This window comes from Pistacia vera, unplaced genomic scaffold, assembly GCF_008641045.1.
Source record: "Pistacia vera cultivar Batoury unplaced genomic scaffold, PisVer_v2 Contig77, whole genome shotgun sequence".
In the NCBI taxonomy this organism is placed as follows: domain Eukaryota; kingdom Viridiplantae; phylum Streptophyta; class Magnoliopsida; order Sapindales; family Anacardiaceae; genus Pistacia; species Pistacia vera.
The window spans coordinates 1,234,104-1,306,192 of record NW_022196634.1 but is presented as its reverse complement, the minus strand read 5'-3'; the positions used below and the strand labels follow the sequence as shown (position 1 = coordinate 1,306,192).

The window sequence follows — 72,089 nt, the reverse complement described above, 5'->3', positions numbered from 1 at the left end:
CAATCTGAAGCTGAAGATCAAGACGATCTGAACGTGTGATCAACGATCTGACCACGCGATCGGAGAACTCTGATGCATGCGATCAACGATCTGACCACACGATCGAAGAACTTTGATGCGTGCAATCTGCGATCTGGCCACGTAATTTGAGAACTTTGATGCGTGCGATCTGCGATCTGACCACGGGATCGAAGAACTCTGATGCGTGTGATCTGCGATCTAGCCACGCGATCTGAAGCTAAAGATCAGCGATTTGAAGCTGAAGATCAAGACAATCTGAGCGTGCGATCAACAATTTGACCACGCGATCCGAGAACTTTGATTTGTGCAATCAACGATCTGACCACACGATCGGAGAACTGTGATGCATGCGATTTGCGATCTAACCATGCGATCTGAGAACTCTGATGCGTGTGATCTGCGATCTGATCACGCGATCGAAAAACTATAATGCATGCGATCTGCGATCTGACCACGTGATCAAAGAACTCTGATGTGCGATTTGCGATGTGGCCACACGATATGAAGCTAAAGATTAGCGATCTCAAGCTGAAGATCAAGACGATCCGAGCGTGCGATAAACGTTCTGACCACGCGATCGGAGAACTCTGAGGCATGCGATCTACGATCTGGCCATGCGATCTAAGAACTCTGATGCGTGCGATCTGCAATCTGACCACGCGATCGAAGAACTTTGATGCGTGCGATCTGCGATCTGGCCACACGATCTGAGAATTCTGATGCGTGCGATCTGCGATCTGACCATGCGATCGAAGAACTCTAACATAGGTTTGAGACCTACATGGGCCACCAAACTGTTGACGCTTGATTTTGGACGCCAACGACTCACATGTGCAAAGTGCTAAGAGAGCCTTAGAAATTACACGTGATGGATCCTTGAGATTTGAATATGGTGCTGGGGTTATATATGTTGTAGAAACATAAATAAAAGATTGGCAAAAAGAGGTTTTTATAGTGGTTCGGATGCTCAAAAATGAATCCTACATCCACTGTTATTTTATTATTATCTGGCTATTTCTATGATATTGCCCGTAAAACAACAAAGATGGAGAAAAGTTTTGATTACAGAGAGAAATAATGAAATGAAGCTCAAATGTATGCCTAACTCTCATCTGCCCAACCCCCCTTTTCGTGAAGAGAAGTGTCAATTTATACACCTCTGAGGCCAATGTAATGAGTGTTTTGCAAGTTGCATTGATACATGGAAAACTCTTATCCATTCATCTCTTGAAATGAGATAGGGTTGATATGAAAATCTTTGAGGCGGTATAGGCTTGGCAGCTAGTACAAAAAAGACATTTATTGAGCTGACATCCGCGTGACTTTTTAAGCATAACAGAAGATAAAAACTTTTTTAATAATAACTTAATTCTTAAAAATTGGGTATTAATTATTAAGCTGCCACCATTGGGTGGCCTAGTGGTCAACTAGAACTCTTAGGTGTATTATTCAAGAGATCTTGAATTCGATCCACTCAAGTTTCTAATAGGGGTGGCCACTGAGGAAATTTACTCGACTATCAACTTCATGACCCCGAATGACTAGTTGAGATGCGTACAAACTTACGCGGACACATCTTCTGGGTAGCCTATAGCCCCACCCTAAGAAACATCATTAATTCCTTAAAAATAAAGCCTATTAAATATTATTTACTCTCATTAAATATTCATAAGTCTAAATTTTTATATTTATAGAATTTCTTTTGTAATTAAATATTTTAACTTATAATTACTTTTTAATTAAAATCTTAGTTAGAAAATTATTATTGCATGGAGAATATACATTTTAAAAAATGAATTTATCTTGCTATGGGGGCTAAGAGTAAAAACGACAAATGACGTAAAAGACAATCCTTTTCTTATATATTAATATGTTTTGATTATTGTATTAAGTTTCTTTTCAACTCAATGTAAGATTTCTAATATAATTTAGAAAAATGAATCTTTTATATTAAGATATTTATGGGTTATTTGGTTTGATCACTTAAAACTAAGAATAGTCATATTCCTCTAAACGAAAAAAGTTATAAATTTTGGCGACTAAATACATATTTGTTAGTCTTAAATGACTTCTCCAAAAATATTACTACTCTAATTTTTAAATTCCAATCATATCCTTTAAAACCTTAATCTCTATTAACCTATTTTATTCACATTATTGTTTTATTTTCATTGTAGCAAACGTAGTAGATGCACATAATTAAAAAAATTAAATCAAATTATTTGTAAAATTAAAATATTTTCGTTATATTTTATCAAATTCATGATTTGTAATACAAACTATAAACATATATATTATACATTATGTTGACAAAGATATTTACCTAAAAATAATACTTTTTAGATATTTAAAATTTGTAAAAATAAACGCTTAATATTTATAGTCAGATATTAAAAAATTACAAACAAACATATTGTAAAATTTTCTTCAATCTTAAACTAGTTTTAAGTTATTTGATTAAAAACCAAAAAACTTCTTTGTGATTATAAAAGAATAATTTTAAATCTCCATAACTTGAGATTAAACTAGTTTTAAGTTATTGCTTTGTGACGTCTTTCATACAGTAATATTTTTATCGTGACACCGGCATTTTCCAAGTGAATTAAAGGGGAAAAACATTATTTTGTCAGGAGAAAATCTACACGGTTCCGGTCGTACCAACTGCCAACTCATCAACCACTTACATTCGTCGCTCGAAATCCGGGAAAGGGTTGACACCTCTTAAAGACGGAGGAGACGACTGCAACTTAAACCCACGCACACAAGCTAGTTAATAAACATGGGTACGATAAAAAAAGGGTAGAGAAATTTTATAGGTATAATATGGTAAATAGTAAAAAATACGTTTATAAAATTTGGTCATAAAATTCGGATACGAAAAAAATAGAATCGGGTATATACGGGTTTAATACGGTATATTATCAATAATACGTTTTGAAAAATACGGCAATATTGATCCTAGTTTTGATACTTTTATGGACTAATTATTAATGTATCTTTGCATTGACTTCAATTAAATCTTTTGCTTTTGCTTTTGCCTATGGTAATGTTAATCTTTTCTTTGCCTTAACAAATTCCCCGGCCCATGTCTTGTTCTATCCCACCCCATGTCTTGTTCTATCCCACCAACAGAAAATATATATATATATATATATATTTTGTTTATGCAATAGAATTATAAAACGTAATCTACAGTTACAGTGTTGAGTGTTGAAATCCACCACAAACACAAATTAAACACCCGTGACCCATCTTGAAAACCCCCCTCTCTCTCTCTTCTTCAATCAAATCATCTCTCAGTGTCTCACGGTCTCACCCACAAAGCCAACTGCTTCTTCCAGACTTCCAACAATGGCATCTGCTTTACAGGTTATTTTTTCTGCCAATACTTTCCTTTCTTTAAACTTATTCTTCTCCCCCAAACAAAAGCACAAACCCGCTAAAACCCTCAACCAGTTCGCCTTCCACAAATTTATTCTTCTCCCCCAAACACAAACACAAACCCGTTAAAATCTCAACCAATTCGCCGTCCAAGCTGAGGAAGGAGAAGTATTGGCAGAAACGCTGAAAACGTCGAAGATCTGAGGAAAAAAAAGCTGAAAATATCATCCGTCGCAGAACTGAGGAAGGAGACGAACTGAAGAAGAGAAGAGATACCGTGTAATTTTGAATTAAACCCCCTAAAACGACGTCGTTTTGGGGTGAGCAATAGGTTTTTTTTTTTTTTTTTGCAATAATACGCGAATTATACGCGAATAATTGGCGAATTATACGGGTATTCATATTATACGCGTATAATTCGACAATTTTTATAACATACATTAAAACGCGTTTTATATGCGAATTATACGGTTGGACGTATAATTCGCGTATAAAACGCGTATTTACTAACTAGGTGCACAAGTGGAAATAATTTCACTAATAAAATATTAACTAACATTATCATTTATCACTATATATATCATTTAATTATTTATATAAACAACCAATAATCGCATTGGGTGCGTTTGGTTTATTATTTTAGATAGGATTTTGGGGATAGTATTGGGTTGTTGGATAGGGGAGTATTACGAGGTAAACTTTAAAAATTTATGAAAATGCCCTTCGGTTTACTAATTTAATTAAAGACCCTAATATATAAAATGACAAAAACACCCCCACCACCTGCAGTGCCAGATTCCTGCCACCACCGTCGGAATCTGGCCGAAAAATTTCGTTACGACACAGACCGATCGGATCTGTGCCGTAACGCATCGTTATGACCTTTTCCGACCAGATCCACCACAGATCTGGCCGCGGATCTAGCCAGAAAAGGCCAGATCTACGAACTGATGTGGTTGCGACGGCCAGAAAAGGTTAAAACATGACTATCTTTGGCCGTCAGCGATGGCCATCTTTGGTCGTCAGCGACGGCTAAAGATATGGCCGTTGTTGACGGCAAATCTGGCCTTTTCTGGCCAGATCTGGCTATTACCGGCTATTTCCGGTGGCTGTGTGACTATGATGATAGATTCCGGCTACCACCGGTGGTGATTGCTAGAATCTGGCAGATATTGGTGGGTGGGGGTGTTTTTGTTAGTTTTTAAACTTTTTTTTCTGAGGGGTATTTAATGAAATTAATAAACTTATAGGGTCTCAAGTAATAAAAAATAGACTAATATTTTGGGAATAACGTACCAAACAATATTTGAAAAATAAGATTGGGAATATGGATAAAAACAATAAGTCAAACGCACCCATTACTTTTTTAGGAAAAAAATTATGAAATATTATATAGCCATTATTAACTTATAGTATGATTGATTGATGCGGTACTTTCATGATAACTTTTTCATTAAAATTTTAATGCAGTAGGTGAGTACACTTAATCATATCTTCACAATATTTTTCAACCTTATACTCACTATTAAGTAATCTGACATCTCCCATGTTTCAAGAAATATCAGCAACACCCCATAAGTATAAAAAATTTTTATCCTCTCCCTTCACCTTTCGAGAAATATCAACAACGTCCCCTCATCACTGTCAACCAACGGTAATTTTTTTTTTCAACTTACCACTCGATGGTTGCACGTGGACATTACCTCCAGTGCGTTAGCTTTTTGTTCTACCCACTAGAGCTTGATAAAATGTTAAACATGATTTAATTTTGAATTTCATCACCATTTTCTAGAACTATACATTCAAAGTGATCAATGTGTAAAGAGTCAATTGAAAGATTTAAAAATAATAATAATAAAGTTTTTATTTAGGTTACAAAATGCCAATTTTTTAATTTATTTTTTGTGATAGCGATGTTTGAATTAGTTTGTGTATATCTCAACTAATTCTTAAGACCCATTGAACATTCTACATGTTCAATGTTATAAGGTAAACTATAAATGTGAGTCGAATTTAAGAAGTCAATGAAAGAAGCAAACCTCTTGACCATCCGAACAATCCTTTGGGGTTAAATGCCAATTATTAATACTTAATCCTTAATTACTGTAAGCAAATAACAAAATGGACAAACTGCTCATAATAATAGTCTTTCAACTACACAAAAAAAAAAAAAAAAAAAAAAAAAAAAAAAAAAAAAAAGGCTTGTGGGAACACAACAAACACAACAATATAATAAACATTATATATGTTGTTTATTGGCTCCATACTTTGATTATTTAGGCAACAACCCAAGACAGTAGGAAGATGTTTAAGCATTAACTGTAGTTTCGTGGTTCGATCTAGGGAAGACACTGAGATGGAGTCCACCTTCAATATGAAGAGTGAGTGCAGTTTTGTACTTGACTGGTCTACTTTCATCATTGAGCTTGAATTTGTAGCTTCCAAGCAGGATCATAGAGAAAATTTTCATCTGTCTGTAAGCAAAATCCTTTCCTAGACAGATCCTCGGACCCGCCTGTTAAACACAAATCATCTAATTGATTAGCCATAATCAGAATTAAGTTATTCAGAAACAGGTATTGTTAGTCATATCGATCTGTCTAGCGTACTATAAATGACCAATATAACGGACTCTTAACTCACCTGGAAGGCTGTGAAGATGAAAGGGCTTTTCGGCTGGAAATGGCCATTTTCATTGAGCCATCTCTCTGGCCGAAATTCCTCTGCATCATTACCCCATAATTCTTTTGTCCTGCCCATCGCATAAGTTAAATATGTGATCATATCTCCTTTATTCACACTGAAATCATCAGGCAGCGTGTCGTCGGAAAAACAAATCTTCCCATCCTGTGACACCACCCACAAGTACTACTTTAAAAAAAAGCCAATGATTGTATTATTTTTGTTAATCAATCAGCGTTTGGGCCTAGTCATAAAATCATATCAAACATTTATAAAATCAAAATGAAAATATTATGTAATTAACAACATTTTTCGTGTTCTACTTCTGATTATGCATGCACGTACCACAGGAACTGCAGGATAGAGCCTGAGTGTCTCAGACAAAGCTGCGTGGAGATAGTGCTTCTTGTCAAGGGTTTCTTCATTTACTTTGGCTGCCAGTTCCTCAATGCTTGAATTACTACTCACTTTATTTTTTTGTATTATTTCCTTTGCAATCTTTTCCTGTATGTCAGGGTGCTTACAAAGCAAGTAAAAAAACCAAGAAAGAGTGGTAGCCGTGGTGTCTTTTCCAGCAATTACAAAATTGAGAACTATGTCCCTTAAGTATTTTGGATCGGTTTCTTTCAGTTCCAAAAACCTTGACAGAATGTCTTCTTTCTTCCCCTGTAATATTGATTGTTATCAAATCATACAAATATCACTAAAACTTTGAACTAAAATGGAGATGGTACGAGTTGTTACCGGTTGTGAATCATCATGTAGATTATTGAGTAGCTCAATTTTGCTTTTAATTAATTTGTATACAAATTCATCAACCACTTCGATATTCTTTCTCAATTCAGCCTCTGATCCGATGTTCAGGAACCGCTTAATCTTCCAAAAGAAATCAACAAATCGAAAAGAAGTAAGTCCATTAGCTGTATCAAAAGCAGCAGTGAATCGAGCGCCTTCTTCATATGTTCCAGACAAACCATCTAAGTCTATACCCAATATGACTTTAAACACAGAGTCTAAGGTAGCTTTCATGAAAAGATTCTGCAAATAAACACATAATTATAGTGAATCAATCATCAATTAAACGGAATAAAATAACTGTTCTTATGATATAGAAACTAATTTTCTTGAGAAGCTCATACTTGCATGTCTAACGATCGGTTTGATACTGAAAATTCAGATAATATTCGAGCAAGCTTTACAGCAGTGATTTTAAAGACACCACTGCTAAAGTCCCTCAGTATCTTGGTGGAGAATTCATAGCTTGCTAGTTTCCTTTGATGTTTCCATTTGTCTCCGTCTACAGCGAAGATCCCATCACCCAGTAAGTCTTTAAAAATGTTATATGCGTACAACCCCTGCTTTCATAAACGTGATAGAATTAGCTATTTAATCATATACTATGCATTCGATGCTTCTTTTGGATGTGAACAATAAATTACAAAAAAGACTTTCAATGGTAAAACTGTTAGAATCAATGTGCAAAATTGTAGCTAAATTAGCTTTATTTCCGCAATCGATTCAACCACATCTTTTGTAGGAAAAGCTTAGCCTTCAAACTTTCTTCTTCCATTTGATTGTCAAGAGAAACAAAATCATATGGAATCGAGGAGATGATGTCTCTATACTAAATGAAAGTCGGCAGAGCTTTGCTCGTTTTCTTTTTATTCAGACAACTTACTAACAATTAGGTATATAACCACATAGATATAAAACAGGAAATGGATCAAGAATTGAAGAAAATGAAATACATTTATCATTTTGAAGCATGTTCTGAGTTATTTAAAAACAAAATAAAAAATAGGATATTACCTTGCCATAGTTTGGAAAGTTTGTTTTGAGAATGTACTCAACAATCGCAGAGTCGGTGGTGAAAATCTCATTTCTGGAGAAGGAAGACAGTCTGTAGGTTTTATATTTGCGTGAAAGGTCAGTCATTAAGTCAAATAACCTGTAATAATTAAGAACTTGGTTCAGGGGAGAGGTGGCGATTGGGTGATATTTTTTAGTCTTCTGAGGCGATTTTTTGGCATGGAATCTGAGGAAGAAGATGGCAGAGATTAGTGCTAAAGCTGCCGCCGCGAGAGGGATGAAGTAGGAGGAAAACTCATTTCGGTCGATCATGATTAAGGGTAAGCAGATGACATTTGGTTGCAGATCAAAGTAGAATTGATAATATATATACACTTAGGAGAAGCACGAAAGCCTTGCATTAAAATAGTAATATTAACCCCACTCCAAGAAGTAATTATTACTAAAAAATTTATGACCACGTGCCAAGAGTTGATGACTTCAATTCACTTTATAACCTTATCAATATGTTACATAGTTATATAAATATACCTTGAAATAATTTAATTAAATGTTTATCATTTATTTTTTAATCATAACTGTATATATATTAAGATAACAATACCATAGTTGAATCATAGATTACATCTTATTTTTGCGTGGTATAATTAAATGAAATTAAAATCAAATCACAGTACTGATCGTGTGATTACTTCCCTAAATTCATTGTATAGTGTTATGACATTAATATTTTTTCTTTTGATAATCGGCGTGTCCAAACCAATTTACACGCACCTTAACTAGTTACAATGTGGTAGGTGTCTTAAGGTTTAAACCTAAGAATTCAATGAAGGAAATAAACCTCTTTAACCGTCATGCCAATCTCTTAAATATTTATTAATCTAACTATTTTATCTTATTCTTTTATTTATTTTGTGCTATATTAGTTTGTATTTAAAATTAGGTTTGTATGACATTTGAAAACAAAATTAAATAAATATATTATTTGAAATGTTATATTTGGTGGTATACTATTTTTATGCATATGTCAAATGGATAACTTTAACTCAGTGGACTTGATTCAGTCAATTTAGATGCATGCTCTATTAATTTCAATGTTTTATGTATTGAGGGTAGTTTTATATCAACAAAGCTACGGACACCGAAAAATCTGCATCGAAAATGTGTACCAGCCTACGTGTATCGGGCGTCTGCTTTTTTTATCAAATTTTTTTTTTTAGTGAACGGTTGTCCATCAAATTTGGACGGCCGTTCACGCACATGGACTCCCGTCCATATTACATGGACGGGGGTCCATATACCAGGGACGGGCGTCCCCATTTAAAGGATGCCCGTCCATAAATAAAATACAATAAAAAAATTTGCGAAACATTATGGGCGGTCGTTCATAGGTTTTGGACGGCCGTCCCTTAATTTTGGACGGGCGTCCGCAAATACGGGACGCCCGTCCATTAAGTTTGGACGGCGTCCATGAGGAATGGACGCCTGTCCAAACTTAATTTGTTTTAAAAAATAAAATAAAAAATTTGGACGCCCGTCCCTAATGGACGCCTGTCCAAACTTAATTTATTTTAAAAAATAAAATAAAAAATTTGGACGCCCGTCCCTTAAGTTTGGACGAGCGTCCGTAACTAATGGACGCCCGTCCATTATGTATGGACGGCAGTCCACACACAAGGGACGACCGTCCCTTATGTAAACAACAAATGGACGGAACTACTGATTGCATTGTCCACGCCCTCCATTTCATCGTCATACTCCGATCTCTTCAGCTACGCTTCACTCAGTTCAACGCCCTCATTTTCATCGTCATACTCCACTCTAAAAACCCCCTCTTCATTTTTCCCAAGTTTCCCAGCCAGTTGATGAAACTCTTCCAGAACAACCTTCAACCCGTCCTTGAGTTTCTCAACCATGGCATTGAACTCTTCATTACCCTTATAAAGAAGTAGCTTCTGGTTGTAGTAAAAAGCTAGATATGGAAGATCGAAGGTGATCAATTGGCATTCTCTTCTTCCTATTATCTTGCCGGGCTTGACGTGGGTTTTTCCGGTGACTTTCACCTTCACTGTGTCTTGTGATTTCTTCTCCACTTCTTGGGTTGCCATTGTGACTGAGTTAAGGAGTAGAATAAAAAATAGAATCAAGAAAGCTATATAGATAAGAAGTTTGGGCGGCTGGTATTAGTAATTGTCTCTTGTCTCTGTGTACTTTATGCTCTCTGCTTTCTTTCTTCTATTTGCCGACAACTTTTACATAAAAAAGTAAAGCAGTCGACTAGTCGTTTCCATGGAAGTTATTCTTCCATCATACAAACGCTTAAGAGAGTTAAAAGATAAGATTGATTATGGTTACCATTTGAAAAATCCATGCATGGCAATACGCATTCATGCACATTTATTTGGTTCTTTGCATATACCAATACTGTATATTTATTTCAGCAAAGATCTCGGTAGAATATTCAATTTCAGCTCGTGTGGGATATAGAGAGTGTTTGAAACATGAATCGTGATGAGACGTTACAGATTATGAAACTGGAAAGTCCTAAGTGAGCTTACACTTTATATACAGCATGGCAACTTGAGACGAAGAAAAAGAGAGGAGGAATGAAGACGAAGAAGAATAGGTTTTTGTTTAGAATTTTTTTTTTTTTTTATTAAAAGTATGGACGAATGGACGCCTGTCCAAATGTAAGGGACGGCCGTTCCCAAAGTTTTTTTTTTTTTTTTTTTTTTCATATTTAGGTCAAGGACGGGCGTCCATTATTTGTGGGCGCCCGTCCAAAAGTAATGGACTACCGTCCATAATAGATGGACAGCCGTCCCTAATGTTTTGCAAATTTTTTTATTATTGTACTTTATTTATGGACGGACGTCCTTTAAATAGGAACGCCCGTCCCTGATATATGGACCCCCGTTCATATAATATGGACGGGAGTCCATGTGAGTGAACGACCGTCCAAATTTGATGGATGGCCGTTCACTAAAAAAAATTGATAAAAAAAGCAGACGCCTGATACACGTAGGCCGATACACATTTTTGGTGCAGATTTTTCGGTGTCCGTAGCTTCGTTGAGTTTTATATACAGTATTTACCTTCTCAAAATTAATTTTTAAGATTTAGATAATTATTTATAATTTACAATCAAGTATTATATTTTTAAAGGGTGTATTATCATTTGGAGGATAATGTTTGTGAGAACCAAATATTATATATATAAGTTTCAAATCGTTTCAATGGTAGAATCGGATTTTGATAAGATTATTAATAAATATTCTTTTATTATTTATCTACATAAATTTATTTTTAAAATACTAAATATTTCTAAAGCACTCCAAATATGTCTACTAATTTACTAACAAAATATTAATATTAATCTGAATCATTTAATCATGATCTAATCAAACCTTAAACAATAATACAATAATTCATATCATTTATCGTGAACTATATACATAAACATAACACTGATAACATAATTTCAAAATGGACTATACTTCAATATATCGGTCCCATTTGACCCCTCTACTTATGTCCCAATTAGGAATCTTCTTCTTTGCTAAATAATAAAATACCCTCAACCAAAATTACTTAAAATGACAAAGAATTCAACTTTGATCTGCTAATTGAAAGCAACACTAGTCTATATATGTTAGGGCAAAAAAATGTCATTGGCCCAAATAGGCCCAAAAACGAAGACACCTTCAACAAAGCTCCAAGCCAAGGCCCAATTTTGATTGGGCCTGCAACAGAGTTTGCATACCAGGTCCGTTCGGTACACCTACCCAGTTGCTCACCATTTGGACCCAATCAACAAAGGGCCGATTCGTTTAGGCCTCACCGCCAGTTTATCTGGGCCCAGACCCTCTGATCTTAGACCACCTTTTGAACTTAGGATCTACTTGGAGCCTAGGGTCGCCTACTTACCCCAGTACTATCCGAACTCTATCGAAGAGGTCCATCACTATCCTAATTCGTCTAAGATTCGTGTCTTAGACCCGATGAGACTCCCTTTCCTACTGAGGTAAGGGAGCCAAAGGTTCTCCGTTTTTCACAAAACCTCAACTCTAAGGACTCTCAATCCCACTAGGATTCGAAGATCCTATAGTCGCTATTTAAACAGAGGTCAACCCTCTCACAAAGGACACATACATTACACCTTCAGACCCCGCAATTCTCACTCTCAAGAATTTTGCATCATAGCTGTAGTTATAGTCTCCGACTAGACTTTTGGTAACCTTCTCTTTCCCTAACCCTCACTAAATTAACCTCACTCGGCCTTGCTGACTTGAGCGTTGGAGTGCCTATGACAAACACCTCCCCAGTGGTTCCCGTTCGCTTCATGCTTGTTTTCTTACATATGCAGGTATAGCGGATTGCTAGTGGCCTCAACCTCACGGGATCAGACCCTATTTTTGTAAAGATAGATTTTTTGCATCTACAGTTTGATACCCACTGTGGAGACTCTGGCAATCATTCATCTTTCAAACCTTGCTTTGTAAGGAAACTCTATATGGCTGAAAATTCAGATAACACTAATCCTGGCCTCGAGGCTAGACTCGAAGCTTTGACTGCTCTTATGCAACAACACTCAGATAAGGTGGCAGCACTGGAAGCTGAGAACACCGCCATCCGGACGAAAAAAGCCTCCATCCGGGTCGAAAACCAGTCTCTGAAAGAGAAGGTAAGTCAATTTTATGACCTTGAGCTTCAGCCTTGTCAGGTACAACCCAATCTTTCCCGCGCATCAGTTCTGTCCATGTAGCCTCTCCAAACTCCAGACTGTAGACCAACGATCTTAGTTACAAGGTCGCGACAACTCTATTCATCACTGGTGGACGATTCAGCCCTGAATCCAATTAAGCGGGGACTGCCAGTAGAGCCACTCTCGGTCGATCCACTTCAGGCACGAGATCAAGACATCCAAGTGACAGAAAGCCCACCACAACAAGAGCCACCCATCCTTGCCATCTCGTCTCATCTCCAATCAACCACTCCTACCCAAACCCCATTCGACTCGACTTATCCTCGCAGGTCGAGCGGGCTCCCTCACCTTCAATCCACCCCATTTGAGTCCATCCATCCTCACGGACCAAAAAACTCTCAAATAACCCCTCTCACTATCCATGGGGGCTGAAACACCCGATCAGTCACAATGGGAACCACTCAACCCAAGGGAATGAATGGAGATTCGAGTTACCAACCGGCACACAATGGAATGGTTTGCCAAGCTATCCCACGTGACTTGACCCAACGAAATGTACTGAGTGCGAATCACATGACCAACCAAGCCAACCAGGCCGACCTGGTGGCCTCTACCTTGCCCATGGAGCAAATATTGGCCAAAAGATTGGCTGACATAGTGGCAATGATGAGGCGTATACCTGGAGTACCAATCCCAACCAAAAAGAGCCAAACACACTGCTATGTTGATTCACCCTTTGTGTATGTAATTGTGCTAGCTGAGATGCCTCACAAATTCACCATCCCCAGCATGAAGCCTTACGATGACACAACCGACCCAAATGACCACATAGTCTTATATAAGTAGTGAATGTTTGCCGTCTTATTACCCCAAACACTGAGGGAAGCCTGCATGTGTAAGAGCTTCAGCTCAAGCCTTTCCGAACCAGCTCTTCAATAGTATACTAACCTTCTAAACAACTCAATTAGCTCATTCGCCCAACTCACCGACATTTTTGTTGAACAATTCACCAGCAGCAAGAAATTCAAGAAGCTGTCAACTGACCTATACAGAGTCTACCAGAATAGGGGGGAGCCGCTGAGAGAGTACGTTAGCAGATTCAATAAAGAAAAAATCTTCATCCCATCCTGTAATCCAGAGACAGCGGTAGATGCTTTCAAAAAGGGTCTCCTCCCCGATGAAGAACTATACAAAGACCTAACAAAGCTCGGTTGCACCACAATGGAAGATGCCCTAGCCAGAGTTGTGATCCAAATCAGGTGGGAGGAAGATGAGGTAAACTGGATGAGGCATGCCAGATATGATGACCGTCACCAAAGGCTGAATGAAAGAAGGCCAGAGTCCAAATTGTTTGAGCCCCGTTATCAGCCCCCTCCCTGCAATTCAGGTAGAATCAAGAAGCCATACGACCGCCTACCGACTAGAGCTGAAAATAGACCATCTGGATCGAACCAATTTAATGTTCTAGAGTACAACCTCAACGTCGAACCAGCCCAGATCGTGGCGATCATGAAAAGAATAGGACTTACCGTGAAGTGGCCAGCCAAGCTCAATCCCGACGCGAAGAAGGACATGACCAAGTGGTGCGGTCGATTGCATCGCCCTAAGATTAGAAGTCGCAGCACTATTGAAAATGGGACATCTCCGAGTCTTATTAACGAATCAAGGGAAGAATACAGTCGGTCAGAGAAGCTCGAAGGAAACATCTCCCCCTCCACGGGAACCAACATCAAAAGGGTTCTGCTCCATTATCTCTGGAGGGTTGGAAATCAGTAGGGTGAGTTATTCCTCAGCCAAGCACTACGCCCAAGCCAGCCATCACCTAGAAGTCCGATCCATTCATCCATCCCCTCGAGCACATACCAACCAAGTCATTTAGTTTGAAGATGACGAGCCAGTCACCCTTGCTACCCCTAATCACGATGCTCTAGTTATCTCCCTATAGATCACTAACATCCTAGTCAAAAGAGTATTCATAGACGGGAGATCCTCGACAAACATCCTCTTCCTTGAAGCAGTGAAGGCCATAGGACTAGATGAATCAAACATCAACAGATGACCAACTATACTGGTCGGGTTTAGTTCTGAGCAGAAGTACACCATCGGCGAAATTGTCTTGCCTGTCTACGCTAGTGGAGTCAATAAGCAAACTATCTTCCTAGTGCTCGATTGCCCCTCACCATACAACGTCATCTTGGGTCGACCTTGGATCCATGACATGCGAGTCGTCCCATCCATCTTCCATCAAACTATCAGGTTTTTAACAAAATGGGGAGTGAGAGAAATCAAGGGCGACCCTAAGGCCTCCAAAGACTGCTACAAAAACGCATTCAAAAGCAAAGGTCATGCTTCATAGCAATTACAGTCCCATCCAACCCCTTCAATCGAGCCAGATCAACCATCCATGGAAGAGTTGGATGAGGTGCTATTACATCCGGATCACCCCGACCGAAAGACCCAGATAGGCTCTCGCCTCAGGCTCGAGATAAGAAAGTGACTTATAGATTTCCTCAAGCAAAATCAGGATTGTTACGCCTGGTCCCATGCGGACATGATATGAGCCAGCCCCGAGGCAATCGTTCATTATCTCCACGTAGATCCGGATCACCCTCCAATGAAGCAGAGGCAAAGGAAGTTCGTACCAGAATGCAACTAGGTCGTCAATGAAGAGATTGATAAACTACTGAGTAACGATTGATCAGAGAAGTCCACTACCCCGACTGGCTAGCAAACATTGTGGTCGTGAAGAAAAAGAATGAAAAGTGGAGGGTCTGTATAGACTTCACGGATTTGAACAAAGCATGCCCCAAGGACTCATTCCCACTCCCACATATCGACATGATGGTCGATACGATAACAGGTCACGAACTCCTAAGTTTTATGGATGTCTTCTTAGGGTACAACCAGATTTTGATGCACCTGGACGACCAAAAGAAAATAGCCTTCATCACAAAGAGAGGACCTACTGCTACAAAGTAATGCCTTTTGGTTTTAAAAACGCTGGGGCCACCTATCAGTGGCTGGTCAATAGAATATTTGTCGAACACCCTAGAGACACCATGGAAGTATACATTGACGACATGCTCGTCAAGTCCCTTATGGTCGAGCAGTACCTCGATCACCTTAGCCAAGCATTTGCCATCCTAAGGAAATACAATATGAAGCTGAACCCAACCAAATGTTCGTTCAGGGTCTCATTAGGAAAATTCTTGGGGTACATGGTAACTCAGCATGGGATAGAAGCCAATCTTGACCAAATCCAGACGATCCTCAACATACTATCACTGACTTGCATCAAAGACGTCTAGCGCCTCGCAAGGCGAGTAGTTGCCTTGAGCCGATTCATCTCCAAATCTGCTGACAAGTGCCACCTCTTTTTGGCCCTGTCAAGAAATCCAAGAAATTTGAGTGGAACCCTCACCTGTGAGGAGGCCCAGTAGCAGTTAAAGAGGCACCTAACCTTTCCCCCACTTCTTTCCAAGCCCGTGGTTGGGGAAAAGTTTTACACCTACTTGGCGGTCTCGGAGACAGCCATCTCAGCATGTTATTCCGGGAAGACAATGCAAAGCAGCTACCGATTTACTATGTAAGTAAATCACTCCTCGATGCCAAGACATGATACAATCAGTTGGAGAAATTGGCACTCGCCCTCGTCTATGCAACCAGGAAGCTCAGACCATACTTTCAATGCCACTACATAGTCGTCATCACCTCCTTCCCACTCAAGAAGATACTCCATAAGCCAGAGTTCTCAGGCCGACTCACACAATGAATAATAGAGCTTAGTGAGTTTGATATATCTTTCTAACCACGCACCGCCAACAAATCCCAAGCGTTGGCAGACTTCATCACTGATTTCACTCTGAACACTACCATCCAGGAGGAAAAGGAGTTATTGTGTATGAATAACAGATTGTCTTTGAAGTGATGGACGGCTCAAGCAACATGAATGAAAGTAGGCTCGACGTTGTACTTATTACACCAGAAGGGGATATCATCCAACAGGCCATACGGTGTGGGTTCAAGTGCACAAACAATGAAGCCGAATACGAAGCTCTCATTGTTGGACTCTCTCTGGCCAAGGAGATTGGAGTAAGAAAGTTGGAGGCAAAGTCCGATTCTCAACTCGTAGTCAACTAGCTACAAGGCACTTACCAAGCCCGAGACTCGAAGATGACAACCTACTTGAACTTGATCAAAGAAATGCAGTCCACCTTTGAAGAATTCTCCATCACCCAAGTCCCAAGAGCAGAGAACACCCATGCTAATGCCCTTGCCAACCTCGACTTAGCCCTTCAAGGCTCTTCCCAATCATCCATCCCACTATTGTTCCTCCATTGGCCAGTCGACTAAAAGGAACACCCAACGAACAAGTTGCCCAACCCGAAAGAGCCTAAAGAAGTAATGGACATCGAACTGGCCGACTCCTGGATGACCCTAATAATCAAATACTTGGAACAGAACAAGCTCCCAACCGACAAGAATGAAGTACGCCGCCTAAAAGCAAAAGCCGCAAGATTCACCATGTACGAGGGTCAACTCCTTAGGAAGTCATTTCTGGCCCCTACCTTAAAGACATAAGCCCAGAAGAAGCCAAACGAGTTCTTGCCAAACTCCATGAAGGCGAATGTGAAAACCATGCAAAAGGACACAGCCTTGCCCACCGGGTGATCACCGTTGGCTACTATTGGCCAATTATATGCACTGACTCAGCAACCTATGTGAAGAAATGCGATAGCTATGTAATATCCCACTTGAGGTACGTATTTAAGATTTGCTGTATTAGTTAAAAGTTTATTGTTTCAACTTTAATTGAGTTTGTATGTTGAGTTGATTGAATTGTTGCCTTGAAATTGGTTGAGTTTTGGTGAAGTTGGAAATCCAATCTTCACCGGGAAAGGAGGAGTTGCACTCCAATCTGCCCTATTTCGCCGAGGCGACGAAAAATTCTTCGCCGCGGCGACGAGCCTAAGACAAGGTTTCTTGAGTTTTCTAGAGAATTCTTCTTTTGGGACACAATGACCATTCTACCCCTAATTAGTAGGAAAAGTGGGGAGTAAAATGAAAGGAAATTTAGTAGAGATTGTGTTTGGATGGGGGTGTATTTGTAAAGAATCAAAGGATATAGATGGAATTTCCAAGGAAGGGCAAGGGCAAAATGGGAAATGATGCTTATAATATGAACTAAAAAGGGTTAAGTGTAGAGAAACCCTTTATTTCTTCATTCCACCGCCTCTTCCATTTGCCCATTTTCTCTCAATTTCTCCATCCAATCTTCCAAGATTTCTAAGGGATTTAAGAGGGGTTTTGAGTAGAGATTTCATCTAAAGCATCCTAAGGTAAGAATTCATGCTTTAGATGTGAATTTTCTTATAAATATAGTGAAGTCTTATTAGGTTGTTGCTGTCCTTGTGGTTGTTTTGAGTTGTAGAGAGGAGACAAGACCACAAAAGGAAGGAAAAGTGCTAAAGAAGCCATCTTTGCACAAGGTAAGTAAATCCAACCAACTTGAGTTTTAAACAAGTTTTTCGTGTAGAGATGTTGCATGATCAGTATGTAGTATGATTAATGAGAAAATTGAATTGAGATGAGTAGCTATTTTTGTAGTTGTTGGATAGATTCCATGTATGAGAAGTGTTTTAATGTGTATTGAGAATGAAATTTGAGATGAAGTTTGAGAGATGTTGTGTGAAGCTTTTTGGGAGTGCTTTTCTTGACAGGGATTATGAGTATTTGAGGGAGTTTTTCCCCATTTTGGGATGGCTAGAGAATGAAGTATAGTAGTAATTTTGGTAGAGTGTTTATATGCACATAAGTTGTTTGAGGAAATGCCTAAGTGAAATCTGCCCTGTCACTGCTGTAACTTTCTAAGTGATTTTTGGGTATCTTACGTTTTGAACTGGGCTGAGATTAAAACATAGAAGTTGTAGCCCTGTTTCTAAGCTTTGAAACGAGACCAAAATCGTAGCAATCCGAGGTGTATAGCGTAAGTTATGGTCTTTTTAGTGTGACTTGTGCAGAATAACGATTTTGAGGAAATCTTGTATTTGGCATTTCATTAGTGCATTAGTAAGTATGAGTTAGCTCTACACCTTTGTTTATACCCTTGAGAAGTAGCTTGAGACATAGTAGAGAATTTGAGTATAAGCTACTTTAAGAGTTAAGAGAAAGAGAATAGAGTAGGTTGTGCGATGGGGAACCCGTGAGTAATGGGTAGAGTATTCCTGCATGTACGCCGCATTGAGAGAGCGGCATGAGTATCAGATAGAGAAGTGGTGTAGCCCGTGAGAGTGCATGCTGATGAGGGCTATACCCGAGTACCCGAGAGAGAGAGATTATAGACTCACATGGCCAAGGATTCCGAATCCATGCATAACCGAGTCCGATCGGCTAGAATGAGTAGAGATCACGTAGAGTGGGAGTGAGTCCCGGCCGTGCCCCCGGTAAGATGGGGTCGTGATTTATGAAAGAGTTAACAAGAAAGAGTTCTAAGGGTAAGGGAAAGAGAAAGAGAAAAAGAGAGAAGTACCCAAAGAGAAATTGAATGAGGAGTTGTAAGGAAAGGATTAGAGAGAGAGTTACGGGGATAGCATGAGTAGAGGATTTACTTACTGAGCATTATTTTAGTGCTCACCCCGTTGTTTTCCTATGTTTTGCAGGACCTAGGTGAGGAAACGGTCGGATGGACGTCGGCGTTCGAGAAGGAGTGGTTACACTGTCCCTTATGTTTTTGATGGCTTTTGTATACGTTAAACATTTTGTGTAAAAATGTGTATGTTTGTAAAGAGTATGAATATATGTTTAATAAAAGAAAAATTTGGGCCCAATTTCTTTATGTTATTTTATATGTATTTCTTTATAAGTTTTTGAGTAGTAGTGGCTATTACAAGCTATCAAAGGTTCGCCCATGTCTCACACCTCCTACCTGAGCGACTCAACTCTACTCTCACACCTTGGCTATTCATGAAGTGGGAGATGAACATAGCTGGAAAACTCACGACCGCACCCGGGCAACGGTCTTCATGTTGGCAGTCACCGACTATTTTACTAAGTGGATCAAAGCCGAAGCACTCGCCCAAGTTAGAGACCGAGAAGTAAAAGCCTTCATCTGGAAACACGTCATCTGTAGATTCAAAGTACCAAAGGAAATAGTCACCGACAATGGATCCCAATTCATCAGCTCAAACTTCAGAGACTTCTGTGACATGTGGAGATTCAAGCTTAGCTTCTCTACCCCCCACAACCCCCAATCAAGCGGCCAGGCTGAATCATCAAATAAAACAATCATGCTAACTTTAAAGAAACGCCTTCAGAAGGCTAAAGGCGTATGGACAGACGAACTACCCAGGGTCTTTTGGTCCTACCAAACAACAGCCCGCTCGTCCATTGGCGAAACCCCTTTTTCTCTCACATATGGATCTAAAGTAGTCATCTTAGTCGAAGTATCAGTCCCCTCAACGAGACTCCAATGGTCGGATGAAGAAGTCAATAGCCAAAACCTTTGTCACAACTTGGACATAATCATTGAACTACGCGAGTGGGCGAACATTCGCAACATAATGTACCAGTAGCAGGCCACTCAACACTACAACCGTAATGTCCCAGTAAAAACATTCAAACAAGGCGACTGGGTCCTTCACAAAGTCTTTCAAAAACACTAAGTAGGTCAACTCTGGCAAGCTCGACCCCACCTGGGAGGGTCTTTACAAGATCGCTAAGGAAGTAGGAAAGGGCACCTACAGACTTTAAACCCCCAAGGGTAAGGACATCAACAATAGTTGGAATGCAATTCACCTCAAACGTTATTATTTTTAGTCAGACTCATCTTATCGGCAATTCTTTATTCTTGTTTTTGTTTAAAAAAAAAAAGGATGAATGGGTCTGTCCACCTCTTTCACCTTCAATCGGCCTCGAGGCCTGAATTCAATAAAAGAACTATTCAGCGATATAGTGACTTATACCTTTAATTGGCTCGGACCGATTCATAGATGCACACCTTCAATCAGCCCATACCGATTCATCAACCTACACCATCAGTTGGCCCATACCGACCTAACAATTCACGCAAGTGTATACCTTCGGTCGGCCTAGCCCGCCCAAAACAACACAATGGCTTACATCCACAGTCGGCCATATCGACAGACTCTTATCTCTTTTGAAGCGACACCAGCAACTGGGCCATTTGGCTTCGTCCGCGTCACAACACGAGTAGTCGGTCCAAAATGGCTAAATCTGTTCGCTCACTTGAAACAGACCATGCTATCTTGGCTATAACTCTCCACCCTAGACAAGATACACCTACAAGGCAACTAACCAAGGAAAGAGGGTTCCACCCCCACACATCTACAAGCAATCAAGTAATCGACCCATCTATCCATGAAGAAAACAGTAAAATGGAAACATAAAGCCCCAAACGGCTAAATGTAAGATAAACAAAAAAACCCCAGGCGGCTAAGTATCAGGCACAAGAAAGGTATCTACGCCATGAAAAGGCATCGTAAGCCCCAAAAATACATGAGAAAGGAAAAAATAAACCTAAGGGGCATTATGACCCATATCGTTAATGCGAGTCGTCTCACCTATCTCTGACTTAGTCACCCTATCACTGGCCCCAACGGTCGCCCTTACAGCCTGATCACCAGTTTCCTTCGTAACTAATCGCCCCAACTAACTAGCGAGGTCGAATATCTGGTCACCGACCCGCTCCTCAGCATAATCTGCGCAACCAGCAGCCTCCTAGTCTTCCATCTCCCGTAAGAGCTAGATGTCCTCATCCGAGTTCTAATGGGAGGTGTTCTCGGCCTTGTACTCTAGCATCAACTCTCCCCTAACCCTGATGATGGCGTCGTCGACGATACTGAGGCACTGCTCCCTCATCGACTCAACCTCTGCGTTCTTCTCCACCAACTCCCTCTTCAATCATTCTAGCTTGGCCTCGACCTCCTTTAGTCGCAACTGGCTCTCCCGCTCAGCTTTCTAGGCTGACGCCTCTCTATGTTGCAGATTGGCATTGGATTTGGATACATCTTGTACCATCTTCTCCTATGACATGATGGATTTCATGAGGTGCAGGCTGCTTGTAAAAACCTGCATGATAAAACTACTTGATCAGTATACAATCACTATAAGTATAGTAAGGAAAAAATTTGGCTCAAACTTAGAAAGCGCAGGAAACCCCACAGTCAGTAGCCGCGATAGCACCCATCTAGTTCAGACGACTCTCATCTGCTTGGAATAAGAACGAATTAGCCAACTTGCTCATGGAAGCTGCATTCGAATAGGTCGACGCAGAAGCTGAGATATTGAAAGTAAGCATCTCAGTCTCCTCATCCAAGACCACTGTCTTGAATGACCCAGCCCCGGGCGCAGGTGTTTGACCTAGTGGAGTCACAACCACATCCTCCACTTTCTTCTCCTTTTTGGTCGAAGAGTCCCTTTTTTGCTTCTCGCAACGTCTCGCGATAGACTCACTCGTACTCAGGACGATCAACTTCTTCATAAGCTTCTTTGCAATCGTAAATTCCTTAACAATTAGTGGGTTCAACCTTGACTTATGGAACAAAATATGATTGCAATAACGGATGAGTAGCACACTCCAAGTCTGCTTCAACGAAGGGGAGGGATACCTCACTAAATCACACCAACTCCGACCTAAAGGTGACTCGTCCTTAGATTTGCCTCCTCCAACACGATCCGCCAATCCCTCTCTTTGGAATAGCAAGAATCTTTTTAGTCTGCACGTCCAAGCCGTCCCTATTCTGCCCAACACGATTGAATTCAAGATCTGCAAAGAAGAAACACAATAAGACTTTAGTAATCAAAGCGTGAATAAAGACTAAGTTTCTCACCAGTCGTTCGCCAGGTATACAGAATCTCACCCTGGTCTCTCTCCCCAAAGACTACTTCACCCCTCATGAAGAAGAAGTGCTTCTTCCAATTTTTATCACTCGACCGGAGGTCAGTCACGAGGTAAGCCTGATCGTGCTTGAGATTGATCAGATATCGGCCTTTATCCTTGTCATTTTCCTTCAGAAAATATGAGTATAACAGCTCGTGCAGCCCAAATATCATCTGATTCTACACATAGAGGTTTCCAGAGCCATCAACAACCTCTACCCATTTGGCATAATTTGGGTCGGCGCAATCATGAAATGGTTCAAGACCACCCAGACAAGACGAGGAATGGGAAGCCTTAGCCCATCATGGAACCATTTCTCATAGGCGCTCACCCAACCTTTTGCCTCCCAATCAACCCTTTTGTATGACTTCGGCACCTTAATTTCGATAGACTCTAGGATGTGGGACATCATCCTGATCCGCCACACATCACTCTCCTTCAATAAAGGCAGATAGTCTTTACTCAATATTCCACTACCAGGCCAACTCGGCTCGTCCTCGGAGCCACTATTGGTGGAGGGCAAACTCTCAAAATCATCAACTTCATCGGAGTCTTCCCCACTCGTCCCTTGCCTATCCGACTCACCATCACTCGGGGTGGTGCCACTCGGCCTAGGGGCATCCCATGTTCACCCTTTTTGGTGTACCGACCAAAATGCCTCAACCCTCTAGCATCATCACCATCGTTGGAGCATTCTCATACTCATTCCCAACCTCTATCTCCGCCTCACTCAAGTTGCTTGACTCTGACCACGACATTGAACTCTTTGTCCACTCGACCCGACTAGCCGACCGACTGACTTTCAATTCCAAGTCAAACCCTGTTCTAGAAGCCCCACTCGCCTAGAGCTATCGACCGACTAGTTCTCAAATCAGTCTAACTCTTCGACCTCCAAGTAACTTTTGGCTCAGTCTGGGCGACCAAACACCTGCTTCCGCAGGACCACTCGTACAGATCCCTTACCACTTGGTCTAGAAGACCGAGCAACCCAAGTAACCATCCCCTACAAAAAACCACACTTCTTCACTCGAGGCACGTACTCGACCTGATCAAGCAAACCGAGACGAGCTGAATGGGGAACCATCGTAAAACGATTTCATCTTATAAAACCCAAAAAACCCAGGAAACCCCCAAAAAACCAGAAAGCACTGAAAACCCAGAATCTCCACACGCGGGCCACACCAAATCAATCCTAAACACTCAAAATCTCCCAAATGCTAAACCTAAGATTCAAAATCACTCAATTTGTCTACTCTATTTAACCCAAACAAACACAACGCCATCTTCTCAAACCCCCATAAAATCCACTAAACTCCACTCAAATCTCTCTAAAAACGCCGCAAAAACAAAGAAAAGAAGAAAGGAAACAGAAACGAGTACAAAGGAGTAAGTATTTACCATAAAAACGGCCAAAGTTCCCGAAATCTTTCATAGCTACGGACAAGAACCGAAATAGAGAGAAAATGTGAAAACAAAAGAGAGAAATAGGAAGTAAGATGAAACGAACAGTTGCCCCCACGCATTTATCAATGAAAGCTGTTAGAGCCTATGTGTGGCAGCCTTCGATTGGTCATCGAACAGTGTGATTTCGTTTTCCTGCCCAAATTCAGAAACATCTCGGTCATACACATGTCGAGAGATGAATTATTCAACTTCACGTTACCCACTCAGGGTCCGCGCCACCACGTTACGCATACACCATAGGGGTGATAACCACTCGCTCGATTCGCCCGACCAAGTGGAGTTAGCATCAGACGTACTAACTGTCCAACCTCGGCTCTCCGGCCTTGTGACAAATGCCGATAAAGCAAAACATAACCTCCTCCCTCTTGGTCATCCCAACCAAGTGAACTAGCCGCTTGATTGGGAGTGCACATACACCTATTCATTCGGATTCAACCAATCAGCCTAAGGCACCCCCACAAGAATGACCCTAACGTATTCCGCTCGGCTCGATATACCAAGTAAGCACACCTTCATGGAATAGCTCGCATCTCTCACTCGGCTCGATACACCGAGTGAGAGCACCTTCATGGGACGTTTCGCATATCTTTCCCCCGGTTCGATACATCGAGTGAGGACACCTTCATGGGATAGCTCGCACACCCTCTCACTCGGCTCGTTGCACCGAGTAAAGAACCTTCATGAGACAGCTCGTACACCCATTCACTCGGCTCGTTACACCGAGTGAGGACACCTTCATGAGACAACTCACACATTTACTCACTCAGCTCGATATACCAAGTGAGGACACCTTCATGGGACGTTTCGCATATCTTCCCACCCAGTGTGACATACCGAGTGAGGGTACCTCTAGCAGATTCTTTCATGCTTTCCCTCGATCCGATGCACCAGGCGAGTCTATCAAGGTCAACTCCACTCCCTCACTCGATCAGATACGCCGACTGAAAGCATGATGGTGTTTCACCTCCACTCGCTCGGCCTGGTGTACTGAATGCATCACCTACAACAAAAGCTATACTATTCGTTCCCGCGAATAGAGAAACAACATGTTCACTAGGGGTGGAAAAAAAAACCGAAAAGAAAAATCGAACTGAAACCAAACATAAAATTAGGTTTTTTTCCAAATTTGGTTCGGTTTAGAATAATGGGTAAACCGAATATTCGGATCGGTTTTAAAAAAAAAATAAACCGGTTAACCGAAACCGGATTATGAAACCGATTTTTTTCTAAAAAAAATTAGTTCCTTTCATTAAATCCCTCTCTCTTTTTCGGTTTCTCTATATTTTATTTTATTAAATACCACCCTCTCTTTCTCGATTTCCCCACCTTTTTCTCTTATTAAATGCCTTTCTTCCTTTCTCTCGATTTCTTCATTTTCTTTTTTATTAAATGCCTCTCTCTCTCTTTCTCGATCTCTTCAATTTTCATCTTCCACTTTCATTAAATACCTCTCTTTCTCCTTCTGATTTTTAAACTCTCTTTTATTAAATTCCTCTCTCTCTCCCTCTCTCTCACTCTCTCTCTGCAAATACGCATCCTTTTAGCCCCTTACTCTTCCATTCCTGAATTCTGGCGTTGAGCTTTGTTTGGTTACGTGAACATGTGTGTACTATTGCTCCAAATCCTGCTAGTTCTTCTACTATAGCATATCTGGCAAATATCAACCAAATAGCAAAAACATAAATTGGGCAAAATTGGAAGGTTATATTGAATTGAGCCGATTGGTCCAGACCATTTTAAAAAACCTGTTTAAAACCGATTAACCAGTTAACCAAACCGAATTTTTGGTTCGGTTACAAACCAGTTTAAGTAAAAAATCGATTTGGTTTCGGTTCAATTTTTTACTTAAACTAGAATTCGGTTCGGTTCAAATATAGGATAAACCGGTTCAGTTAACCGGTTTTTTCCACCCCTAACGTTCACATGTTCAACCGGTCAGTCGCGAAGGTCGACTAGCTACACCTCCATGCAACATCTACTCTCTAAGCTAAGCACTCCTAAACTTAGAAAGTGGGGGGGAAGGGGGGGGGGGGGGGCAAACTGTTAGGGCCAAAAAATGTCCTCGGCCCAAATAGGCCCAAAGACGAAGACACCTTGAACAAAACTGAAAGCTAGGGCCCAATTGCTGCAATAGAGTTTGCATATCAGGTCCGTTCGGTACATCTACCCAGTTGCTCACCATTTGGACCCAATCAGCAGAGGCCCAATTCATTTAGGCCTCACTGCCAGTTTATCTAGGCCCAGACCCTTTGATCCTAGACCACCTTCTGGACTTAGGATCTACTTGGAGCCCAGGGTCGTCTACTTACCCTGGTACTATCCAAACTCAATCGAAGAGGTCCATCACTTTCCTAATTCATCTAAGATCTGTGTCTTAGACCCGTTGGGACTCCCTTTCCTACTGAGGTAAGGGAGCCAAAGGTTCTCCGTTTTCCACAAAACCTCAACTCTAAGGACTCTCAGTCCCACCAAGATTCGAAGATCCTACAATCGCTATTTAAACAGAGGCCAACCCTCTCACAAAGGACACATACATTACACCTTAAGACCCTGCAATTCTCACTCTCGAGAATTTCGCATCACAGCCGTAGTTATAGTCTCCGACTAAACTTCTGGTAACTTTTTCTCTCCCTAACCCTCACTAAATTAATCTCACTTGGCCTTGTTGACTTGAGTGTCAGAGTGCCTACGGCAAACACCTCCCCGGTGTTTCCCATTCGCTTCACGCTTGCAAAAGTGACATGTTGCTTTCACAATGATTTAGGTTTATGTCGTATCTGATTTTTTTTTTCTAGTGACCGGGGTGTCCAAGCCAGCTTGTGTGCACCTAAACTAACCCCGGGCTCCTAAAATTAATGGTTTGGTAAATCTCTAATAGCCATCTCTATTAGCAACCGAGGTAAATCGAATTTAAAACCTCTTAAGTAATACTTCAAGAGTCCCTATTCAACCGTTCAGCCACCCAAGGGTGGTTGTATTTGATTGTTATTGTTCATGTTTTTGTTCTGGGTTTCTTGAAAGGGGTATATTATTAGATTCTTTTTTTTTTTCAATTATGTAGTTACCAGAATTACAATAATGCTTTTTTTTAATGGCTGAATTACCATTTTCCACCCTTGGTTTCAAAAACTAACACTTGCCCGCCCATTGTCACTCTCCGTCCATCAAAGTTACATTTGACTGACTTTGACCTTTAAAATGTCAGTCTTACCCTTATTAATAATGATCAAAACAGTACATTTATAATACAATTACTCATATTGATATTTGATAAGTAATTATAAAAAAATCAATTATCCAAAAATTAATAATAAATTTCCAACCAATCAAAAACTAATATCAAATTAATAAAAAATGTATTCCTCAGACTTAGGGTGTCATTCGCCGTGTTTAATTTCACTTTTATAAAATTTAATTTCTTTTAATCCTATAATTGATGGAATTTGATTGTTTTACCCTTTTACTGTTAAAATTTGTTAACGTCTTGTGACTCTTGTCAAATTTTTGGATTATTTGTTACTTCCTGAAATCCTTGGTTATATTTGTTATTTAGGCTAAACTGTGAGGGGGTAATTGTCATAATCCCAATGTTTTGTCTAAGTCAAAGCTTCCAACGGCTTTATATTGGTATTCAAAACCTCTAGAAAGCCTCAAAAGTTTAATATTTATTTTTTTTAACAATTTCAAAACTTCTAGGAGCCTCAAAAAGTTGCATCATATTTTCCCTTTAAATTAATAAATTGAGTTCCACGTGAAAAGCAACTTGAATATTCATATCAATTTGGGCGGTTAGTGAATTTCCTGATAGTGCTATTATACCTTCAAGTAATATGATTTTGTGGCCAATTACCATTGCCTCTATCGGCGGCAGATTGCTCTCTATTCTCTTTTAGTCATATGATTTTAATTACTTTACAATTAATTTTCAACAGTACTTTAATTAAAGGATTATTATCCCACACCTCCTCCCAGGTTTCAGTTTTAGTTACTCATACCCTAAAGGTACGAAAAATTACCACCGACCTTCATTCACATTTTTGGTTTACTTTATATACCCCCCAAGAGATCGATTAATATCACACGTATCCATTTTGGTCTAGAAGTATTAAAAACACCCGTGCTCTCAATGATATGTTATGGTCCTATACAAGTTTTAATTAAAAGTCTATCTTACCCTTCCATTACTTACTAACTCAACAAATTTCTTAAAGCCTTTACTTAATAAATATCCAAATCCGCAAAATCAACCTTGAGCTTACAATTATATTTTTTAAGGGAAAGGTTATACATTTATATAAAACATATAGTATTAATAATCAATATTAATATTTGGCTCAGGCATTATATGTTGTTTATTGGCTCAGTACTTTCGTGATTTAGGCAACTGCCGAAGCCAGTAGCTAGGAAGATGTTTAAGCATTAACCATAGCTTCATTTCTCGATCTTGGAAAGACGCGGAGATGGAGTCCACCTTCAATATGAAGAGTGAGTGCAGTTTTGTACTTGACTGGTTTACTTTCATCATTGAGCTTAAATTTGTAGCTCCCAAGCAGGATCATAGAGAAAATTTTCATCTGCCTGTAAGCAAAATCCTTTCCTAGACAGATTCTCGGACCCCCCTGTTCGACACAAATTGATTAGCTAGTCTAAATAACAGATTCTCAAATTTTCAATAACAGGGCCAGTTAGTTATGATCAGATTCTTATCTCACCTGGAAGGCTGTGAAGATGAACGGGCTTTTCGGCTGGAAATTGCCATTTTTATTGAGCCATCTCTCAGGCCGGAATTCCTCTGCATCATTACCCCATAAAGCTTTCATCCTGCCCATGGCATAAGGTATATATGCAATCATATCTCCTTTATTCACACTGAAACCATCAGGCAGCGTGTCATCGGAAAAAACACTCTTCCCATCCTGTGACACCACCAAGAAGTACTTCTTTCAAACAAACAAATTAAGCCAACAACGGTTTTATTATATTAATCAAGCGGCGTAAGGGCGCAGCCATAAAATAATATCAAACATTAATTAAAATCAAAATGAAAAATATTGTGTAATTAAACATATTTTTCGTGTTCTCCCTCTAATTATGCATGTACTTACCACAGGAACTGCGGGATACAATCTGAGTGTCTCAGACAAAGCTGCGTGGAGATAGTGCATCTTGTCAAGGGTTTCTTCGTTTATTTTTGCTGCAAGTTCCTCAATGCTTGAATTACTACTTACTTGGGTTGCTTCTGTTATTTCCTTTGCAATCTTTTCCTGTCTATCAGGATGCTTACAAAGCAAGTAAAAAAACCAAGAAATAGTTGTAGCCGTGGTGTCTTTGCCTGCTATTACAAAATTGAGAACTATGTCCCTCAAGTATTTTGGATCCGTCTCTTTCAGATCCAGAAACCTTGAAAGAATGTCTTCTTTCTTCCCCTGTAATATTTGATTCGTTAGCTAATTACAAAAATATTAGTAACTTCGAATTAAAACCCAGATGGATTGAGATGTTACACTTTGAGGTTTTAAATCATCATGTGGATCATTGAACTGCTCAATTTTGCTTTTGATTAATTTGTATACAAATTCATCAATCACTTTGATATTCTTTCTCAATTCAGCCTCTGATCCGATGTTCAGGAACCGCTTAATCTTCCAAAAGAAATCTGCATATCGAAAAGAAGTAATTGCATTTGCTTTATCAAAAGCATCAGTGAATCGAGAGCCTTCTTCATAAGTTCCAGACAAACCATCTAAATCTATACCCAATATGACTTTAAACACAGAGTCTAAGGTTGCTTTCATGAAAAGATTCTGCAAATGAACGCATAATTATAGTGAATCAATCATCAATTAAACGGAATTATTACCTGTTCTTCTGATATGAAAACTAATTTATTAAGAAACTCATACTTGCATGTCTAACGATGGGTTTGATGCCGAAGCTTCAGAAACTATTCGTGCAAGCTTTACAGCAGTGGTTTTAAAGACAACACTGCTAAAATCTCTCAGTATCTTGGTGGAGAATTCATAGCTTGATACTTTCCTTTGATGTTTCCACTTCTCTCCGTCTACAACGAAGATCCCACCTCCCAGTAGATCTGTCAAAATGTTATACTGGAAAAATCCCTGCAGCTTCATGAACGTGGTAGAATTAGAATTTTCTGCTAATCATATACTCTGTGTTGATACTTCTTTTGATCATATACTCTATGTTGATACTTCTTTCGGATGAACAATAAATTACGAAAAGAGTTTCAACAGTAAAAGTGTTAAATGACTATGCAAAATTCTAGCTAATTTTAAATTATTTCTACAGCTGATTTTAATTACATCTTTTGGAAGAAAAGCTCAGCCTTCAAACTTTGTGTAACGGCAATACAAATAAAGCTATATTAGGATATTACCTTGCCATAGTTTGGAAAGTTTGTTTTGAGAATTTATTCAACAACTGTAGGATCAGTGGTGAAAATCTCACTTGAGGAGAAAGAAGGCAATCTGAAAGTTTTATATTTGCGAGAAAGGTCAGTCATGAAATCAAAGAGTCTGTAATAATTGAGTCCTGCGGACAGGTGAGAGCTGCCGATTGGGTGATATTTTTTAGTCTTCTGAGACGATTTTGTGACATGGAATCTGAGGATGAATATGGCAGAGATTAGAGCTAAAGCTGCTACTGTGAGAGGGATGAAGAAGGAGGAAAATTCATTTAGGTCGATCATGATCAAGGATAAGCAAATTACAGAGCAGAGTAGGAGTGAGATTGTTTTAGCTAATCAGCCAGCCAAGAGTTACTGTTATATGAATTATATAGAGCAAAAGATTCTGGAGTATCCGTGTAAAATTCATTGAGATTTGTGTGCTTTATGGACTTCTTTCAGGTTTTATTAATATTATTTAATCATTCTATTTTTATCGCTATTTTACACAATTCCCGCCTTTCATATGTTTGGGCTGAGCCAAAGTTTGGCCTATCCACCCCACTAGTACCCTCAGTTTCAAAAACTATCAACGTTCTACCCGCTGTTAGTAGCCGTTAGTGAATTTTGACATATGATATGACACAGCAACAGACATGGAAAGACTATCTTGCCCCTCCCTGTAAAAAAATAAATCAAATTTTCATCTTAAATCTCATTTATTTTTAGTTAAATCTAAAATAATAATTAATTCCCAAAATCATTAATCAAAACACAAAATTAACCCAAATTTTCATATTTAATCTCTCATTTATCTTTAATCAATCTCAATGTTTTGATAATCAAACTGGGGAGAAACCGGCAAAGATGTCGGGTCCCAGGTTGACTTGTTTAACTGGTTTGACTGGCTAGTCAAACCCATTGTGAAATTTTTAAAATTTAGCAAATACACCCCTAAAAATTTGATAGTCTCTACAGGTTTAAAATTTAGCAAACACATCCCAAATACAAATTGGCCGTCAATTGGTTGGTGTCGACGACTCACCAAATACAATCATAATCATCCCTTGAGCCCATACCCTAGAAAATCTTCCCAAGATTTAGCCGAAATCGACCAAATCTAACCAACGCGAGCATTAACAACCCTCCCCATCACCACGAAAATACTCTCCTCAGTCTCCTAACCAAAAACCATCTCACCCCACCCCCATTCACCTTGCCAATCGCCAACAAAAGCTGACTATTGCTGTAGTTGGTTTTTTTCAAATTTCGGTCGATTAACTCACCGGAAATCAATTCCGTCACCACCATTACGCTCACCAACACTTCTTCTTCAAAAGCCCCAACATCCCGACCTTGGATTATTCGTTGATCATCAGCCCAAATTCTAGTGTTTTGGGTGAATAGGAAAATTGTTAACCTGACCCGATGAAGGTCTCAAGTCGATTTAAACGGTCGGGCCAGACCAGGTTTTAAAACACTGATCAGTCTCTAAAATAATAATATATCTTTGAATCAAGAGAAAACTGAAAACAAACTTTAATAAAAAAAAAAAAAAAAAATACAGCCTAACACAAATCTTCAATACTAAATTAACCATCAACTAATAAAAAAATCAACTAAAACTTAACACAAACCTTCAATAAAAAATCGTTGTACAATAAAATTTTCATTAATTCGTCAATCATCTCCATTACAACAAAATTCATCAATCTTCCATTCATATAATTCATCATCCTTCTAATTTTATATTAACAAAACCTTTTTTACAACACAATAAAACCCATCAACCAAAAGAAATTTCACAAAAAATTATTTCTTCCCATCTCATCTCCAATAAATCATAAAATAAAAAAATCAAACCCATTTAACCTAAATAGACTCAATCTTCAACCTAGATCAGATCGTTGTTCAATGAAATCGGACGGTAAAGTTTCGACGGCAAATGATGGCATTGGAAAGAGGCGACAGAGGAGAGAAAAGCGTTGAACACATAATCAAGCAACATCATATGCTATGGGGCAACAAAAGGATATTTCAACCCACTACTCACCACCTACACATTCAAACCCAAAACTCAAAAGCAAAGAAATGAATAAAAATGTGAATGGGTTTCTTATGAAACCTATTTTGTAAGACCACTTCACTTCGCACCAATTGAAAAAAATGATCATAATACGGAGATTCGGAGAATATAATGTTTAAAATGTTAATTTTCCTGCTGTGGGTGCAAACTGCAGATATTAAAAGATTTTCCTTTTTGGGTTCTTATTTTTTTTTTTTTTTTTTTTTTTTTTTTTTTTTTTTTTTTTTTTTGCTTTCTCATTATTAACTATTAAGCGATTTTGCATTTTAATTTTTTAATTTTATTATACTTCGCACCAAGAATTTTTTTTCGTAGTCCGTGCAACACCCAATCAAACTTCTCACTGAATATTTCCTACTTTATTATTTTTATTATACTTCTATTCCTGAACTCCCTGAGATTTCAAGACTATCAAACACCCCCTCCTCGCCTTTATCATCACCGTTAACTAACGATGAAATTTGCATTCAACTTACCACTCGATGGTTCAGGTATGTAACTTGACATTACCTTTCTCTAGTTCATCGTATGTTCTACCTACTACCCCTAAAGCTTGATAAATGTAAAACATGTTTTAATTTTGAATTTAACCGCATTTTATGGAACTTTACTGTTCAAAGTGATGATGTATATAGGTCAATTGAAAGATTTTTTTTATTTTTTTAAATCCTATTTACTTTGCCAAATGCCAATTATTAATACTTACAGAATAATTACTATAAGCAAATTACAAATGCACAACTCTATAGAATTGTCTTTCAACTAGACAAATAAGCATTGGAGATATCAAAGAAACAAAACATTATAATCAACATCATATATTGTTCTTTATTGACCCTGTACTTAAATGACTTAGGCAAGCACAATATAATTTTAAGCATTACGGTAGCTTCATAGCTCAATCTTGGGAGAACGCGGAGATGGAGTCCGCCTTCAATAGAAGAGTCAGTGCTGTTCTGTACCTGACTGGCTTACTTTCATCATTAGCTTCAATTTGTAGCTCCACAGGATCATGGAGAAAATTTTCATCTGCCTATAAGCAAAATCTTTTCCCAGACAGATTCTTGGACCCGCCTGTTCAACAGAATCATCTAATTGATTAGCTAATCTAAATAAGTGTTCTAGTTAATTGCATCATCACTCTCGTGTTACAACGTAAGGGGAAAAAAAAGTCTACTTGAGTTTTAAGACTTAATTTTCCAAATGTGATTAACTCATGGTTATGATCAGACTCTTTATCTCACCTGGAATGCTGTGAATATAAAGGGCTTTTGGGTTGGAAATGGCCATTTCATGAGCCATCTCTCTGGCCGGAATTCCTCTGCATCATTACCCCACAAGTTTTCGTCCTGCCCATTCATACGGTACATATGTGATCTGATCTCCTTTATTCACACTGAAACCATCAGGCAGTGGTCATCGGAAAAACAAACCTTCCCATCCTGTCACACCACCCACAAGTACTTCTTTCAAACCAAGCCAACGATGAACTTATTATATTAATCAACCAGCATTGGGCACAGCCATAATCATATCAAATATTCACAAATCAAAATGAAAATATTGTGCAATTAACACATTTTTCATGTTCTACCACTGATTATACATATACTTACCACAGGAACTGCGGGGTAGAGCCTCATGTCTCAGACAAAGCTGCGTGGAGATAATGCATCTTGTCAAGGGTTTCTTCATTTACTTTGGCTGCCAGTTCCTCATGCTTGAATTACTTCTCACTTGGGTTGCTTCTATTATTTCTTTGCAATCTTTTCTTGTATATCAGGGTGCTTACAAAGCAAGTAAAAAAAACCAAGAAACAGTGGCACAGTGGTGTCTTTGCCACAATTACAAAATTGAGAACAATGTCCCTCAAGTATTTTGGATCGGCTCTTTCAGTTCCAAAAACCTGGACAGAATGTCTTCTTTTTCCTCCTGTAACATTGATTTAAAGCTAATCACACAAATATTACTAAAACTTGAACGAAAACCGATATGGTTCGAGATGTTACAACTTAAACTCACTGAGGGTAAATCATGATGTCGATTATTGAGTCGCTCAATTTTGCTTTTAATCAATTTGTATACAAATCATCAACCACTTTGTATTCTTCTCAATTTAGCCTCTGATGCGATGTTCAGGAGCCGCTTATCTTCCAAAAGACATCAATAAATCGAAAGAAAGTATTGCATTTGCTGTATCAAAAGCATCAGTGAATGAGATGCCTTCTTCATAAGTTCCAGACAAACCATCTAATTCTATACCCAATACGACTTTAAACACGGAGTCTAAGGTTGCTTTCAAAAGATCCTGCAATAAACACATAATTAAGTGAATCAATCATCATTTAAGGAATAACTGTTCCTGTGATATATATAGAGTACTAGTTTATTTAGAGGGTCATACTTGCTGTCTAACATCGTTTTGATGCTGAAGCTTCAGATACTATCACCAAGTTTTACAGCAGGGTTCTAAAGACTACACTGCTAAAGTCCCTCAATATCTTTGTAGAAATTCATAGCTTGATAGTTTCCTTTGATGTCGCCACTTCTCTCCGTCTACCGCGAAGATCCCATCACCCAGTAAGTCCTTAAAAATGTTATATTGGTACAATCCCTGGTTCCATAATTAAACTCATGGAATTAGAGTTTTCTGCTAATTAATCATATACTATCTGTTCGATGCTTCTGTTGGATATGAACATAAATTACAAAAAGAGTTTGACTAGTAAAACCGTTTAACCAACGGTGCAAATTCTTGCTAAATTAGAATTATTTCCACTGTTGTTTTTCAACCACATCTTTGGAGAAAAAGCTCAGCCTTCAACTTTCTTCTTCCAAGTTGATTTCTCAAGATAAACGAAATCATATGGAAATAAGGAGAAGATGTCTCCATATATACGAAATAAAGTCGGCAGATTTTCTTTTCATTCAAACAACTTAATAACAATTAAATATTTAACTACATAGATATATAACTGGAAATTGAGTAAGAATTAGAAGAAAATGAAATACATTTATCAAGTTTTTTGAAAAAAGAAAAGCTATAGTAGGATATTACCTTGCCATAGTTTTGAAAGTTTGTTTTGAGGATGTACTCAACAATTGCAGGGTCAGTCGTGAAAATTTCACTTCCGAAGAAAGAAGATAATCTGTAAGTATTATATTTGCGTGAAAGGTCAGTCATGAAATCAAACAGCCTGTAAAAATTGAGTACTCGGCTCAGGTGAGAGGTACCGATTGGGTGATATTTTTTAGTCTTCTGAGTTGATTTTTTGACATGGTATCTAAGGATGAATATGGCAGAGATTAGTGCTAAAGCTGTTGCTGTGAGAGGGATGAAGAAGGAGGAAAATTCATTTAGCTCGATCATGACCAAGATTCAAGGGTAAGCAATGCAATGCCGAGCGAGTGGGATTGAGATTAAAACTGGAATTAATTAAATATACACTGAGGTGAAGACAGATAACATGCAAAATAAATGAGAGGAATGAAGTGAAAATTTTGGTAGGTTTGAGTTGTTTGACTGCCAGATAAGCAGATGACATAAGTGCCCTTCCACAATAAAAGGATCTTGACATGACACGAAAGCCTTGCATTAAAATAATAAGCGGAGAGTATATGGCCCCACTCCAAGATATACAATTGATTCTCTAAAAATAAAGCCTATTTAACATTATTTATTCCATTAAAATTCATAAGGTCATAAGGTCAAGTTTTTTTATTTGTAGTATTTCTTGTGTAATTAAGTATTTGAACTCGTATTTATTTTGCAAATAAAATCTTAGTTAGAAAATGATTGTTGCATAGGGAATGTAAATTCAATAAAGATGGGTTCACAACCTAATCTTACAAACTTTCTTTTACCATTACGATGTGATAATTTACAATTTGTCAACTCATAATTGAGCTGACAAGATCCACTGCGAGTTGATAAATTGAGAGATGTTAGCCTATTACATCGGGTTATAAGAGAAATTTTGTAAGATTAGACTGTAAATGTAGTATCGCCCATGAAAATTTTAAATTTCTCTTGATTTGAGTGCAAAGAGTAAAAAGGATAAACGAAGTAAAAGATGCTTTTTCTTATAGATATAATATGTTTTTTTTTAAATTATTGTTTTAAGTTTATTTTTAACTAACTCCTAGATTTCTAATTCAGCTTACACATTAAACTACTTTTAAGTTATTTGTTATTTAAAATTAAAATCTTCTTTGTGGTGATAAAGAATATCTTCAAATCTCCATACCTCAGAGATCAAACTAGTTTTAACCTTCAAGTTATGTGCTTTGTCACATTGTCTTTAATATTTTATGTAGTGTTGATGCAAAAAATACACTAACTAGAGTGATCCGATTGATCTTGATGGAATCAAAACTAATGTGTGCGTGATTACGGGTAACCAGCAATGTAATGAGACGGAAGCAATAAAATAGATAACACGATAAGTTTTTAAAGTGGTTCGGCCAGTTATACTCTTGCGCCTACGTCTACTATTTTTGTATTTGCTATGAGAGCTTATAATAATAATAGTCATAGAACAATTTGCTATCCGCTTTCTCTTCATTTGAGGGGGTTTATATGCAAATTTTGTACATAGGAAAGAACGAAAATAAAGAGATTACAATTAAGATTGAAATGCAACTCTGATATTCTAGCGATTAAGCGTTGAGATTGCGCCAAGATTGCTATTGATCTGATCCCTTCTGAGATATCTGGGATTTGAAGTTATTTGTGAGCTGACTGAACAATTGTAGGAATTGGTCATGACTAGCTTGTGCTAGGTCGAGCTACATCCCGACGAGCTTATGCTAGGTCAGGCAATCGATCGAGTCGAACTGATTTTTGATCAAGCTATAATCTCGCAATTCTTTGAGCTTGATGGAAAAATCATACACAACATCTCCCCCTAGTGTTCGATGCTTGTTTCGAGCTTTAAAGACTATTGCTCAATTTGATATCAAGCTTGGACTTCTTTGGTTGTGTGTTGAATGCAGATCCGATCGAGCTTCATGAGTCGGACTCATCTCCGATCGATGTAGGCAACGCTTGGCTTTTCCTCTGTTGTGATATTCTTAACAAACCCAGAATTTGAAATGAAGGGCATATGTGTAACTTCCATGCGGTCATGTCTCATTAAATGCAACAGCCTTTGGCAGTTACTTTTCGTTGCGCGTGGGTGACTATAACTATCGACACTCGTAATCGAAGCGATGTGCAGTGACGGTTATGATTGTGGCAGCCTAACAGTTGATCGCCCCTCACAGATGATTGACATTTACCACGTCCAAGGGCTAGGATTGCTCGATGAATAGAGGGCGAGATTCACTATAGATCAATGGCTACGATCGAATCCCACCCTCTCTCTCCCATGCAAACCACTATAAAAGCAAGCAACCTCGTCAAAACGTCTTATTAGTGTATGCACTGGAAACCAATCGTATTATCAGTTTCAGGGTATTATATCTTGTAAATACTTTTCTGAGAATGAAAGAAAGAGTTCTGTTTTGATATGTTGTTTAGTGCTTTATTTATATTATTTATAATGCATGTGAAATGTTATGATGGCATTGGAAAGAGGCGACAGAGGAGAGAAAAGCGTTGAACACATGGTCAAGCAAAATCTTATGCTATGGGGCAACAAAAGGATATTTCAACCCACTACGCGCCACCTACACGTTCAAACCCAAAAAAAATGTGAATGGGTTTCTTATGAAACCAATTTTGTAAGATCACTTCACTTCGCATCAATTGAAAAAAATGATTATAATATGGAGAATATAATGTTTAAAATGTTAATTTTCCTGCTGTGTTTGCAAACTGCAGATATTAAAAGATTTTCCTTTTTGGGTTTCTTTTTTTTTTTTTTTCTCATTATTAAGCGATTTTGCATTTTATTTTACTATACTTCGCACCAATAATTTTTTTTTGTTGTCCGTGCATACACCCAATCAAATCTTCACTGTATATTTCCTACTTTATTTTATTTTTATTATACTTGGACTGGTATCTGAACTCCCTGAGATTTCAAGACACATTAAACACCCCTCCTCGCCTTCATCATCACCGTTAACTAGCGATGAAATTTGCATTCAACTTACCCCTCGATGGTTGCAGGTACGTACCTTGACATTACCTTCCTCTAGTTCATTATATGTTCTACCTACTACCTACTAGAGCTTGATAAATGTTAAACGTGTTTTAATTTTGAATTTAATCCGCATTTTCTGGAACTATACTGTTCAAAGTGATGATGTATATAAAGTCAATTGAAAGATTTTTTTTATTTTTTTAAATCCTATTTGCTTTGCCAAATGCCAATTATTAATACTTACAGAATAATTACTATAAGCAAATTACAAAATGCACAACTTCTATAGAATTGTCTTTCAACTAGACAAATGAAGCATTGAGAGATATCAAAGAAAACAAAACATTATAATCAACATCATATATGTTCTTTATTGACCCTGTACTTAAATGATTTAGGCAAGCACAATATAATTTTAAGCATTAACTGTAGCTTCATAGCTCGATCTTGGGAGAACGCGGAGATGCAGTCCGCCTTCAATATGAAGAGTGAGTGCAGTTTTGTACCTGACTGGCTTACTATCATCATTAATGAGCTTGAATTTGTAGCTCCCAAGCAGGATCATGGAGAAAATTTTCATCTGCCTATAAGCAAAATCTTTTCCCAGACAGATTCTTGGACCCGCCTGTTCAACAGAAATCATCTAATTGATTAGCTAATCTAAATAAGTGGTTCTAGTTAATTGCATCATCACTCTCGTGTTACAACGTAAGGGGAAAAAAAAGTCTACTTGAGTTTTAAGAACTTAATTTTCCAAATGTGATTAACTCATGGTTATGATCAGACTCTTTATCTCACCTGGAATGCTGTGAATATGAAAGGGCTTTTGGGTTGGAAATGGCCAATTTCATTGAGCCATCTCTCTGGCCGGAATTCCTCTGCATCATTACCCCATAAAGTTTTCGTCCTGCCCATTGCATACGGTACATATGTGATCTGATCTCCCTTTATTCACACTGAAACCATCAGCCAGTGTGTCATGGGAAAAACAAACCTTCCCATCCTGTCACACCACCCACAAGTACTTCTTTCAAACCAAGCCAACGATGAACTTATTATATTAATCAACCGGCGTTGGGGCACAGCCATAAAATCATATCAAATATTCACAAAATCAAAATGAAAAAATTGTGCAATTAACAACATTTTTCATGTTCTATAGCTGATTATGCATGTACTTACCGCAGGAACTGCGGGGTAGAGCCTCAGTGTCTCAGACAAAGCTGCGTGGAGATAATGCATCTTGTCAAGGGTTTCTTCATTTACTTTGGCTGCCAGTTCCTCAATGCTTGAATTACTTCTCACTTGGGTTGCTTCTATTATTTCTTTTGCAATCTTTTCTTGTATGTCAGGGTGCTTACAAAGCAAGTAAAAAAACCAAGAAACAGTGGCAGCAGTGGTGTCTTTGCCAGCAATTACAAAATTGAGAACAATGTCCCTCAAGTATTTTGGATCGGTCTCTTTCAGTTCCAAAAACCTGGACAGAATGTCTTCTTTTTTCTCCTGTAACATTGATTTATAAGCTAATCACACAAATATTACTAAAACTTTGAACGAAAACCGATATGGTTCGAGATGTTACAACTTAAACTCACTGATGGTAAATCATGATGTCGATTATTGAGTCGCTCAATTTTGCTTTTAATCAATTTGTATACAAAATCATCAACCACTTTGATATTCTTTCTCAATTTAGCCTCTGATGCGATGTTCAGGAGCCGCTTAATCTTCCAAAAGACATCAATAAATCGAAAAGAAGTAATTGCATTTGCTGTATCAAAAGCATCAGTGAATTGAGTGCCTTCTTCATAAGTTCCAGACAAACCATCTAATTCTATACCCAATACGACTTTAAGCACGGAGTCTAGGGTTGCTTTCATTAAAAGATCCTGCAAATAAACACATAATTATAGTGAATCAATCATCAATTTAAGGAATAACTGTTCCTGTGATATATATAGATGACTAATTTATTTAGAGGGTCATACTTGCATGTCTAACGATCGGTTTGATGCTGAAGCTTCAGATACTATTCGACCAAGTTTTACAGCAGTGGTTCTAAAGACTACACTGCTAAAGTCCCTCAATATCTTTGTGGAGAATTCATAGCTTGATAGTTTCCTTTGATGTCGCCACTTCTCTCCGTCTACCGCGAAGATCCCATCACCCAGTAAGTCCTTAAAAATGTTATATTGATACAATCCCTGGTTCCATAATTAAACGTGATGAAATTAGAATTTTCTGCTAATTAATCATATACTATCTGTTCGATGCTTCTGTTGGATATGAACAATAAATTACAAAAAGAGTTTGACTAGTGTTATGCCTGGGAAAATAGGGCTGACATAGCGCCCAGTTAAGTGCGAAAGGTCAGACCTCGGGAAGAGTCCGCTGACATTCTAGCACAGCCGCGTCGCGTGATGATGCAAGCAGCACACTCCTGTCGGTACAGTGGGTGCATGCCAGACTGAAGAAAGGCTAGAGGATGTATACGTGTCCAATCCCTGCAGCAAATCACGTGAATTACTCTAGAAGGTGGGTAATGTGACATAAAGAAGGATTTGCACGAATAATCCCACCAACTCACAGATTCAGTAATGATAACCTTAATCCATCCCACTATAAATTGGGAGCTCTCCTCTCATTTGAGAGATTAGCTACCCTCTCTCTAGAATATACAGCATTTGATACCTTGTAAAGTCAGTCGGCTAAAGCGACCTGACCCTTATCATTAATACAAACATCAGTGGACGTAGGACTTGCTTCCTTAGCATCCGAACCACTTTAAAACTCCTTTCTCATTGCATTTGCTCTCTCTCGATTCTTTTGCTTTCACGTGTGTCTTCTAGGCCAGCTCAGCATCGCACACATGCATTTCGTTGGTGTCAAAATCACGCATCAACAATTTGGCGCTAGAAGGAGGGCCTGATTTGGCATTCGTCCTTCATCAGAAGAATCTCTAACCTATCAACCCTACAACAGCAAATGACTCACCGATTTGAACCTGAGAAAACCAACCAAAATACTGAGGGGACCCCTCAAATGCAGGAGGATACCTCCCCCGGGGTACTCTCGGCCCCGCAGACTACAGCGGGAAACATCCCGTCAAGTTCACAACTTGACCCTGCCGTTCTAAGCTACCTGGAGAGGTTCAATAATACTCTCCAAACGGTCATACGGAGATTGGACCGTTTGGACCAAGATGTACCGCCCAAGTCGAATGAGGCTGTGCAACCGCCAAAAACGCTTGCAGGTCGCACGAAAGCGCAGCAAAGGGTGGTAACCCGTGCTGCGAGCACTGTAGCATGTCGAAGAAAGGGTAAGCAAGTGGCGAATGGGCCTAAAAGCTCAAAAGGCCTGGTGAATGCCGACCACGCCCCTAGTAGCATACCTATGGCGTTGAGACTCAGTGAAAAGGTGCAGCCCGAGCCATCCCAGGCCACGTCGCGTGAAAACCCCCACAAAAGTGTTGGGCAATGCAATTCTCATTCGTCGCGTGGGAAGCTACCACACTCCGCGGGTCGGTTCGCACCACCTCGGAGGTCGTGAAAGTTCCTTGAATAATGCAACGCCCTCACACGACTCTAGCTAGTGTGTGTCAAGATTGGCCGGGACTGTCGACAGAGGCAAGGGGAAATCTGACCTACGGTCATTCCTCAACCGTAACCGTGAGGGTCGCACCCATGTTGTGGAAAGTAATCCCTAGGTAGCGCCACTACCTCAAATTGAAGAGCTACAGCGAGCTCTTGATCAACTGAAAGCTCAGCAAAACGAGCAAAGGCAGGTTGCATCAGCGTCTCCCTTTTCTCCGGCGGTATTAGCCGTCCCACTACTATCGGGGTTTAGAATGCCCGACATGCAGGCATTCGATGGAAATTCTAATCCCCAGGATCACTTATATGAATTCAACGGCCTGATGGAGCTTCACCAGGTCTTAGATTTGACAAAATATCGGTGTTTGGCAGTGACCTTAAACTCTCATGCCAAACGATGGCTCAGGTCGCTCCCAGCGGGATCGATCAGCTCATGGCCTCAGATGAGCACGACGTTCCTGAGACACTTCCAAGCAAACAGAAAGTTCTCAATGCCTTTGAGCTACCTCAGCAACATAAGGCAAGAGAGGGATGAATCCCTCCAATCACATATAGACAGATTCCACAGAGAACTCAACAAAGTGGCTCACACTCCCGAGGAGTTTGTTCAGACTCTCATCATTGCAGGAGTTCATCCACAAACCGACCTGTGGAAAGAGCTACAAGCTGAGGATGATGTTTCCCTCACCCGTTTTTACAATCTCGCGGAGAAATATCTCCGTATTGAAAATTCTGTAGTGGCACTCCACTGCTGCGATTGCGACACCTCAACCAGTGCGCCTGGTCGGGAAGAAAGAATGAGAGTTGATCATAGATGGGCTTCTGATGATTAGCGAAAAGGGAAGAAGCCGCCCTATGAGCCCAAAAAGTCTTATGCCCCGGTTCCTCGTCACGATCGCAATAGGAACCAATATACCCCCTTGAATGTATCTGTATCGGCTATTCTTGACAAATCAAAAGAGGCCAACCTACTAGGAGAACCTGAGCCTATGAAAAATCCCTCCTAGGCCAGGAACAGTAAAAAATATTGTCGTTATCATCGGGATAATGGGCACCATACCGATGAATGCTGAGCTCTCAAGCAGGCAATCGAAAACCTCATCAAGCAGGGACATTTCAAGGAGTATATTGATGACTCTGTTCCCTCACAAGAGAAAAATCAGGGGGAGCCAAGTAAGAAGCGTCGTGATTAGAAAGGAGTGTGCAGCCTCAATTTAATCTTCGGGGGACCGCACTTCGCAGGGAACTCACGAGGTGCCCAAGAAAGGTATGCTCGCGAGGCATATCACGACCCCATCAAAATGATGAGCGTGGCACAGCGACCACAAAAGGTTCACCGGGAGGAGAAAATTTCCTTCTCCAAAAAAGATGCGGCCCGGCTGCATCATTCTCGTGATGATGCCCTTGTGATCATGTCCCTCATAGGGCGTCATAATGTCCAGAGAATGTTAGTGGATAACGGAAGTGCTGTGAACATCCTGTTTGCTTCAACTTTCGAAAGAATGAATTTGGACAAGGCCAACCTGAAGTCTGCCTCGTTCCCTTTATATGGCTTCACAGGGGACCACCTGCTCCCCAAGGGAACGATCTCACTCCCAGTCACGCTGGGTGACTTCAACTAGGTGACCAATGTAATTGAGTTCTTGGTAGTGGATTGTCCATCTGCCTTTAATGGAATCCTGGGGCGACCTTTGCTGAGACACTTTAAGGCAGTCACTTCAATATACCATCTGAAGATGAAGTTTCCCATCCTGACGGGGATTGGGGAAGTTAGTGGGTCTCAGTGTGCATCTCGCGACTGCTATGTGAAAGTAGTGCAGATGGCGTGCAAAGGCAAAGGCACCTCGTGCGGCAATCACAACCAGACAATGGTGATCAGCTGGATCGAGCCACAACCTGGCCCAGCCGAGGATAATATAGATCCTCGCATTCAAGACTGCCATTTCAGTGGGCTAGTTGAGGACTTGACTGAAGTACTAGTCGACCAAAATGAACCAAGTAGGGTGTTAAGATCGGTAAAAATCTCAATCCCCAGCTCGCTATCAAACTGACTAGCTTCCTCAGGGAAAACATCGATGTGTTCGCATGGTCGCACACAGATATGGTTGGGATCAGCCCGAATGTTATTTGCCATGCATTAAACATCGACAGTAAAGCCAAGCCAGTTCGCCAAAAGAGGAGAGCGATGGATCCGGAGCTGTATGCTGCCTTGAAGCTTGAGGTGGATAACCTCCTCCGAAATGGATCCATCTAAGAAGCACTTTATCCGACCTAGGTTGCCAACCCAGTTCTAGTAAAGAAGCCTAACGACAAATGGCAAACCTGCATCGACTTCACTGACCTCAACAAGGCATGTCCGAAAGATAGTTTTCCCCTGCCAAGGATCAACCAGCTCGTGGATGCCACCTCAAGGCACGAGCTACTGAGTTTCATGGACGCGTACTCGGGATACAATTAAATTTTGATGTACGCACTGGATGAAGAGCATACATCTTTTGTTACAGACCAGGGACTGTACTGCTACAAAGTTATGCCCTTTAGCCTCAAGAACGTTGGTGCAACTTACCAGCGACTGGTTAACCGGATGTTCTCCGAATAGATAGGCAGATCGAAAGAGGTCTACGTAGACGACATGCTGGTCAAGTTGCATGTCGCTTCAGATCACGTAGCACATCTCGCTGAGATGTTTGACATCCTCTGACAGTACCGAATGAAGCTGAACCCCCTCAAATGTTCATTCGGAGTACCCTCGGGAAAGTTCCTAGGGTACATGGTTAACCAGCGGGGAATTGAGATCAACCCCGAAAAAATCCAAGCTCTCCTCGATATGAAGAGGCCGACAAAAAAAAAAAGGTCATGAGCCTGAACGGGCATATAGCGGCGCTAAGTCGCTTCATATCAAGGTTAACAGATCGCTGCTTGCCATTCTTCAATGTACTCAAGCCCAATAAGAAGTTCAAATGGACTCCCGAGTGCGAGCAGGCCTTCCAGAGAATAAAGGAACACCTCGAGAAGCCACCACTTCTGTCCAAACCTTTCCCACAAGAGATCCTCCTTTTGTACCTGTCCGTCTCGTAGTTCACGGTCTGTGCAGCCTTAGTTTAGGAAAAGAACAGAACACAATGGCCAGTATATTACATGAGTAAGCGTCTATTGGATGCCGAGATGTGGTATCCAGAAATGGAGTGATTAGCCTATGCCCTACTGATCGCTTCCCGAAAGTTGCGACTTTACTTCCATGCCCATACGGTTCATGTATTGACTAATTACCCGCTCAGGCAGGTCCTCCAAAAACCAGAGGCATCGGGTAAATTGCTCAAATGGGCCATGGAACTCAGTTAGTTTGATCTCTATTACAAACCAAGAGCAACTATTAAAGGGCAGGCTGTTGCCGACTTCATATCAGAGTTCTCGCATCATCCAGCAAACGAGTCGGAACAGCCCAACGAAGTCATCCAGGAAACTATTCAAAATCTCTCAACCTGGACCCTCTACGTCGATGGAACATCAAACAAAAAGAAGGTCGGGGCAGTTCTTCTCTTGTTGAGTCTCGAAAGGGCTCATATTCATAGCATTCTCCGGTTCAGTTTCAAAGCAACCAATAATGAATCTGAGTATGAAGCTCTGCTCGCTGGACTGAGGTTGGCCATGGAAATGGGCGCAACTGCGATCAGTGTCCACAATGACTCCATGCTGGTCGTTAACCAGATTTTGGGAGAGTACCAAGCCAAGAAAGATAACATGATCAATTATCTGAAGAAAGCTAAGGCCACACTCGAGCCGTTCAAGCACTTTATGATCACTCAGATTCCCAGAGATAGCAATTCTGTGGCGGACGCCTTGGCAAGAATAGCATTATCATTGGACTCGGATGCACCAGAGAGCATTCCTGTTTGATTCATCAAAATCCCCAGTATCAGCCCAATCAAACAGGCCGTGAATGTAACGGATTCAGATTCATGGATGACCCCTATTATTCAGTATCTCAAAGATGGGACCTTACCTAACAACAAGGGCAAGGCAAGGATTCTGTAAACAAGATCTGCCCATTACACCCTCATCAGAGATCAGTTGTACAGGCGAGGGTTCAGCGCCTTTCTCCTCCGATGTGTAAATAACGAAGAGGCGGATTATATCATGAGGGAGATACATGAAGGGATCTGCGGTAATCACACCGCCGCACGATCTCGTGCCAACAAAATTGTTCGCCAAGGGTACTACTGGCCCCTGATTCAGGAAGACACCTACAACTTTGTCAAAAGGTGTGACAAGTGCCAACGGTTCGCGAACATACCGCGAGCTCCCTCTCATCAACTGACAACTATAACCAGCCCTTGGCTGTTCTCTATGTGGGGGATCGATCTCAATGGCCCCTTGCCAACTGGTAAAGGGGGAGTGAAATATGTCGTGGTCGCGGTGGATTACTTCACCAAATGGGTCGAAGCCAAGCCATTAGCCACGATCACGACCAGAAAGCTTAAGGACTTCGTCTTCAAGAACATCATGTGCTGCTACGGGATTCCTCATACCCTCATCTCAAATAATGGTAAACAGTTTGACAACGAGGAGTTCAAGCAGTTTTGCGACGAGCTGGGTATCCATAAAAAATTTGCCTCTGTGGCAAGACCGCAAGCAAATGTTCAAGTTGAAGTTGTCAACAAAACTATCAAGCACACTCTGAAGGCCAAACTTGGCGCAGCGAAGGGAAACTGAGCTGACGACCTTCCCGAAGTCCTATGGGCGTATAGAACAACCCCGAGAACCTCTACCTCGGAAACTCCTTTTTCGCTAGCATATGGCTGCGAAGCAATGATCCCTGTGGAGGTAGGAACTGGTTCACTTTGGAGGGACCTTTACAATGAACCAGACAACGAAACGCTTATGCGCGCAAGTCTAGACCTTATTGAAGAACGTCACATCAAGGCTTTGCTAAGAATAGCAGCCTATCAGCAAACCGTGAAAAGGTTTTTCGATTCTAAGGTTAGACAAAGAGACTTCTAGGTCGGTGACCTTGTACTGAAGGAAGTTCTTCTCGGTACTAGAGGACCAAGTGCCAGACTTTTGGGACCAAACTAGAAGGGTCCATACCGCATTGCCAAAGTGATAAGACCGAGGACTTACCACCTCAAAAGGCTGAATGGTTCCGTGGTACCGCGAGCTTGGAATGCTGAGCATCTATGACCTTACTATCAATAATTCCGAACTCAGTTTCCTTGTAAACTTTTATTTTTCGCAAGCTTTTGTAAATAGCGAATGTAATTTAGTTCTTTTTGTAATCGCTTTGTATATCCAATTCTGCTTGCATAGAATGTATAATTATGTTCGCATAAACTTATTCCAATGTAATTGTAAGCAACTACTATGCGATCTCATATGTAATAGAGGGTACTCATAATTCCTATGCACACTGAAAAGTTACTCAAAGCGACTTTTATTCATCATAAAAGGGGGGGGGGGGGGGGGGGGGGAAAGTTACATAAAGTAAGATAAGGGCTACAAGGACGAATCACTGATCCTCGTTCCCAGGCCTCGGAGGAGCGACCTCTATGATCCCAGGCTGGTCATCGACTTCCTGTTCCTCCTATTCGGGCGCAACCACCTCAGGGACATACTTCGGATGATCTTTCGGATCAGGCCTCTGAGCCGTCTCCTCAGCCTCAGCATGGGCTAAAGCAGCCAGTTCGTCCTGGTACTCACCGGGAAGATAGGACATATCCATCTTAGGGTTCTTCGTCTGAAGAGCGAAGATGGACCTGATTGTCCAGTCCGTAACCCTGTTCTCCGTTTTCGCCTCCTGCCTTTCCATCTCCGCAGTTAGCGAGGCAACGCGGCCTTGAGCGAAGTGAAGCGTGGTCTCGAGCTCTGTTCGCTGCTTTTCAGTAGTCTCCCATAGGTTGGCCCTTTCCTATTCAGCCAGCATGGCTCGTTTAGAGGAATTCTGCTGTGCTTGATCCTTTTCTCCAGCCTCCCTGGAAAGCCTAGCCATAGTCCGCTGGAGCTCACTCACCTCCTCGCCATGCTTGTCTAGTTCGGTCTTCTGGAAGTCCACGGTGTAGTGAGCAGCGTCCCTTTCAGAGATGAATTGGTCTACTTGAGCAATGGACGAATCTCTATCAGCTCGTGCGGCCTCCAGGTCCTGCACGAGTCAAGCATTCTCCCCCTGCAGCTCGACCAATTGCTCAGCAGACCCCAGCTGGGCCTTTTGCTGAGACATGTGTAGGGAAAGCAAAGCTTGCATGATAAGATAAAGAGTTAGCATATTTCCCTTTAAGGAATAAAGGTCCCCGACCAGGACAGCTCGTTTACCTGGCTAAATAGTTGGAACGATGTGGATAGGAGTTCGACAGAGCTGGATGTCAGAAACTGCTCGAACGACTTTGCGAGCCCGTATTCCAAGAGTGTTAGGACCACCGGCTGCAGATGGTCTAGGAGATGGGCCATTGACTCTAGCATGGGCGTGCCGACGCCCTTGGCGGGTGGAGCTTGACCCAGGGTTCTTTGCCTGGCCTCTTCCCGGGGACTACGACCGCAGGTCGTGACGGCTGACCGATGGAAATACCAATCGTGCCCCTAGGTGGCCCTCCCGAGCCAAACACTCGGTAAGGCTGCGACCTCTCAGGTTGAATGCCCACACTTTCCCCCTCGGACTCCGTCTCCTCGGTCTGGATTTGCCGCCTCTTCTTGGGCCTCGAAGCTGTTGTCTTTTGCTTCGGGCGAGCAGCAGGCAGAGGAACTTCAACAGGTCAGGCTGGAGCACTCGCCTATGCTCTAACTGAGGGACCGCTAGGATCAACTCCAGCGGGTCCTGTGGTTCACATCTGGGGAAAAGAAAACTGTCCTGCTCATGGCGACTTTGATACTCGAGGAGGCATGGTCGCTGCATGTGAACTTAGCAAAACAGTTCGCTACAAAAAAAAAAAAATGTAACAAAAGGACAGTAAAAAATTACTCAATAGGGGCTCTAACGCTGCGAACTCGTTGAAAAAGCCATACCTCCGTAAGTTCTCGGTTGCCACGAACAACCTTGCATCGCGTCTTTCCCTGGGCAGAAAGCCAAATGCTACAATCTTGTTCAGGTCCGCGAGCATGTTTAGACTAGTCGTTCTGTTAACTGTCAAGGAAAGCAAACGACTCTTTAGCAAAAAGTAAAAATCGAACTAAGCTCAAAAGGAAATAGAACCTACTCGGATCTTGGAAACGGCTGATGCCATCATAACGGAAAAAGAAAAACTTTGTGTCGTATGCTCTTGCATTGCTCAGATAGCTATGTATCCCAGCCTGTATTGTGTTTCGTCTAGACAAGTACCAGGAATCCTTGTCCTTGAGCTCAACCGCGGTTAGCTCGCCCAGTCCACTCTCTCGACACGCGATGTACATGGCAATGGCGATCATATACCCGTTCAGGGTGAGCTGTATTAGTGCGATCCAGAAATGATCGAAGACCGACCTGGTGAAAGGGTGGAAAGGAATCAATCCCCCACCCTTAAAGATATCTTCGGAGATCGCAGTGAACCCACGTGGTGGATCCCGGGCAGTATATGCCACCTCATGGAAGACATCTACCCTGACAGCAAACTGGCTAACTACCCTTCGCAGATCGTCAACGGTAAGTGCCAAGTAAATTTCTCAAGGGGGCTGCGAAAGCACCCTTTACGGGCAAGTTAGCCCCTTCCTGGGCTCTGGTCATTGGGGGTCCATTTTGCAATCTGCAGAAGTGACAAAAGGGTACCATTCAGTCTTCGTACATTTTCGTACGATGACATGGGTGAAAAGTTTTCCTCCTTAAACCCATAAAAACCCTAAGTAGTATACTTAGAGCCTTCAGCGGCTCCAACTCAACGGAGAACATTTCATCTCCGATGAGCTACCGAAGGATAGCCATCGCACAATGACTGTCAAAAGTTAAAGACATTAAAGATAAAAAGGAAGTCATCTTTACCTCTGAAAATGAGAAGGATTGACTCTTCTGTTCCAGATATCAAACGAACGCCGCTCTAAAAAGCAAGGAATCAAGACCGGCAAAGGTTTCTTGTTCTCTGAAAATGAAAATGTTGTGGCTTCACCTGAAGAAGGTTTGAGGTTTTTATAATGGAGGAAGTGGCGCTTTGGTTTCCCAAAATCAAACGACGTTTGAGCGAAAAGTTCATCTGACCGTTGATTGCGACCACGTGTCATGAATGAATGAGGAAGAGTGACCGTCACACCTCAGGAAACCAGACCATCACCCCCTCCCATTGAAACGCTTAAGCGACGACACGATTTCCCTTTTCCGCATTGAATGCGCCCACTGCCGCATTCATTGCCCTGATAAAGAATGTCGTTTCAACATGTTTAGCATTTAATACGCATAGCTGGCACTTATTGCGCAAAGGACATGTCTGTCAGAACAAAGACCATTTCATTTAATGTGCTCACAACTAAAGGTGCAAAGAATATCTGAAGAAGTCGTTACCAGTAACATTTTTCGTCACCAGTCGCGAGGCGACGCGACTCGAACCTTGTTGGCTGCGAAGTGACCCGATTGTTCAACCATCTCGTAATGATCACGAGGCGACCTGATTGTTTGGGTCATGACAATCACGAAGCGATGTGACACCCGCAGCGAAGCAGCATGGCCATTCGTCCAAAAAAGTTGTCAAGTGAGAATAGGTCGAGAATCTCCTCAGGTCAAGGTCACCACTAGCATCGAGTACCCAAGGCCAGGTCACTGGCCATGAGGTCGCAGATCCTCAGCTACCTAAGAGTGTCCCGATCTCCTTTACAAACAGGTTGTAGCGACCAGCATCTCTTCGGACACCAAATCGAGGCATTTATAGTTTCCAAGGTTCGATTCTCAAGCCTTAAAAACTAGGGGACTTCTGTTATGCCTGGGAAAATAAGGCTGATGTAGCACCCAGTTAAGTGTGAAAGGTCAGACATTCTAGCACAGCCACGTCACATGATGATGCAAGCAGCACACTCGTGTTGGTACAGTGGGTGCATGCCAGACTGAAAAAAGGCTAGAGGATGTACACGTGTCTAATCCCTACAGCAAATCACGTGAATTACTCTAGAAGGTGGGTAATGTGACATAAAGGATTTGCACGGATAATCCTAGGAACTCATAGATTCGGTAATGATAACCTTAATCCATCCCACTATAAATTGGGAGCTCTCCTCTCATTTGAGAGATTACCTACCCTCTCTCTAGAATATACAGCATTTGATACCTTGTAAAGTCAGTCGGTTAAAGCGACCTGACCATTATCATTAATACAAACATCAGTGGACGTAGGACTTATTTCCTTAGCATCCGAACCACTTTAAAACTCCTTTCTCACTGCATTTGCTCTCGATTCTTTTGCTTTCATGTGTGTCTTCTGGGCCAGCTTAGCATCTCATACGTGCATTTTGTTGGTGTCAAAATCACGCATCAACAACTAGTAAAACTGTTAGAACCAACGTGCAAAATTCTTGCTAAATTAGAATTATTTCCACTGTTGGTTTCAACCACATCTTTTGGAGAAAAAGCTCAGCCTTCAAATTTCTGCTTCCAATTGATTCTCAAGATAAATGAAATTATATGGAAATGAGGAGAAGATGTCTCCATACATACGAAATAAAGTCGGCAGATTTTCTTTTCATTCAAACAACTTAATAACAATTAAATATTTAACTACATAGATATGTAACTGGAAATCGAGTGAGAATTAGAAGAAAATGAAATACATTTATCAAGTTTTTTGAAAAAAGAAAAGCTATAGTAGGATATTACCTTGCCATAGTTTTGAAAGTTTGTTTAGAGGATGTACTCAACAATTGTAGGGTCGGTCGTGAAAATTTCACTTCCGAAGAAAGAAGATAATCTATAAGTATTATATTTGCGTGAAAGGTTCGTCATGAAATCAAACAGCCTATAAAAATTGAGTACTCGGCTTAGGTGAGAGGTACCGATTGGGTGATATTTTTTAGTCTTCTGAGTTGATTTTTTGACATGGTATCTAAGGATGAATATGGTAGAGATTAGTGCTAAAGCTGTTGCTGTGAGAGGGATGAAGAAGGAGGAAAATTCATTTAGCTCAATCATGACCAAGATTCAAGGGTAAGCAATGCAATGCTGAGCGAGTGGGATTGAGATTAAAACTGGAATTAATTAAATATACACTAAGGTGAAGACAAATATACAGGCTCAGCAACTTTTGGGGGTGTAGTCCCTGAGGCTTTCGAGGATGTCATTACATGGAGCTCAGACCCCGATGCAATAGGATCTTTCGACCACACTTCTGCGAAGATTGCTTAGCCGAAGAAATCTCCAGTCCATAGGCAGCGGAAGGAACCACATTCCTCGATTGGGGTTGAAGATCTTGGGCACATAGCTAAGGTTTATGCACCTTAACTTTCCCTGAGGGTTCTAGGAGGCTTCTCGCGGAAAAATCCCCCCATCGGTTGTGTGACGGTCTCTGATACCCTTTTGAGTTGTGGGATGTCCATTCCCCCTCATCACTTCATCGACAGTGTTTTGAGATGATTCGAAATCGTCTCTCTTCAGTTGTCCATGAACTCATATATAATTATTTTAGGCATGTACATAGCATACCAAATAGTTGAGTTGGGCGAGCTATCTGTAAAGGAGCTCGTCCACTTGTATAGGTTAAAAAAGAGTCAGGACCAAACGTACTACCTCTCCAAGGCAAGGAAAGTATATTTTAATGGTTTGGTCAACATCCCAAAGAAGATTCTGCATTGGGACTCTCAGTTTTTCTTTTATGAGACTAGGGAGACCGACGTTTTTGCTTCGGAAGCTAGTAAGACTTTGATCCTTGTGTGTGCAAAGAGTGTTTCAAAGCTCGACCATCGGACTAACCAAATTTCTTTGCTTTGCAATAAACATCGAGCAAGACTTTCTTCCTGAAGCAAGCATAGAGCGACTTCAGCATTTCAACAATCTTTTTGACAAGAAGCACAACGTTAACGAGCTTATCTCGTTTGCTCGATTGACAGCGTACAACTTTTGCGCCGACGAAGCCAAATTCAACACCATTCTTGAGAAAGGTAAAATGTTTACTTGCTTTTTTTTTTTTTTTTAGGTCGTTGACTGTATGCTTCTCCTCCCACAGATATGTGGGTTGAGAAACTAAAGGGCCTGAAGAAGAAGAAGACAATGGTGTCCAAGGCTACCAAGAAACTGTCGATCGCTTGGACAAAGAAGCAGCCCACTGATCCCACCGAGATGCTCGGGCAAGGTGCCTCGCGCTCGGTCCTCAAGCACAGTGGTGGCGAGCTTGGGGAAGACCCAAGTGCCAAGAAGGTTGTGACTGCCTTTAAGGCAATTGAGGAGAAAGGTGCCCCCAAGCTCTGAAAAGGCTCGACGAAGAAAACCCTTGAGCTAACTGGAGGCTTAGGGAAGCAAGTGTCTGAGTAGCATGATGGCTCGGGCAAAAAGAAGGTGCTAGAGCAACAAGAATGCTCTAGCAAGAAAAAATCAACTGAGCCGCAGAGGGGCTCGAGAAAGCAAAAGATTGTCAAGCAATAAAGTGGCTCGTGCAAATGCGACCAAGAAGAAGTCTATTCCCATGGGCAAGGCTATCATTCCCGTGGAAAGTAAATCAAGCTGGCCTCAACAGGGAGGCAAAAAGGTGGACAAGGAAGCTCGGGTTGCACTCAATGCAATGATCAACAAGCTCCTCGAGCATATCGGTGTTGGGGCCTCAATGGTCAGGGATGTCGTCACCCTGCGAACTTTTACAAGCATTAGAGATTTGTCTCCTCCCCAGCTTCTGGCTTGGGCATGCAGCTATGTGACAAAGGGATTTGTAGTTCGCTCTTTTATATATATATATATATATATATATATGTTTCCCTTTCTTCTCTGCTGACTTTCATTTCTTTTTAGGCTTGCGCGACGATCAAGCTTCTCTTCAATGGGAGTTACCCCACATTGGAAGGTACTCATCAGGGGTGACAGGAAGTTGAGCCGCTAAAGAAGGATGTCTGGCTAGGGCCGAGGTGGCAGAGAAAGAGAACGACTTGAACCAGGTTGAGCTTGAGCAGCTTAAGGAAGAAGTTAAAGCCTCTAAGGTCAAGGAAATGGAGTTCCTTGACAAAATCAATGTCACACCCTCTCCAAGGTATTCCTTATCCTGTCGAATCCGAGCACTCTAAGGGATTCAAGATCCTAAGAGGAGGGTGAATTTTTTGAAAACAATTTATAAAAATCCATTCATTAAACTTTAATGACTGTAATACAACTTAAACTATAATTATGAAAGTGCAAACATTAAAAATCAGTTTACATAAAAATAATGTATCAGAGAGTTGTAATATGTACGAACATCATGTCAATGAACATGCGTTTGTGGCCAACCAAAAGCATATAGAATGCGCCTCATGTACCCTATATGCAAACCTGAGAGGAAAATCATAAAACTGTGAGCTAGGAAGGCCAGTGAGTGGATAATACAATTTATAAATGAAAATAACTTCAATCTTAAACTTGCATGAGAGAACACTTGCACTTCACATAACACATAACCATTCCCTTAGCGAAACCACACTTTCCTTTTAAAATTTTCGGACACGACAAATCCTTAATTCGTATCTTTGTACAAAATTCCCCATTTACCATGGATCATCAAATTATTTTCACAATAATTGATATGCCCATCATCAAAGCTGAGTAGGCATTTCCCAATACAAAACCCACTCTTACTCACACAAATGCCCACCAAGTGTTCATAATTTCCACCTAGCCTATACCCACTGGATAATCATAAATTCCACCCCAGCCTATACCCACTGGATATTCATAGATTGCACCCTAGCCTGTACCCGCTGGATGTTAACCAACTCTCCTCACATCATTATGACAACCACCACCACTACCTCCACACTAGTACCCAGGGTCCCTAATTCAGACAACCAACTAGGCCACCCACAGGCTATCCTTGGGGTGGCACCATCCATAGTCTATCCTCGGGATGGCTAAATCATCACAAGATAACCATACTCGACCCACAATCTATACTTGGGATCTCATGATATGGTATCATATAAAGTAATCTTGCCCCCAGTTGATCCTCGGGGCATCATGTATCAATATCCCACCCACAGTCTATCCTCGGGGTGGTACCATCCACAGTCTATCCTCGGGATGGTATGCTTATTACTGGATAACCATACTCGACCCACAGTCTATCATCGAGGCATCATGATATGATATCCTATAATATCCCGTTGGAGCTCCTCAGGTGTCCGTACTGTCCAGATAGGAAGTTACCACCATGCGATAGTACGAACAATCTCAACACTCGTAGGAGGCTAAGAAACAAAATACATGCTAGCTGATGTCTAAAGAGAGACAGGTACTATAGAAGGGTGATCTTAGATCCAAACACAACATACCCTTTTTACTCTTAGCCAAACACATCGTTACACACTCACCCGCATATTCAACGCATCACACTTCATACACATCCATATACCAAGGCATATAAACATGAGAACAATACTGAAACACATTCCAGAAATATCACAGCATGTAAAATATCCATTTACAACCCATTGTTGTCCTTTAGTTCAATATAGTCCTAAAGGCTTCAAACCTTACAATTAACCCCCTACTTGTACTTCAATGTTCACAAAAATGACAATATGCCCCCTAAAAATCCTACTACCAGTTGCAAACCAATACTAAACCCAAAACAAGATAACTTGGGCCTTGTTAATAGGAAGCTAGCCCACCACCCATTAATAAGATCTAATTACTCAGCCCAATTTATCCATTACTCACAATTCTAGTGTTCGTGTCAAGCCCATCTCTTTTTATAAGCCATCCATACTCCAATGTTTATCACCGTAACAACACTATTAATGAATGGGCTTTAAATCTATACAACCCTTTTTAAGCTAGCCCACCAACCCTTAATAAATCCCAAATAAACTTCAAAGCCCAATTACTATATCTATCCATATATGCAGCCTATATTCCATGCTCTGTTTGGCCAACAATGTACCCCATAAACACACATAATCTAGTCACCCCTCTTAAGCATAAATTGCGCAAAAATGCAATCCACAATATATATATATATATAATTCCAGCCAAAATCCTAGTCAAATATTACCATTAGAATTCATTCAAGACAAAAACACTCCCATTTATTAATCAAACAAACCAGCCCCACCAATTGACTGGGTTTCTCTTCACCAACTCAACTCAACATATAACATATACATGCATGGTACATAATTAATCAACTTAAGACCAATATAAATTTTAATGACAATTACTTAATCCGCTCACCTTTTTGAAGCCAAAAACCTTGATCCGAAGAAGGGGTCGAAATCCTCTAACAGTGTCTCCACTTGTCTTCCTACGTCCAAAATCCAATAACCCCATCATGCAAAGGCCTCCCTCCCATATGCTTGATCTTCCTCCAGTCTCTGATCACCGAAGTTTTGCTCACTAGCGGCCACTTTTCCAGCCACCTTTGTTGCTCTCTTCCCCCCTCCCGGCCCCCCCTCTCTCCATTCTCGGCTTCATCTTTCTCTCCCTTCTTTATTTTCTCCCCTTTCTTTCTTCTTTTCTTTTTCTCCTCTCTTTCCTCTTCTCCCTGTCATTCTCTTCTTCTCCCTTTTTCTTTTCTTTAATTTATATTATTCATCAAAATATCTGGCAAATTTCACTTTAGTCCTCACTTGTTTTAGCTATTACATTTTATTCCCTCAAAACTTTTAAAATCTAACACTTTAACCCCAAAAATTACCAAATAAAATTTAATAAATTCCATAAAATACAGGGTATCACAATCAAAGCAAGCGGGACTGCTCGAGCAAAGGCGAAGGCGAAAGCAGTCGAGGCTGAGAAGAGTTTGGCACAGCAACGGGGTGCCAACAACAAATTGAATTCTAAGCTTACCTTGGCTCAGAAGGCTGCCTCAGACAGGGAGGCTATGTTTAAGGAGGTCTCACTTGAGCTCACCAAGGAAGTGGAAGGTCACCAAAGGGTCGAGGGTGAGGCTAAACAACTCAAGCTCGACGTCAAGGAGATGAACTCAACCATCATGAGTCATGCTTGGGAAACGTCAGTTTTCCTGGTGCAAAAACTATGGGAAGCTCATCCTTCACTTGAATTTTCCTTCCTTCCGAGGGCTTATCAGAAGGAGGTCGACATGATGAAGATCAAGGCCCAAGGCATGGAATATGTTTACTCGGACAACTCCAAGCCTGACAGTGAAAGTGAGGAGGGGGTTAAGGAGGGAGTGGAAGATGCTGGTGTCAAGCAAAAGGTCAAGGATCCGACTCCTCTAGCCATGCTTCTGCCTATTGCTATCAACCTTCCTTCGATCGAGACTCTAAAGGATGTCCTGACTCCTACCCTTGAAGAGGTTGCCAAGACCCCTGCTGTTGAAGGTCCTTCTGCCCTCACTAGCAACAAACTCCCCAGTTCTGCTAGTGATGACGCCCCTACTCCTACTGCTTAGAGATTTTTTTTTATCTTTTTTTTTTAATAGTTTAGTTTGTAACTAAACTGATACAATTAATGAAAAATTTACTTTGTCCATTTCCATCGAGCATTTTTTTTATTTCTACAGAGTTGTTTCGATCGTTCTGATTAGACTTTACATAAAGAGAAATTTGAATTTGCTCCAAGTTACACGTGGCTCCCGTCTTGTGGAACTTTTCGAACATATGAGAAAATCTTGTGTGACAACTCCGAGTTTGGACTAATTGTCCGTCTCGAGTTCTGGTCATCTGTTTATGACCAATTTTCCTTTGACGTGTTTTACTCGAGTTTTTCCGAGTTTAACTTCGTCAACTAAGGAATTTTTCCCCTTCATTAGTTGAATTTTGGCGTGGCTTATAGAGCTAAGCTACCTTTTTCGAACTCTTAACTCTGAGTTTTGAGTGTGATCGTATAGGTCATGATTTTGAAATGATAAATAATAAATGACAAGCAAAATAACAATAAATAAGAAGTGATGAGCAAAATAAAGTTCATGAATAATACCTCTTTTTCATTGAAAGAAATATGGCCATAAATGACCTTACATTGAATATAAGAGAAAAGACAAGACATGGTTGGAACCCGAGCTACTTATTGGAAATACCTTCACAAATGCTCAACGTTCCATGCTCATAGTATAACTTCACCATTGAGGTGTTTTAGGTGGAAAGTTCTTAGTGTGAGCTTTTCAGAGATCCTCAAAGGACCTTCCCATTTGGGCCCAAGTGCCCTAAAATTCAGGTTTTGTGTACCTTGGACGACCTTTCTGAGGACTAGGTCATCCACTCTGAGTCCCTGTTCTTGACCTTGGAGTTGAAGTATCATCTGGCTCACTGTTGATAGGAGGCATGCCTTAGCTGAGACTTGGCTTAATGTTCTTCGATTAGACCTAACCTCAGGCAAAGAAAATCTTCATTTGTTTTCTTCATTAAAGACCCCCTTCCGGAACGAACTAATCCCCACTTCAATTAGGGCCATTGCTTTACAACTGTGTGAAAGTGAGAATGGGGTTTCTCCTATCAAGTTTCTGGCTGTTGTTCTATAAGACCATAAGGCCTTAGGCAATTCTTCAGCCCATCTTCCCTTAAGGGCATCAAGCTTTTTTTTGATGGTATGCTTGATCACTTTGTTCACAGCCTCTACTTGGTCGTTGGCTTGAGGCCAATAAACAGTGGTGAAACTTTCCTTGATACCAAGCCTTTCGCAAAAAGATTTAAAGTCCTCACAATTAAACTGTTTCCTATTATTAGTTATTACAGAATAGGGGATTCTGAATACAAATTATGTTTTTGTAGATGAAATCCTTCAACTTGTTCAATGTGATGATAGTTAAGGCTTGGCTTTTACCCACTTGGTGTAGTAGTCCATTACGACTACTAGAACATAACACCCATTTTCCTTGAGGCAAAAGGCTTATCAGGTCGATGCCCCAAATTGCAAATGGCCAAGGGCTTGTCAGAATAGTTAACTCTTAGGGTGGAGCTCGCAGAACATCTGCAAATCTCTGGCATTTGTCTCACCTGTGCATAGAGTTTGCTGCATTGTCAAAGACTATTGGCTAATAATAACCCTAGAGAAATACCTTGTATGCTAAAGATCTGCCCCCTGCATGGTTCCCAAAAATGCCTTCATGGATTTCTCTCAAGACATAGTTCGCGTCTTCATGATCAACACACCACAACAGCAGTGAATTGTATCCACACTTATATAGTTTGTATTGATGAGCGTGTATCGAGCTGACTTTGCTTAGAATGTCTTGGCTTCACATCTTTTTTCAGGCACTGTTCCATCTCTTAGGTAAGCAATTATTACATCCATCCAGTTGTATCTATGCCCTATCACTAAATTGATTCTTGTGAAGCAAGGATGCTAGGACTTGGGAGAAATTTGACAGGTATCGAATCAATCTTTTCTTGACTCATTGTCGAAGCTAGGCGAGCTAGAGCATTGGCCATTGAATTATCCTCTCTCGAGATTTGAAGAATAGTGAAAGATTTGAACTGTTCGAGCTTGGATTTCACCTATCGAAGATAGGATGCCATTCTGTCCACCTTTGCTTGGTATTTCCCAGAAATTTGATGGACCACGAGCTGAGAGTCGTTATAGATCTTTATGGACTTTACACCCATTTCTTTGGCGAGGTGAATCCTTACGAGCATTGCTGTATACTCTCTCGTTGTTCGAGGCAACAAACCAGAATCCGACTGTAGCCTGGATCAAGTTCCCTTCGAGACTTTCGAGCAAGAGCCCAGCTCCTACTCCTTTCTCATTTGAGGACTTGTCTACATATAGAGTCAACTAGCATAGACTATCAAACTTTGGTTTCTCCAGTTTGCTTGCTTCCAAGATGCTTGCCCCTGGCAGGCTTACTTCTCCCTCAGGCTGATAGAAAAATTATGAGATAAAGTCTACCAAAGCTTGACCTTATATTGTTGTTCTTGAGATGTACTTGATATCTTGCTGATTCATCTCCATCATCCACTGAATGAATCTATTCAATGCCTCGGGCCTCTACATTATTTTTCTCAATGGAAAGTTCGTCAACACATGTATAGAGTGTGCCTAGAAATACGACCGCAACTTCCGAGCGATGATGACCAATGTATAGGCAAGCTTCTCCATCTCAGAGTATCTTGTCTCAGCATCAAGCAATCTCTTACTCATATAGTATACCAGCCATTACACTCCTCCCTCTCCACATACCAAAGTCGTGCTGATCGTAGACTCAGATACCAATAAATATAGAAGCAAAGGCTCGCCCTGGATGGTCTTTGACAACAAAGGAGGCTTCCCCAAATGCTTCTTCAATTTCTGGAATGCTTTCTTGCACTCCTTTGTCCATTTGAAACCCTTGTTTCCCTTTAGGGTTTCGAAGAATGTTAGGCACCTGTTTGTGGCTTGGGAGACAAACCTGCTAAGTACGATCACACACCCTATCAAGCTCTGAACTTGCCTTATGCTGGTCGGTCTTTTCATGTCCAAGAGAGCTTGAATCTTTTCTGGGTTGGCGTCGACACCTCGCTGATTAAAAAGGAAACCCAAAAACTTTCCCGAGCTTACTTTGAAAGCACACTTTAGAGGTTTGATCTCATTTTGTATTTTTCTAAGGATGTCAAATATTTCCTCCAAGTGCTCAATGTGGCTTTCGAAAACCTTTGATTTGATGAGCATATCATCGATGTACACCTCAATTGTCTTGCCAATTTGCTCGGCGAACATCTTATTCACCAAACGCTAATAGGTTGCTCCAACATTCTTCAAGCCAAATGGCATAACCCTGTAACAGTAAATACCTTGGTTAGTAATAAATGAGGTGTGTTCTTTATTGGGCTGATACACCAAGATTTGGTTATATCTCAAGCCTGCATCCATGAAGCTGAGCAATACATTCCCTGCTGTCGCATCTACTATTGGCCAGTCCAGGGCAGCAGAAAGTTATCTTTGAGATAGGTTTTTTTCAAATCTGTGAAGTCAACGCAAGTCTACCACTTGCCATTCAACTTTTTCACCAAGACTAGGTTGGTAAGCCAATCTGAGTATTTCACTTCCTTGATAAAGTTAATGTTCAAGAGCTTGTCAACTTCATCTTTGGGCATTTTGGACTGCTCTACATCCATAGATCTCCTTTTCTGCCTGATTGGTCGAGTTGTTGGGTCAACATTTAATTTGTGGCACATTACCTTGGGTTGATCGCCACTATATCCACTTGTACCCAAGTGAATACGTCGAGATTTTTCTTTAGGAACCCCACCTGATTTTTTGGTAGCTCGTTGCTCAGACTGCTGCCAATTTTTAGTATGCGTGTTAGGTCTTCCTCGCTGACAGATACTTCTCGTAACTCTTCTATTGGCCCCACTGTGGGCTCTTCTTTATAGATGCAAGGATTTATGGTGTCCTCTAGAGGTCCAAGATTTGGTTCGGACTCTATGAAGACCATGGTTCTTGGGAGTGGCCATTTCAATGCAGCATGAATAGCCCGATTGTAACATTCCTAAGATTCTTTCTTGGAGCTTCTGATTGTCACAACCTCGTCTGGAGTCAAGAATCTCATTGCTTGGCATCGTACCAAGGTAACTGCACTCAGATCATCCAGGATCAGTCTTTTAAGGATGACATTGTAAGTGGTCGGGTAGTCCACCATTGGGAATTCTGCCATCACCGTCTTGATCTTGGGTTCTGCCCTTAGGGTCACGAGTAGGTCGATTGTTTCCTTGGGGACTAGGCTATCCCCAGAGAGAATGATGTTCGTTGCATGCCATTATCGACCATCACCTTTAAGTACTTAGGCATTGTCGATCCTTGTTGCGATCACGATCGCATCATGGTTGTGGCGAGGAGATTCTTCACACTCATCCACTATGAATCCTATCACCTCGCTCTCTTGTCTGGGCCGCTTTTGTAGCTTCTTTTCACAGCTCATTATTCGGGGGATTGAGTCTGTTCTGGCCTCTTGCATATATTGCTTGCAAGAGCGCCTTGAGCTTCCTTTGATGTCGGGGCCCCCATAGATCATGCCTACCAGAACATCGTTATTGGCTAGGACTTACTGGATCTTGTTATTTTACTTGCTTGTATTTTGTTGAGCTAGCTTCTCATTAACAAATTCTTTTAGGTGGTGCATTCGGATAAGATCTTCAATGGCATCCTTTAAAGCCCGACACTCATTGGTGTTGTGCTCGATGTCCCAATGGTATCGACAATATTTTTGCCGATCTCTTCGGCTTAGAGCCCCCTTATTGTTTTTGGAGCGGGCAATCTTTTAGCCTCACGGGAGACTTCATATATATGAATTGTGTCTTAAGTGAAGGGGTGTATTCTGCATTTCACGAGAAAGGTTGTCTTTCCCTGCGATTTTCTATTTTTTGCCTCTTTTGGAACCTGTTCTAGTCTGTGTCATTGTGGTCTTGGCCCCTCAATTTATCTGTTAGCCGATCTTGTCACATGTCCAGGGCTCTTCATGGCGAGCTTCTAGCTAAGGTAGTTAGCAAGTTTTCCACTCGCTGATGTTTAGCAGCCATCTGATAAAACTTCGCCAAGCTCACATGGTCTTCACTTTAGATCTCTTTCCACAACTCCGTTTGTGGCATGATGCCCGCAATTAGCAAAGTCTGGATTGATTCTTCAAGTGCATCCGCGACCTTTGCTTGCTCATTATAGAACCTCGTTAGATACGAGGTCAGTGTTTCGTCTCTCTATCGATGAATATTGCTTAGGTAGCTGAGCGGCATTGCGAACTGTTTTCTCACTTGGAATTGTTGCAGGTGTAAGAATTCATTCTTAGAAAGGGTTAAATTGGTGTAAAACATGATATAAGGTCATGACATGTTATTGAAACTAAAAGGGTGAAATTGTTATCTTTTATGCTTTACAACTTTCGTAACTTGAAAAGGAGTTTAAGATCTTCAACAAATTTGATGAAAATCCTCAAAGTAAAGTACACCCCAAGATGAAGAAAAGAGAGCTAGCCATGACAGCTCAAGAGAGAGATTTTCAATCCAAATGAAAAATTAGTTTAAATTTGGGAATTAATATCACTTATTTATATACAATGACCATTTTGCTATATTTTGAAATTGTTCTCAAGTCCTTGAATTAATATGAATCTTATATTAACACTTAATACAAATTCAATATTATTTTCAAGTCCTGGAAATAATTTCAATTTAATATTAACTCTTAATATTAAATCATTATTGATCCTAAGTCCTTGAAAGAATTTCAATTTACTATTAACTCTTTAATATTAAATCCTTGATTTAAACAAATTTATAATCAAGGCATATAAAATAATCCCATTTAATATTTAACCCATTATTGAATCCAATTCAATAATATAGTTTAGTCCATCATTGAATCTAATCCAATAATGACCAAATTACCTTACTACCATTGGCACCAATACATAAATTCGGATGCACACGTTTACATCTGAACATCGTTAACCTGTAACGATATGTATTGCTCTCTTCTCATACTTGGTTTTTAGGTGTGACCACTTAGGTTCACTGTAACCTAACCATGGGCCCAATATCACAATCTGATATGTTTCGTCATAACTCTTTATCATCGAAACTCCCACCGATCATGGTAGGTATCTAGCAATGCTCCATAACCCCTAAGCCACAATGAAGTTAACCTCCAATGGATCACACATTTTATGTAGTAAAATCCCTCTTTCGTCTAATCCTGATTGAGTATAGGTTTATGGTATGTCAAAACCCTTAACTTAATATTATTCCGAATTGTCAATCAATACAATGGAACGTGTCATCGTGAAACTCCTTTTTCATATGACTATTTTGTACTCTGGCCAGAGATTTTCTTTTTCCAATATTCATTGACATTCATCTGGGAACTTAGAACCAAACTATTTCGAGTCAACGGATCCCATCTTGACCATCGCTTGTCCTCGCATATGAATAACATATGACCAAACTGTTTCTTACACAAAACATGACTAGTCTCGTGTATATACACCATATGAATCATATGCATCCTATGTTGAGTCCAACTGTGATGTCTCAGGTCTAAGGATCAGTGGTACACTAGTACGATCCTACGATGTATCATTGACCACATTCTAAATGTCTATGTGATTCATCATAATCTGTCATATTCGATAAACAGTTCACCATCCTTTTATCTATGCTAATGCCCTAGTGATATATCTCTTATAATCACTTACACTAATACCATCATATGATATTCAATGGAGGCATTCAGCATGCCCACTATGCAATGTTATTGCCCAATTAACATTACTTACGTAGGGAGTGCTTCGATGATCTGATCTTCTATAGATCTGTATCATCCAAGCATTTCGCATGCATTATAAATAGTATAAATGAAGCAGTAAACAACATGTGAAATTAGAACTCTTTCTTTCATTCTCAAAAGAGTATTTACAAGATATAATGCTCTAAAACCGATAACACAATTGGTTCCTAGGGCATACACTAACAGTAGGTACAGCGAGAAGAACTATTGCCAAGAGCTAATCGAGTTCGTCTTAAGCCTTTTGTACCACCTCTTGGCATCTCCTACCACTGTGACCACAACTTAGCGGCACTTTGCCAAGTCATAGACCTGGTGTAGCTCTATCACGTTGTTGAAAGTGTCAATGTGGTCTCTGGGATATCCTTTCCCATTAAACTTGCTTTTTGGCACCCTGAATCTCTGGGGAAGTAGGGCCTGGCAAACTTCCTCTGTGAAAGGAGAACTCACTATCTCTTCCGCTGCATTGCCCTAGTGGGCTCTTAGATCATGGAGCATTTTTTTCACCCGATCTAAGTCTTTGTTATAGGGATTGCCCTGGTTGGCTCTATTCAACCTTACCTCGAGTAGGTGAGTTTGCAAATCTATTGCTTGTAAGCCCCCTCTATTGTACAAATTGATGTGCGAGATTGAGTCATGATGGCGAGGCTGGTAGGTGCTATCATGCTCACCGGTACGTTGCTCGCGACGTTGGTTATAACCGAAATGTTGGTCATTGCCAGATTGGCACACATGACTCATCTCACGAGCTTGTGAGGTCCGAACCTGCTTTAGGTGTGGGTTAAAATCGGCATACTGACGTTGGTCCAGCAGGTCGAGTATCCCTCTGGTGACCATTATCTTCATCCTCTCCTATGGCATGTTTGCTCGATTGCCTCCTAGGGTTAGTTTGTCCTGGGACACTCGTTCATGGGCGGAATGTGCCTGGCGATGTCAAGATCATCGATCATTCCTCAGTGCTAACAAACCAGATTGGTCCTTGGCAAAGTTCTGACCTATTGGGGTGACTTGGTGAAGCGCGGCCGGTCAAGGTCTTGGGGGACTGGCTGCTAATTTCTCAACTCAGCCACGTTTTGTTGAACTGCCTGTGTAACCATCGTTCTAATCATCTCCACCAATTGGTCATTCTCGGGATTCGACATCCATGCCCCAACTGATTTGCAGCTTACTGCATAGCGGCACTAGTGATTGACGCTCGGTGATGTCTTGATGCACCTCATGGTAGGTGTTCTCCACATTGTCATGGTTTCCGATGGTGGTTTTTGATCTTGTATGAACCATTGTGGGCCTCGAGTGATCGAGACACAGGGATTGTTTGCTAGAAATTCTAAAATTTGGTAGAAGCCCTCATTCTAGCATCAACTGTTGTTATGTTGTCTCCAGTCGCATGGTATGTGGGTTCCCAAAGGTATTGTTAGCTTTGGGCCACGGGTTGAATTACTAGCAAGCTCGCACAATTTTGTCTTAAAAAGGCTCATCTCGGCGGTGAGGGTGTCCTTGTGCTATATAAGCAACCAAGGCACTCGTCTCCTAGCCGATATGGGAGTTTGACATCAATACACCCCCACCCCAACACCCCCCCCCCCCCCCAAGACGAGGGGCTTGGGAGGTTTAGCCTGGGTGCAAACTAACACGCTTAGCCTAGGTAAACCCGGGCTCTCCATCTAGCGACAATTGTTGTTATGTCGTCTCTAGTCACATGGTAGGTAGGTTCCCAGATATATTGTCTGTTTTGGGCCACATGTTGGATTGTTGGTAGGCCCGCATAGTTTTTTCCTGAAAAGGCGCCTCTGGATAGTGAGGGTGTCTTTGTGCTATATAAGCGACCAAGGCCCTCGTCTCCTAGTCGATGTTGGAGTTTGACATCAACACAACCCCTCAGACAAGGGGCTTGGGAGGTTTGACGTGGGTACAAACTGGCACGCTTAGCCTAGGTAAACCTAGGCCTTTCTTCTAGTACCAAAATTTTGATGTAAAAAATACATCAACTAGAGTGATCTGATTGACCTTAATGAAATCAAAACTGATGTGTGCATGATTACGGGTAACTAGCAATGTAATGGGTTAGAATCAATAAAATAAATGACATAATGAGTTTTTAAAGTGGTTCGACGAGTTATACTCTTGAGCCTATGTCCACTATTTTTGTATTTGCTATGAAAGCTTACAATTATAGTCCTAGAACATTTTGCTAACTCCTTTCTCTTCGTTGAAGGGGGTTTATATACATATTTCGTACAAAGGAAATAGTGAAAATAAAAGGATTACAATTAAGATTGAAATGCAAATCCGATATTCTCACGATTGAGCGTTGAGATTGTGCCAAGATTGCTATCGATCTGATCCCTTTCGAGATATCCGGGATATAAAGTTATCTGTGAGCTTGTTGAACAACTGTACGGATTGGTCGCGACTAGCTTGTGCTAGGTCAAGCTACATCTCGATGAGCTTATGCTGGGTCAGACAATCGATTGAGTCAAACTGATTATGGATCAAGCTATAACCTCAAAATTCTCCGAGCTTGATGGAAAAATCACACGCAACATCTAGTAAATTTTTATTGCGACACCTGCATTTCTCAAGTGAATTTAAAGGGAAAAAAGCATTATTTTGTAAATTTTACAATTACATATTTTCATTCGAGCAAAAAATAATTGTTTTCAACTAAATTGAAATTTGCAAAGTCATCATTCATTGACCAAAACTGCTTTTTAACTCAACTTCCAATAAAATAAAAATTGTTCAATAGGCAGTTTCTTTTCCTCAATTCAAATAAGGTTAAATGGAAGTTACAAACAATGACACTAGAAGCTCAATTCTTAAAGAAAAAAATTAATTCAACATATATAGATTAACAAATGAGTAATGACAATTTACTACCAACTTCACTTATTTTTAATATTAAAACAAGATAAGCTAGGGATTTGTCTGAAGCTCCAATCGACTAATCGAGGAGGCTTCACCAAATGTTAGCACGTTCCACCCAATACAACAAATAAAAATTATTATTTAATAATTGTTGACAATCCAATATTAATGAATGTGTAATTAGTGGAGATAATTGATATGGTCCAAATATGGTTAGCTGAAGTCATGTTATTTACCTTCTACTTATTGATCATGTATTTATCTACATTATTTGCTTTCCTTACATGATACATCTACACTTGTACGAATTGTGACACATTGCGCATGAAATAGTAATAAAAAATACAAAGTATTATTTTCTCTATTATCTTATTGTCTCATTCTCCGGGCATATTCAGCAAACAAGTTGCTTCTCTTGCCTCTACACCCTTTCCTTGGCATACTTCGATAGTCTTACTGCCTTCTCTTGCCACTCTAATTCTAGGTTCTTACATGGTATTAGAGCCAGGTTTTCTAGCAAAGCTTTCCCTTGCTGACCTCTTTTGTTGCTCAAATCCTGCTCTCTGTTATTGTTTCACCTGCAAAAAAGAACACTTAGGTTAGTTTTTTTTCTGCTAAAAAAAAAAAAAAAAATGGAACCCAACACACCAAACATGGGCCTTGACTCAACCAACATCCCATCAAACACCCAATCCAGCCCAAACATACAAACTGACCCAAATACCTAGATAGGCCCCAACAACCAAATAGAGCCCAACATCCTATTCAGCCCAAACACACAATACAATCAAAATAGCCAAACTGACCCACAAGCCCAAACTCATCAATCCAATCAGACCGGCCCAAACCCATTTGCATTCGGGTATACGAGTTTTGGCCCAAACCCACAACTCCTCCAATTCCAGCTTGTCTAGCCATAACATCGTCGGCTAGAGCTTGGTAATGCTCTCTTCTCCTCACTGTCTAATGGGCCAGAACTTGTTCTGGTGAAACAAGTCCTCACCAGATTAGAAAATTATGTGACGTGGTCTCGCGATTTCCGTCAAATGTTAATCCCAAAGACAAAGACGACTTCATCAATGGCACCGAAGAACCACCGGCCAAAGCTCATCTTCACAAACACTAGACCAGATGCAATATTTTGGTCCGTTCATGGATTAACAACTCCCTGACCTAGGAGGTTGCCACCGGCTTACCACCAACAGAAATCATCGAAGAACTATGGAAATTTATAAAGGAGATGTATGGGCAGTTGGATCTAGCGAAAATTTCAGTCTCCGGCAAAGTCTTGCCAAAATCAAATAGAATAATAACACGGTCACCGTGTATTACACTGATTGTTAGCCATCTGGAACGAGCTCGGCGCCGTCATTGAACCATTGCAAGGCCCATTAGAAACCTTCCAACAATTCCAGAACATCAAGGATTAAGAATGGTTGATCCATTTCCTTCTCGACTTGAACGAGAGTTTTCTCTCCTTCCAAACTATGATGCTTGCCAAGATGAGAGCCAGTGGTTAGCCTTTACGGAATCACCACGACTATGTGATTCCTTGGCCTTTCTCACCGAGAAGGGAGAGAGCAAAAAGGGGGAGGAAAGTCGACTAGGGTTTTCTAATGAAAATGATACTGTTTTATATCAAAGGATCAAAAAGGCCAGGATCATTCCAAACAATCCAATGGCCAGAAAACAGTCAACGCGATCAACAATCAACATCATGGCAATCCATCCAACAGTCCACATTTAGGGAATTTCCAATGGCTCAAGATTGTCCTGATCTGGTAAGAAAATGTATCGTGACCATTGTAAGAAGAGGAATCACAATCGGGACACTTACTGGAAATTACATGGCCATCCTAAAAATGGTAATCTGACGGCAAATAATGTGATTGTGACTGTGACTTTGACCACATCTACAAGATCTGATGCTCAATCAAATCTGATCAAACTCGAACAAATTAACCATCTCATCCACATGCTAAATCAACTACCAAACGCCAATGCTTCTGCTAGTTATGCAGGTATATCTTTTTGTTTCAGCAATTCAATTTCCTGTAATTTATGGATTATTGACTCAGGGGCTAGTGATCACATAATTTGTGATCCTAAATATTTCCAGACACACAAAACCTACTTCACCCATTTCTATTAGGATGCATAATGGTAATATCACCTCAGCAACCCATACAAGAACAGTCAAACTCAGTGACATCATAACCCTTAGAAATGTCCTTTTGTCCCTGATTTCACCTTTAACCTCATATCTGTGTAAAAATTCTACACTGATAATAGTTGCACATTACAATTCCTTCCTAATATGTGTACCTTTCAGGACCTTTCGACTGGCAGATAGATGGGCTTGACCCAAGCCCATCATGGCTTATCCTATTGGGAGCCTTTTTCATTTTTTGTTTTCTCTAGAAATAATAAAATAAATTATTGTAATGCTAATATCAATAATAATTCTATTGTTTCTCATCAAAGATTTTTCCAATTGCTAAACAACCCAAAATCTGCTTTCCCATAAGTACTTCTACCACAAATACCCATTTTACCATTATTCATCTTGATATCTTGGGACCATATTCCACTCCCAATCATGATGCTCCCGTTTCTTCCTAACCATTGTTAATGATTTCTCCCAAGGGACTTGGATCTTTCTTATGCAAAACAAAACCCAAGCCTTTTCCCACATCCTTGGTTTCATCTCCATGTTCCAAACACAATTCCACAAATGGGTTCAAGGGGTTCAAACTGACAATGCTTTAGATTTCTTCAGCAAATAGTGTTCTTCTTTGTTCCTTTCCCATGGGATTCTCCATGAGAGTTCTTGTACTTGTACCCCTCAACAAAGTGGGATTGTTGAATGAAAACACCGTCACCTTTTAGAAATAGCTAGAGCTCTCAAACACCAAGCCCAAATACCAGCCACCTTTTAGGGCGAATGTGTGATTATTGCCACCTATCTCATTAATCACATGCTACACGGGTTATTAGAGGTAAAAATCCTTTTGAATTTTTGTTTGGTAAGAAACCTTATAACACTCACGAGTTTTTGGTTGCCTCTGTTACTCCACCACTTTGGGGCCTCGTGACAAGTTTGCTCATCTTGCCAGAACATGTATTTCCATGGGGTATCCCATGTTATAGATTGGGTATTGATTATATGATCTCCAACATAACAATTTTTTTGTTAGCAGAGATATAGTCTTTCATGAGGACAGCTTTCCCTTGTCAGACAATCAGTCTTCCTCCACTTCATCACCACCTACATCATTGGACATTAGTCACCACCAGAGACTCCCATCACACTCATTCCCATTCCACTTGATCAGACTCGTTTTGACACTCCACAATCTCCAATCCATCAGCATATTGAATCTACAGTCTTTGATCACCACAAATCTATCCACTGTAGTTCCTCCTTTGGCTGATTCTCCAGATCTTGTCTCGCATATACCATTACCAAACATTGTTCCACTACAACGGTCCTCTCGAGTTTCCCGGCCTCCTATATAAACGATCGACTACATTTGTTCCAATGTGGAAGGTATCTCTTACCCTATCTCTAATTATGTCAGTTTTGGTCGCCTATCTCCTGGACACAGATCATGCATGAGTAGCATTTCCAATGATTGAGAACCTTCCTTCTTCCCTGATGCCATCCAACATCACTGTTTGCATCAGGCCACGAAAACAAAACTGAATGCTCTTATCAGTAATAATACTTGGGATCTAGTTCCTCGCCCTTCACATCGAAAACCGATTGGCTGCAAATGGGTCTACAAAGTCAAGCATCATGCTGATAGCTCCATCAAAAGTTACAAAGCTCACCTTGGTGCTAAAGGTTTCACCCAGCAAGAAGGATTCGATTATCAAGAAACCTTCTCCCTAGTAGACAAACATGTTACCGTTTGAGCTTTTCTCTTCGTTGCCTTTCACCATGATTGGCAACTACGTCAAATGGATGTCCACAATGCCTTCCTCCATGGGGATCTCAATGAGGAGATTTATATGGCTCTTCGAGTCGGTCTTTGCAATCAGGGGGAGAATCTTGTATGTTGGTTGCAAAAATCTTTATATGGGTTGAAACAAGCATCCTGGCAGTGGAATGCAAAGTTTACAAAAGCTCTCACAGTTATTGGGATTTGTCAATCCAAACATGATTACGCCCTATTCTCTAGACATCAGGGTGAGTCTTTCCTCAGTCTTATTATCTATGTTGATGAAATTCTCATTACAGGAAATGATGAGAGTGCAATCAAAGAACTGAAAGAATCTACATAAGACTTTTCACATCAAAGATTTAGGGGGCACCAAAGTATTTCTTGGGAATCGAAATTGATTGTTCTTAAGAAGGAATATCTCTCAGCCAACGGAAGTATGTGCTTGAACTCATATCTAATTCAAGGTTAGCAGCATGCAAACCAAGCATCATTCCTGTAGACCAGAATGTTAAGCTCACCATAAAGGAATACAATGAAAAGAATCAAACTTCTGAGACAGATACCTTGTTAGAAGACAACTCTACCTACCAACGACTCATCGGAAGACTCATATACCTAACAATGACTCGACCAGACATTAGCTATGTTGTACAAATTCTCAGCCAATTCATGCATGCCCCGAAACAATCCCACATGGATGCAGCAATTAAGGTGCTTAAATATCAAAAGGGTTGTCCACACTTAGGACTTCTCTTATCAAGAAAATGAGACCTAAGCATCACAACATACTATGACTCAAATTAGGGCTCGTGTCCGATGATAAGAAGATCCCTCACTTGATTTTGTATTAAGCTTGGAGAATCTCTTATCTCATGGAAGACA

At 40.6% G+C, this 72,089-nt stretch overlaps 1 protein-coding gene and 3 pseudogenes across 1 annotated transcript; all 4 read right to left on the bottom strand.

The window, feature by feature from the left end:
• Nucleotides 1–5,657: 5,657 nt before the first annotated feature.
• Nucleotides 5,658–8,215, bottom strand: LOC116116369 (cytochrome P450 704C1-like). Its single transcript, XM_031402457.1, has 6 exons — nt 7,894–8,215; nt 7,224–7,439; nt 6,829–7,122; nt 6,430–6,750; nt 6,046–6,249; nt 5,658–5,917 (listed from the first exon to the last, which is right to left on the bottom strand). Exons 1-6 carry the CDS (start codon nt 8,203–8,205, stop codon nt 5,711–5,713), a joined length of 1,554 nt encoding a protein of 517 aa, XP_031258317.1. The 5' UTR covers nt 8,206–8,215; the 3' UTR covers nt 5,658–5,710.
• A 19,942-nt stretch (nt 8,216–28,157) lies between these two features.
• LOC116116359 lies at nt 28,158–30,772 on the bottom strand (annotated as a pseudogene).
• Nucleotides 30,773–33,210: 2,438 nt separating this feature from the next.
• LOC116116348 lies at nt 33,211–35,957 on the bottom strand (annotated as a pseudogene).
• A 2,924-nt stretch (nt 35,958–38,881) lies between these two features.
• LOC116116304 lies at nt 38,882–51,933 on the bottom strand (annotated as a pseudogene).
• Nucleotides 51,934–72,089: the final 20,156 nt, after the last annotated feature.

Excerpts from the sequence above, each read along its gene's own strand:
- LOC116116369 (XM_031402457.1), bottom strand. The coding sequence starts at position 8,205 with ATGATCGACCGAAATGAGTTTTCCTCCTACTTCATCCCTCTCGCGGCG. Across the intron at positions 6,250-6,429 it reads TCTATCCTGCAGTTCCTGTG|GATGGGAAGATTTGTTTTTC; the intron begins GTACGTGCATGC and ends GTGGTGTCACAG. Across the intron at positions 5,918-6,045 it reads TCATCTTCACAGCCTTCCAG|GCGGGTCCGAGGATCTGTCT; the intron begins GTGAGTTAAGAG and ends TGTGTTTAACAG.